The sequence below is a fragment of the Oryza glaberrima genome, chromosome 10 (genome assembly GCF_000147395.1).
Source record: "Oryza glaberrima chromosome 10, OglaRS2, whole genome shotgun sequence".
Classification (NCBI taxonomy): domain Eukaryota; kingdom Viridiplantae; phylum Streptophyta; class Magnoliopsida; order Poales; family Poaceae; genus Oryza; species Oryza glaberrima.
In genome coordinates this window covers 5722657-5794745 of record NC_068335.1, presented here as the reverse complement: position 1 = coordinate 5794745, position 72089 = coordinate 5722657, and the positions used below count along the sequence as shown (strand labels likewise).

At 43.0% G+C, this 72089-nt stretch overlaps 2 protein-coding genes, 1 long non-coding RNA gene and 1 pseudogene across 3 annotated transcripts; 3 read left to right on the top strand and 1 right to left on the bottom strand.

Moving 5' to 3' along the window:
- The first annotated feature begins 627 nt into the window (after positions 1-627).
- LOC127786102 (uncharacterized) lies at positions 628-1725 on the top strand (annotated as a pseudogene).
- A 20791-nt stretch (positions 1726-22516) lies between these two features.
- On the top strand, positions 22517-26080 carry LOC127786398 (wall-associated receptor kinase 3-like). The gene is made up of 3 exons (XM_052313799.1): positions 22517-23686; positions 24943-25434; positions 25910-26080. The coding sequence occupies exons 1-3, from the start codon at positions 22609-22611 to the stop codon at positions 26071-26073; spliced, it is 1734 nt and encodes a 577-aa protein (XP_052169759.1). The 5' UTR covers positions 22517-22608; the 3' UTR covers positions 26074-26080.
- A 79-nt stretch (positions 26081-26159) lies between these two features.
- On the top strand, positions 26160-27405 carry LOC127752715 (wall-associated receptor kinase-like 1). Its single transcript, XM_052278110.1, has one exon. The coding sequence runs from the start codon at positions 26179-26181 to the stop codon at positions 27403-27405; it is 1227 nt and encodes a 408-aa protein (XP_052134070.1). The 5' UTR covers positions 26160-26178.
- A 9-nt stretch (positions 27406-27414) lies between these two features.
- On the bottom strand, positions 27415-40689 carry LOC127786399 (uncharacterized). Its single transcript, XR_008019962.1, has 3 exons — positions 40302-40689; positions 39721-40220; positions 27415-38394 (listed from the first exon to the last, which is right to left on the bottom strand). It is a non-coding gene; the product is annotated as an uncharacterized LOC127786399 (long non-coding RNA).
- Between the last annotated feature and the right edge of the window lie 31400 nt (positions 40690-72089).

The following is a 72089-nucleotide window of genomic DNA, read 5'->3' as shown; positions in this document are numbered from 1 at the left end:
CCTAGTGCTATGTAATTAAATTCAAAATGTAACCACATGAAATAAGAGCCACGAGTTACTTAAACAATATTTTGACTGCAGTCAACATAGTAACTTAGGTCTCTTTGCTAAATTACCATGGTAACTCAAAATGTAACAAAATCTTGGGACGTGAAACATTGATCCATAAAATCCTTGTCCACCTGGCAACAACCTTGTTTCCCCAAAATTTTTAATTAAGAAGAAGAGAGGAGAAGAATTAAACCACATGTTGGAATAGTTTTAACACTTAGAAAAATTAGAGAGCTTCTAGGTCTCTCCTTCTACATCTCTTTCTTACATGTGAGACCAAGCCATTGTGGGACCCACACATCACTCAACCACAGCCAAAACATCATCTACTCATCTCTCTTTTATTTTTCTTTTATTTCTCAAATGGAGAGAGAGAAGGATTTAAATACATTTTCACCCAAAATCTAACCTTACCTCTCATACACTACTAGGAAATCACTACATAGGACCCATTTGTCATTCACATCACAGACCTCTCGTTTGTTCATGTGATTAAATGCCATAAGGTGGGTGAGAGGAATAAAATGGTTCCATTATCCATTTCTCACCAAATTCTTCCCTCCACCCCATCTTTCATCTAGGAAATATCTCCATGGACCACTTGACAACCATTATAGCTAGCATGGTAGAAGTAGAAGAGGTAGCACCACCCTAGAGCTGGCCAACGCTCTTAAATCGTGTCCATGCCTCAAGTTGACACCTAGCTCTCACTTGCCACCTCAACTTTCACCATTAACCAAACCAACTCGCCACCATGAACTCACCAAGAAATCTCTCAAAATCACCTAGAACATCCTCCTCATTTTCTCAGCCAAAGGTGTTTGATCCGTTGCAAATCTTCTCTGGGGGTCGAACGCCCTGCGTTGAGCTCGTCTTCGCCGTCGGTGTCCAGAGCGCCGCCGCTCGTCGTGTCGCTGTTCCCGATGATCCGGTGCGTCTCCGACCAAGCCATCGCGCCACCGTTGTCGCCAAGATGCAAGGAAGCAGCCCGCGGGAGGAATCAAGCTGAAGAGCTCCCAATCACGAGATCACCGTCGTCTTCCTCAAGTCCGGCCGCTGGCTCTCCCCTTCGATTCCTCGTCCTCGGAACGACGGTCGGGTGGAGCTATCGCCGTCGCCATGCCGATTTTTGCCGCCGTCGTCGCCATTCAAGCGTCACCGGCGCATGTGCGACCTTCAGTAAGCCTCCAGGAGCCCCGTAGCCATACATGCATGCACCCATTCGCATGAAGACGAGCAGGAGCTTGACATGCCTTAGCATGCCGAGAACCACCTCCGCTTGCGCCACCGTTTCCGCTGACTCCGACCACCGCAGCCCGCGAGACCACCACCATCAGCTTCGCCATCTTCCACTCTACATTTTTCTGTTTAGTCCGCGTCGGCTATCTCGCCGTCGTTCGCCGTCACCGCCGCCGCAAAGGTCGCCGGTCGCCTCCGCTCTGTCTCTGCTGCTGCTGTTCCTCTCCTGAGCCAATGACAGTTGGACCCCACTTCATTAAGCACCAAGGACCGCGATTAGAAATAGTTTAAATCATGTAGGGTTCTATCTGTAAAAGTACTTAGGATGACATGTGGACTAAGGTTATACATGTAAATACTCTTAATGAAATTTCATTTAAACATGTGCTAGGGACCTCAGGACCTATCCCTAGAAACCCTTGGTACTTTTCTGCATATTTGCTCTCACTGCCATGTGGACCCCATCCTTTTAAAATCTGGAAATAATAAGAAGTATAATCAAACTAATTTTGTTCAACAGATCGAGAAATGCACAAACTTGTAAAATACATATAAAATTCATTTTAACTCCAATCTGGATGAACTAAATTTTTATGGACTTACGAAGATATGATCTTTAATTTAGAAACATAAAACGTGGCACTTACGGCAGAAGAAATAGCCCTAAAAATTCATGTAATTAACAATGAACATAGAGCAACTTCCAAATTATAAAATTCACCGTAACTCTTTTTGGAGTAAACAAAATTCCAGTGTGCTCACAAAACCATACTCTTAATTCCCATACTAAAACTTCACACATTCTGTAATAAAAACATCACCAAATGTTTATATAGTAAAATAACTAGTATAATGAAAATTAGAAACTACAAAATCCATAAGTAATTCATTTTAACTCTAAATGGGCAAAACTAAAATTTGTTAATTTCAAAAAAGTATGCACTTTATATCTATAGACTAATCTCTAGATGAAATTATAACCAAAACATTTTTAAAATTTAAAATAACTAATATGGTCTATAATGTGCCAAGCAACTTATAAAATTCATAGGAAAATCATGCTAGCTCTAAAAATAGTGAAACCAATTTTGTTGAACTCCTGAGAACCTATCCTTCACTACGGAAAGCCAACACTTCACAAAACTTGGACCTAAAATGCACCTAAGGTCTAATAGAGCTTAATTAACCTAGTGATAGTATTAAACTTTGAAAATTAATTACTCACAAATGCAAAGTAGTAAAATAGAAATTCTTTCACCAGAATCCTACCCACACAGCACCTATTCATGGTAGAAAACTCATGAATTTTAGAGCATTTTGTATTTTTAGCATATTTCAGTACTTATTTGCATACCGTATTATTTGTATAGATTATTGCGTTGACGGTGAAGGAGTGAACTAAAATGCTATCTAATTGCTCAAGAGTAAGGCAAGTTTTTCCTCCCCTCCTATTTGATCACATTGAAACCCATGTTTTGGGAGATGAAAAGTGTTGTTTGCAAAGTTGCATTTATATTTTATTAAACCAATATTTGAAAACTTGGGAAATGTTAATTATTTCTAACTTGCTGCATAAACTCCCTTGAATTATTATACACCTCTCCATTTGTATACTTAGGAATGGTTAGAGTACATCACTTGTGCTCATTTGGGGCTATAAATGCTTAATATGCTACTATATGCTTAGCCATGCGTACAATATGCCAAATAACATTATGATCACTTTTTAAATGAAATTTTGGGCATAATTTCACTGCTAGACAGATTTGGGAATATTTACTTATTTGCGAATTGAAGGTGTGAAAATGAGGTTTTAGAGTTGGGCGGCAAGTGGTGTGCATATGGTGGTAGTTGCACACCGATAGGGGGAGTGTTTGCCCAAGTTACCTAAGGGCAGAACTTGTGTCACAAACTTAAAGTTAACCATACATCCACATGTGTTATTTATGGGCTGACCTTGGCCAATTAAGTTATTTAATGTCTAGCCTTGCATATGGAGGCCGGAGTAGAATGAATTAGTCTTAGCGATGATTCATTGGAACTACCCATTTTTGTGTGTTTGATTATAGGATGATTTATTCCCTACGTGTGTGTTCCATGAGGGGACGGTTTGTCAATCCTCATGGCATGAGTGTCTCAGTCTATCCAATTCAATGATATAGTGCCTCGTGAGGGAAACAAATGTGTTCACTGCCACGGCATTAGGTTTAAGGCCTGAGCCTGCCACCTAACGTTTCTATGTGATATGCCTAGGATGGAGCCACACTTGCCGTCGCTGATGCAAGGCTAGGCATTAGGTAATGTAAAGGTTTCGTTGTGACCTCTAGACCATACTCAATGTGAAGAGTGTAGTGGTACCGACTGGTACCGGATAAACTAGAGTAATCACATCATGTGAGTAAAGCTGTACAAACTCTGCAGAGTTCTAAAAACTAATCGATTAGCCGTGCTCATGGTCATGAGCGCTTTGGTGAGGTCACATGAGTATAGACTCATTGTTTTAAATTATGTTTATGAATTGAGGTTTGAAAAGGATGATTTGTGTTGAGTTGTGTGAATGTGATGATGATTATATGACTTGTTGTCAAGGAAGGCAACAAGGGTATGTTTATGATGATATGATGTTAATTATGATGAATTTACAAATTTATTTTGTTTATTTAATCATCAACTCCTTTACAAAAGAATTGTGAACCAAAACTTGCTTTATGTTGAAATTGAACTACATATTGCCCTCCTTTGAATATATGCCTTACATGTAGTTTGTTAAGAAAAAATAATGTAGTGACTCTTGTTATACTCGAATATCCCACTTTTTGTAGGTTGTATGTTTAGATTAATTTGAGTGATACGGGCTTCGACTGCTTCTCATAGGACTTGTGTTGACGATCGTTATTGACCAATTTCAACCATCAATATTACTCAATTAATGAAGACTAGCTATACTTGCGATGCACAATTTCCAAATAAAATATCTACTTCCACTATATACTATGCTACTAACATCTATGCAGGAGAAGCACATATAAATGGAGGAGAATCGACAGTAAAATAAACGATCAGCCAATTGGATTGCTGTCGAGAAGCAGACTTGTCGATAGATGGGCTCATAACATAGAATTAACACAAGCAAACAAGCCCAAAATTCACACCACTAAGCTGAGGATCCACCGGGATATACACCTGCCAAAAGTGGGCCAATTGGGTCAGTCCAGGGTTCGGCCGAACCCAAAATAGCCCAAATGGCCCAGAAAATCCACAAGTCGGTAGTTATTGACATCCCATGGTGGTTGTGACCGTTTCTACCCGAAGCAACCGTCATGACACTTGGCACAAGGAGGTGAAGCAAGAGGGAATATGCTCAATGGATACCTTGAGCATCTCCACACTCCCAAGGCACCTCATGGCCTATAAATACCCCTCCTCTCATTCCATTCTCCACACACTCAAGAAGAAGATCAAAGAGCTCTTTGTCAAGTTTAGTAGTATTCTAGTGCTAGTGGAGTAGGAATTAGAATAGTATTCTTAGTCCTTGGGTCTTTAGAAGAATGCTCTAGTAGCTTTTCTCACTTCTTTTATAAGACTTATTGAATTAATAGAATATTCTTCTTTATACATCTTCGGTATTTTATTTCATTTATATTATCTGAGTACCGACTTTACTTTATATTTGTACCGATATAGTTGTGTAGCTAGCTTACCAGAGAGGTGCAATGGTGTGGGTTTAATGTTCGAGTATTCGGTTGCTCTATATTGGATGCATGGATGTAGAGTAGTATTTAGTAATGTAAGCGCGATGCTTAGATTATTGGATACAATTAATTGGGGTTATATGGTGGGATAGTAGAGGTGGGCCGCTGATGGTGACAGTTCAGTACGGGTATTCCTCCACGTTAATATATAATCCTAAATACACTTTCCTTCGTATCAACAATATCCTCTATATTCTTAGGTCGAGGCTTCGGAGTTTATATTATGTTTGCAAATTGATTTGATATGTTCACTTTCATTAGCAAATATAATATAAAGTCCGGGTGTCCTCCACAATTAGGAATATGTAATGTAAAGTGCACTAGGAAATTTTGTTCATGGGTGCAGCTTAAGAAGAAAATCTAGAGCATAACGAAAAGAGAGAATTTTGGTGCAAAGCAGAAAGCACCCAGCTTTGCAAAAAATCCCTCAACTTTTACCTCAACAATTGATAGACGACGTCCTGGGTGATGTTTGTTGGAATGGCCCAGGCAGCAGGAGCAGAAGAAGCTGCGTGCACATACGAAGCAGAAGATAACTGGGCAGCATGTACTCAAGAAATCGTGAGCAACAGATGAATGCATGAATGGAAGCCTTGGTGGTGGTGGTGGACACTACAAGGATTTTGCCTAAGCACAACGATGCGAAAACGTTGCAATAAGGGTATTTTCGTTGCAATATGGAGAACTCGCAATGTAATATTTTCGTTGGGAGACATTGCAATTACCGATCCGATGCAATATCCTATTGCATCGAGTGTGTAATGCGCTGCCATAAAATTGGTGTGTTGCAACGAGACGTAGCGTGGCAATGGGTTGAAGAAGCAACGATAATTGGCATTGCATGGGTGATAATTGATGTTGATATATTTGTTGTTGCAACAACGTTTGATAGTTGTAAACAAGCATTATAACAACGCTACAGTTTTGTTGCAACCCTCTATACTCCAACGATATTTGCAGGTGGCAATAACACGTATGGTGTAGCAATATGCTTGAAGGATATCGCAACGATGTAGGACTCATAGCTATACGCTTACAGAATATCGCAACGACGTATGAGTCATCGCTATACGCTTAAAGGATATCCCAACAAAGTAAATCATCACTATACGCTTAATGGATATCGCAACGAAGTATGACTCGTTGCTATACGCTTAAAGGATATCCCAACGAGGTAAGCCTTCGCTATACCTATACGTTTAGAGGGTATCGCAACGAAGTATGAGGCGTCGTTATATGCTTATAGGTTATGGAATCAACATGTAACCCGTCGCTATAGGCTTAAACCATATTGCAACAAAATATGAGTCGTCGCTACACGCTTAAAGGATAGCATAACAAATTGTGCAATATTGTAACACTGATTTATTTGGTTACTACAACAGAAATATTCCACATCAAAAATTGGTGCAACACATTTATATTAAAATATTTGAGGAATCAAACAATCATTCACTCTTACAGCCCGTTCAAATAACAATTACATTATTATAACGAAACATTTTAACTTGTCCATTCATCCATTCAATAATAAAATGTCCGTAAACCCTATATTGTTTGCACCCATGTCCACCAATATTCCAATGTCTGCAAACCATCTATTCTTTATACCCATGTCCACCAATCTTTTGAGTCTTATTGTCCCGCCCGAGCTAGAATCTCCTGTTGAAGACAAACATGGTTTGAAGTGAAATGATAACTATAGGTTGGACAAGATTGTGAAATGGCAATGCAATATTTATATTTCTTACCAATTGTTTCCTTTTGCTTGCTCGCATTTGAGCACCAGATAGTAGTTGCTTAGAGGTAATGTATTTCGATGTTGTCCCTTTCCCACCATTGTTAGTGTCGACGGTCCTTAAATCATAATATTTGACCATCAATACCCGCATATAATGAAATAAAACATGGTATCCAACTTAATGGTAGGGATTATTACTAATCATTTCCACTAGTGTTGGTGAAATATGTGTATGCAGGTAATTTGAGGAGAAAACACATCCGTCATGCGACAAAACACACCTCCGCGCATTCAGGACGCGTTTACACAGATTGAAGGGCGAATATGTCAACCAAAACCACTTAGAATTGGGCCAAAACATTGTGCAATATGTTGGGGGCCCATTAAGCAACCTACCGGCCAAAGGAGAGGCCGGGACGACGGCGGCGCTTAGGGGCGGGCGGCGGACAGTGGCGAGTAGGTGCGGTGCAAGTGTGCACGGCGGTGCGGACGACGGCGGCACGTGGGGGTGCGCGGTGGACGGCGGCGCGTGGAGGCGCGCGGCGGAAAGCGGCACGCGGGGGCGGGCGGCGGACAACGGCGAGTAGGTGCGGCACAAGTGCGCTCGGCGGCCCGGCGCCGCAGACGAAGACGGCGCGTGGGGGCGCGCGGCGGACAGCGGCGCATGGGGGCGCGAGGCGGACGGCGGCGCGTAGGGGCGGGTGGCGGACGGCGGCGCGCAGGGGCCGTCGGGGTCCCGCATCGTCCTTCCAGATCTGCGCGTCCTTCGCCCTCGTCCACCGCCGGTCCCATGCGAACAAGCTCACCGGCCCAGCCTTCTCCCTCGTGCGCTGTCGCCGCCACCGGTGCCTCCTCGTGCGAGCGCGGCACCGCTAGGCCTGGAGCGCGGGAAGAAAGCGATGCCGCCGTGTGCCTCCCCATGCGCGCGCGGCATCGTTGTCCCCAACTGGTCTGCCCCTAGCCGTCGCCGTCCTCGGTCCCCCTCCGCTGCCCCGGCTGTCGCTCAAGCAACTCCTCGCTGAGGCCCACGCCGCGCTCCGCCGCCGTGACGCGACGTCCTACTCCGGCGAGTCCGCGCTACTGCTGCCGCCTTCGCGTCACCCTCATCCCCCACCGCCGGCCGCCGCCACCGCCGACGCCGCCGCAGCTCCGTGTGCCGCGCCTCCCGCCCGTGAGAGAGGAAGAGTGAGAGAGAAGAGAGAGGAAGAGTATGACATGTAGGCCCCATATTTTTTTTAATAAATAGAATGCTGACTCAGCTGCCACGCGTACGCCACGTAGATCAAAACCACCGTGTATTGGGTCGAGGGGGGTAATTCATCCGGTTTACATAGTTGGGGGGTGAAGAATGTCCGGTTTTGTGGTTCAGGGGGGTAATTCGGACGACCGCGATGGTTCAGGGGGTAATTCGTACTTTTTCCTATGGTATATTTGATAGAAGAGCTTACCATGAACTATAAGATCATGAGTTCAAGTCTTGATTTCACCAATTTATTTTTAATTTTTTTAAAATATAGAAAAGAATAGAAGGAAAAATGAGTGATGGGAGGGAGAGAAGAAAAACAAAGAAAAAAGAGATCGAGAGGGGGAGGGGGAGGATCCCTCCCGATCGGGTGGGGGAGGGGGAGGATCGCTGGGACGGAGAGGGGGAGAGAGATTGGGAGGGAGGAAGCGCTGGGAAGGGGAGGAGGGGAGAGAGAGAGGGGGACGGCTGACTAGTGACTAACCGTGTGCCTAAGGCCGCGCGCGGTCAGTCCAGCCCCTTATGTCTCCTTGTACTACTACTGGTATACTATCCTTCCTCTTTATACTACTATACTAATATTTTATACTACTACTAGTACTACACTATGTGTGTGTGTCTATATATATATATATATATATATATATATATATATATATATATATATATATATATATATAAAAGTTTGTATTAACACGTATACAAATTTTGTATACGCGCGTATACAAACTTTGTATACGCGCGTATACAAACTTTATATACGCGTGTATACAAAGTTTGTATACATACATATAAAAACCTAAAAAAATACGTGTATACAAAGTTTGTATGTGTACATATATAAAGTTTGCATACATTTGTATTAGAAAAATTGAAAAAGATACGGAAAGAAAAAACAGAAAAAAAGAAACCGTAAACTGAAAATATACGGAAGGAAAAACAGAAAAAAAAGGAAACGTATGCCAAAAAAATCGCGCCGTCCGCTGCCCTCCTCTCCGCACGCGATGCGTGTCCAATCGCGCGCCCCCGCGCGACTGATCGCGTATTAGCAGTCTGCAAGAGAGAGATCGGGAGGGAGGAGCAGGAGGGTGGAGCGACGGGATGGATGGGCTGGGCCTGGGTGGTGGGAGGGGGTGTAGAATAGTTATTCTAAGGGGGAGGTGTAGAATAGAGCTGTCTTATATATACTAGTCGCCAACCCGTGCGATGCACGGCTATTATTGGTAGAATTATTAAATATTAAAATTATATTGTTTTGAAAATTATTTGTAGACCTTTCTATTGCTGTAAAGGAAAAAACAATATATTTTTTATTGACAGTTAAAAAAACAAAATTAAAAAGTATATACATCAGATCCATCCCAAGTAGCATTTTGCACTTATTTAGTAAACTCAATTGTTAATTCCAAATTATATTATTTCATAATTTAATATTTGTAAATTTTGTATTTAAAATATTGAGTTTTATTTGGTCTGAGTATAGCCTTTTTCAAGATTTAATAATTCTGAAATTTATAACTAATAGATGCTGATCGAGATGTACACGTTTGAGATATCACTAATAGCCTTTTCCCTATTTTACTAATTATAAAAATCGGAATTATTCTCTACTCATTTTCTTCTCATGTTGGAAGCTCAATTTAGTATTTTTCTAGTTTAATTTATTGATTTGAAATTGATATATTGTGATGTTCCGTCAAGAAAAAAAATTTTGGACTCTCATTTGAAGATTTGTCGTGGTATAATAGTTCCAATTTGGCAGTCTGAATTATATCTTTTTTCTGATTTAATATTTTTGAAATTTGTTATTAATAGGTGATGATTACAGTTTCCATGATATATAATAATTGTAAAAATTGGAATTAGTCACGACATTTAACTGGATGAACGTCAACAATAAGGTTTCATACAGTTTTTGAAACATACAGATAAGACATACATGGAAAACTAATTATTAGTCGCTACTGGAAAAATAGAGATTAACGTGGGTTCTCTGTTTTAAAATTATTATAAAATAGATCAAATTCTTTTTGTGAACTATGGGAGTTTTGCTGTCTATCAACCTAATTACCTAAACACTTATTGATAAACACAATTATTCAGGGACCTGATTACCTAACACCTATTGCATCATGATCATTAATTATTGTAAAAAAAAAATCAGAAATCAAGAATACTTCTAATAGGTCGCATATAATATGTAAGTTAATTGCCTACTTGGATTCCTTGAAGCGATGACGGTACATGAATCTTCTGTGCATGCAAGAAAGAGTGAAATTTCGGTTAGAGGATCAACATCACAACACCAGAAGTCTATAGTCATATCAGTTGCCATATTATATTCAGAAAAAACATAGATCAATATATGTTTGCTTCCAAATTAATTTCGTTTTATACGTACGTACTAATAGGAAATCTTCATCATCCCGGATCCTGTAGCAAAGCTTAATCCGAGATGAAGCATTAATGTGCACATGATTGACTGACCAGGTAGCAGCCATCAGTACACGCATGATGGATCTTCATTTGCCTTCCCCACAGACCCAGAACTTGTGCGCATGCATGCAAAATATCAGATGATGCTGCAGTATATCCTGACGTGCATGTCTCTCGTCAACTCCGATGAAGTCGAAATAGTTGCCGATGATCAGAACGAATGGCAACCTGAACTCCTGGAGGGCCGAAATCCCGTTGCTAGCAAAAATCTGACGTGCCGAGTTCCCGACCTCAAATTTAGCTGCTCCATATATATATATATATATATATATATATATATATATATATATATATATATATATATATATATATATATATATATATATATATATATATATATATATATATATATATATATATATATATATATATATATATATATATATATATATATATATATATATTTTCTGTTTGCAGCGGACTCGTATATCTCATTAAGGAGATAGGATCGATGATCTTCTTTTTAGTAGATGCATTTATCTCTCAATCTATGATCTGTTCGGTCAATAGATGGACTTTGTGGCCCACATCAAACGTAGCACTACTACAAAAGTGATTTTTCTAATACGAGGCCCCATAATTTTTACAAATGGATCATAACTAGTGGTGTGGTTATTTTTGCATGCGGCCCCTTTAGTGGCCCGTATGGAAAAATCGATTTTCCCATACGGGCCTCATTTTTTATGCGACTCACATAAGCGCTCGCATGGAAAAATCGATTTTTCCATATGAGCCACTTAAGGAGGTGTATGCAAAAATAAAATTTAAAAAAATTTGAAACTAGTGTTCTCACTCATATAAACTCCAAATTAGATGATTATTTTTTCTAAATGTTTCTAAAATCATACTCTATCATGTTATTGTGTTCTTACTGCTATTATTTGACCATTTTTTTTCTTGTGACTTTGTTTTATCAATTAAAATTTTGAATTTGAAAACTTCAAATAATATTTTGAAGCAGTAATTGATTTCAGCTGAAAAAGGCATCAACAACAAAGTTGTATAACTCATCAAGATATACAACTCCTATTTTAGTTATTTCTTCATCCAATAAAGTTATTTATAAGATTGTTCACAAAGTGTATATCTCTCTTATAGTTTTATAAACTATATAAGAGACATGTACATTTTGTGAACAATCTTACAAATCACTTCGTCGAATGAAGAAATGACCAAAAATAAAAGTTATAGATCTTGATGATTTATACAACTTTGTTATTGATGACTTTTTCAGTTGAAATTATTTAGTATTTGAAAATGTTGTCTGAAGTTGTAGATATTGATGAGTTATAAAACTTTGTTATTGATGACTTTTTCATTTGAAATCATTTACTACCCGAAAAATTATTCGCATTACTTATATTTTAGAATTCAAATTTTGTATAGTCCAATCAAACTCGGATGGAGAAATGAACAAAATAAAATTGGTAGATCTCAATGAGTTCTATAACTTTGTTTTTAATCACTTTTTGACATGAGTTGATCTAATATCATAAAAATCAATTTGAAGTTTAAAAAACACATGATTTTTTTCATGCGGACACTTAAGTGGTCCGCATGTAAAAATAAGTGCTCCATTTTTACATGCGGGCCTCCTATTTCCCTCTCAACCGTTCAAAAAATTTTCAACTCACGCCAGCCGGCCTTATCTACTTCTTCTTCTTCTTCTCTCTCTCATAGTCCTCATCTCTTCATCTCCTCTCTCTCACACAAATCCTCTCCTTTCAGCCCTCTCTCTCTCAAATCCTCTTCTCACACAGCCGTGCGGCGGCGGTGCCACGCACGGAGGCCGGTGGCGTGGGGCTCGAGAGGCGGCGGCGGCGAGCTCGAGAGGCGGCACGCGGGGGGCGGCGGCCGCGGCGGCCAGAGCAGATCTAGGGATGGCGGCCCTCCCCCGAGCAGATCCAGGGTCGGCCGCCCTCCTCCCACGGCGACGACGAGCTCGGGGGCGGCGGATCCGGCTCGGGTGCGGCGACGACGACCTCGGCGACGACAACGGCGGCAGGTGGCAGCGGCGAGCTTAGGCGAGGCGGTTCAGACTCGGGTGCGGCGGATCCGGCTCGGGTGCGGCAACGATGACCTCCCCACGGCGATGATGACCTCCCCGTGGCGACAACGACCTCGGCGACGACGACGGCGGCGGGCGGCGGCGGCGAGCTCGGGTGCAGTGATGACGACGACGGCGGCGAGCTCGGGCGCGGCGGATCCGGCGTGGTGGCGGGCGGCGGCGGCGAGCTTGGGCGCCTGGGGCTAGGGATTTTTTTGGGATTTTTATTTTTTTCGTGAATTTTCATTTTCGCATGCGGCGAAAATCTGCGCCGGCCGCATGCGAAGATCGTGATCTTTGCAGACCTTCTCGCGCATGCGGTCCGGCCAACCGCATGCGAAAATGCAATCCGCCCGTTTGCAAAAACGGTTTTTTAGTAGTGTAGATTGTATTTTCATCTACGGTCATGATAATTTAAAAAAATAATTAACGGCTAGATCTTTCTTATTAGCGTGAGAGCTCTTAGAAAGTACCGAATTAGTATAGATATAGATTTGGCTGTGGTAGTTAAGTGGTAGTGGACACCATATTATTGTTGCATGATCTCTACCTCATGTTAAATTTCATCCTTCTGCACTTGTTTTATCCTTGTTCATCCACTGGTACTGACAGATATAAACTTGGTCTAGCTATTTGCACTTGCATTTTTTTTGCTGTGAAGGATGCAACTGATTTAGAACAAATGTGCTGATTTGTGATGCGTACGAACGGATTGTGAATTCTGATATATACTGCTCTTTGTGATCCATGTTAACAGGTCTGGGCATGATTTTTGGTCCTCACTTGTTCCCTCCCAGGGGCGGAACCACCCATTAGGCAGGGTTAGACGGCCGGCCCACCTACGACCTGCGCCGCCCCAACCCCCCATATCCTTCTTGGCCGCCTACCACCATATCTAATTCACAATTGGCCCATAAATAAGCAGCCCAAGTGTTCAATTCAGATTTTTTAGGAAATCAAGAGTTAAACTCACGCCCACGATGCCTCGGTACCCAGCGCCATCATCTCCGCATGCCATGTCTCGCTACCCACACGCGATGCCTCGCTTCGCTACCCGAACACGCCTAGGCTAGCCGCCGCCCGCTGGCGCCTAGCGACGGCCGACACCATTCGCTCCTCCTGCTCGGCGCCACACGTGCCAACTCGACGACGTTGCCTCGTCATCGCCCCGTCCCCTACCGAGTTCAGGCCATTCCCGTGCCGACGCCGCCGCACGGCCATCGGCAGCACGCAGCACCGTAGGCTGCAACAGCCAGCAGCCCAGCAGCTTGCGGCGGCTCAGCATCGGCCATCGGGCATCCTCGAGACTGCTCACCCCCGTCCCCTACTATAGTTAGGTGTCTAATGTTTTTCACTCTCTCCCTTGTAAGCAAAATAATAATCATCTTATTCTGGGTATGTCTTCTCATATATTTATTTTTTTTAAAGATATCTATCAACCATGTTGTATGAATTCACTCATACCATGCTTTATGAAATCACTCATATTTGTAAATTGATATGTTTGTTGGTATCTTTTTATGTATGATGAATTATTTATGGCGCAAAAAATATTACTTTATTTTAATATCGTTTTTGTTTGCCTTAATTTATTTGTTATACTATATGTTTATGTGATTACAATATAAATATGGTATTTGTTGCGTTTAGTTGTTCTTACTGACACGAGCATCTTCGTCTCATCTTTGTTTTAATCCTGCGTCCGCCGTTGCTTGTTCTTTTTTTCTTGCTGTTAGATTGGGAAAGATGGCCACTTTGATTTCGTTTTTTAAACTGGATGACTATAAATTTACGGTTTATGTTCCACAGCTAGATGGTTACCACTTTTTTCAGAATATTCGCAGATATACATGCTGATGTTATCGACGATGGCTGTATAAAGGCAGAGAACAGGCCTGGATCAGTTGGTTTTAATACTTGTATATATGTCATATGTGGTTACCGGCATGCATGATTATCACATTGATTCCTTCTTGTTAAAAAAATACATGATTACTGACAGCTAGTAGTTTAAAATTGTCAAATATATAAAAGTAACGAGACTTTGGAAATCTTAGCTTAAATAGTAACACCATGGTCACACACAAGAGTCAGACTTAGAAAAAATTTTGTTAGTGTGTGAGGGTAACTTTACCAAGAGGTCACTCAGACCCAAGGTCCAACCAACAAACCAAACACCATCTCTAGTGTACAGCATCGTGTTATACAACCAACCAAACACCATCTCATATCATCCAGGATAAATCCATGCAAACAACCAAACACAACCAATTGCATTACCCTATACAGGCTGAGGGCACCCTAGATGAGGGATACAAGCCAAGCTGGGGACATACGAGCAACCAAACACACCCGTAGAAGACGATGTGCTCAGCAGTAGTATTGAGTGTAGGTTTAATAGCATAAGTTTAATAGCTTCCCTGTTTTCAATTCAACCTATTTGTTGTATTGCGTCTAAGTAGAGAGTGTTTGTTTTTTATATTTCTGAAGACTAAGGTATGGATTATCTGGAGGTTGTCACCAAAGTTTAGCATCTTTTTAAATTTATAATCAATTTATATGAGATGTGATATCCTTGTGCTCTATTTCTACGTTAGGGGCTAACGAAAGAGAGTGGATTTCATCCTGTAATACTTGTGCTTGGCGTCAACTCAGAGCATTTGCTACAGTTATCAACAAGTGGCTGAGTAAGGGAGGGCTGGCGGCGCGTGAGGCAATCCGCTGCTAGGCGCAACGTTCGCACGAGGAACAGGCGGCACGGTCTGTGCGTGGTGCAGGGCTGCACGGCGAGGCACACACAGTTTGCTTGAGTGGGCTGGTGCTGTGAGCTGCATGGATGCGAGCTGCGGATGGAATGATACAATATTCAACATAATCGAATGATCTTCAGTTGTACACATATTCCATTGTTTTTTTTACATTTTGTATTTTTCTTCTATAAAACCAGATCAAGCTGTAGACGCATTATTTTTTCAGCAACCTCTTTGCAGCAACTTATTATATCGATACAAAGTTGTCTTTACAGTGCAAAACTTTTGTTGTTCTCGCTGGTAATGTATGAAAAAAAAAAAGAATGGACATAGTTATTGTTTTTGTTATATCAAGATTTTCCGTTGCAATGAAATTATACTTAATGCTTATGCAATATCATTTTACCTGGTGATTTGAAAGTGATGCATATTTTTTTCCCGTTGCAATGCACGGGCACCCAACTAGTGTTGCTGAAACTTACTACTACCAGATGATCCAAATAAAGCCGCGGTGCTTAAATATTGCCACCTGGAATCACTAAGGAGAAAATGAGATAAGTAGATAATATTGCCACCTGGAACCGCTAAGGAGAAAATGGCATCCAGATAGACCAAACTTCAAAGAAATTGCATGCCTCGGCATTTACTGAAATTTCACTTTCCTTGATTTGGATTAATTGTGCCTTTTTTCAAACGAATCCCTTTCAGAATTGTACGTACTGCCAGGGGCAAGACTTTGAAGTCGCCTGAAAAAGAAAAGGACCCTGAAGTCTGGTCCAACCATAGATGAAATACCGTGTGACTGCTTGGTCACCACCAGTGTACAGATAGGGTATAATTCAATTTGGATGGAGGTTCCTGGAAGTCCGCTCTCAATAATTTAGATTGCGTGCGTTGTTTGAACTGAGTGATCCAAAGACCCCTTCTAAACCACCCCCTCCCCTCCCCACCCAAAAGACCTTTTTATTTTTTTAACTAGCTGGTGGCCGCGCAATTACGCAGCTAAGCACCCATACAAAATAATATATATTTTTAATATGATTTTACTTAAAATTTATTAAATAGTTATCTCGTTGTATTAAGACTTGAAAAGACCAAATCTTATCATCCTCGTGTTTTTAATTTTATAGTTTTTAAAAGTCACACTAGTTGCTACCCCTTACTTCTGTCATATCCTTCTTTAGTTGCTTGCTCGATCTACCAATGTTTCTATTCATTCTCCTTGGAACCTTTAAAAATTGGATTTTATAGTTTTTACAGTTTATCGTCCTGTTGAGTTTTGTTTTTATAATTTCATAGAAGTCCCTTCAAACGCTGCCATTATACTCTTTTACGAACCATCCACTGTCTCTTCTATTTATTGTCATTGGAATTTTTAAAAAATCATTTTTTTTACTTTCTAGAAGTTCCGCCAAAACGTCAGCGACTTTGTCACTATACTCCTCTACGACTCACCCGCTGCCTCCCTTATTTATTGTTATTGAGATTTTAAAATCTAATATGATTATCATTGGAGTTTATTTTTTTTTTTACTTTTTAGAAGCCCTAACCTTTAGAAATTGGACCTTGTAGTTTTTTACTTTTTAGAGTTTATTGTCTCCGTGTCTTTAATTTTTTATAATTTTTAGAATTCCCGTAAAACGCTGCCACTATACTCCTCTACGACACGTTTGATGCCTACTCTTTATTGTCATTGGGATTGTAAAAAATCAAAAATAACTATAGCTCGAATTCATTTTTTACTTTCTATAATTCCCACCAACCATATGCGGCTCTGCCATTGTACTCCTGTATAACCCGCCCGCTGCCTCTTATTTTTATTGTCATTGAGACTTTAAAAATCACATATGATTATAATCGAGGTTTTTTTTTTACTTTCTAGAAGTCCCACCAACCGCCTTGACCGATTGCTTCATGACCTACATGTCGTCCTTCCTTTTAATTATCATTAGGATTCTATTTGATGATTTGTTAATAGTTTTTAGATGTATCGTCAACCGCCACCACTCTACTCCTTTATAGGCATGTTAATTAATCTCTTCATACGTTTTGGATGGTCTTTTCTTTCAATAATATTTTTTTATCAGCGATTTGAGTTATTTATAAATTGTATTCCTAGTTGAAATCTTATTTTTCTTTTTCTAATTTCAGAATTTATTCTATTTTTTGTTTCGAATTTTAACTAATATAGTATTGTGTTCTTTTAATATTTTTATGTTTTATTTTCAATTTCAGTTGTTTCAAAATTATATTTCTACTTTAACTATCTTTTTAATTTGTCTAAATTCGGATTTTATTTTATTCTTTATTCCAAATTTTAATTAATCTTGTATTGGGTTCTTACATGTACTCTTATTTCAATATTGCTTATATTTGATTCCAAATTTCAGTTCATTTTAAATTGTATTCCTATTTGAACTCTTCTTTTCTTTTCTTTTCTTTTTTATAATTTTGAGTTTTTTAGTTTTTATTTCTAATTTTAATAATCTCGTATGGGGTTTTTATAAGGACTCTTCTTTTAATATTTCTTAATTTTAATTCCAAATTTTAGTTATTTCTAAATTATATTTATACTCGAACTCTTCTTTTCCTTTTTGCTAATTTTAGATTTTATTTTATTTTTTATTCCAAATATTAATTAATCCTGTATTGGGTTCTTATAAGGACTCTTCTTTCATTAGTTCTTATTTTTAATTCCGAATTTCAATTATTTTTAAATTGTATTTCTAGTTGGACTCTCCTTTTCATTTTTCTAGTAGGGTGCCGCGCATTTGCGCAGCTAGCACCGATATAAAATAATCTAATTTTTAACCCTTTGTTTTCTTTTAAATTTGTAAAAGGTCAACTCATTTCCACATGATATTTTTTAAAATGAACATTATCATTACCATCTTTATAATTTTATAGTTTTAAAAGTCAAATCGGGCGCTACCCCTCTCCTTTGTCGCTCCTCCAGTTGCTCGCCTGGCTCGCCACCATTTCTATTGATTGTCATTGGGACCTTAAAAATCAAACCTTATTCCACCATTGTTTCGTTCTTATAGTTTTAAGCCGTCATTACTCTACTCCTTTACGGTCCACCTCTCACTCCTTTTTTTTTCAATAGAATAAATCGAACCTGATTGTCATTGGGGTTTTATTTTTATAATCTATAGAAGTCCTATGAACCGCCATCACCCTACTCCTTGATGGCCTGCCTGTTGTTCCTCCTCTTTATTGTTGACAGTATTTAAAAAATCGTATTTGATCATCGTTTTTAAAATCCCCGACAACTACCGCCACTCTACTCCTTTAAGGCTCTCCCGCCACCCATCGATTTTATTATTAGCCGTCGTTGTTCGGTTTTTATTTTTTTAAAGTCTCGTCAACCACTGCAACTCTTTACAGCCCGCCTATCACTCCGCCTCTATAATGTCATTAGGATTTTAAGATTCAAACCTGATCATGTTGGGTTTCCCTTTTATAGATTTTAGAAGTTCATGAACCGTTGTCACCTAACTCCTTTATGGTCCGCCGGTCGCACTAATTTTTATTGTCAGGGAGATTCTTAAAAATCAAACTTGGTCCTCCTTGGGTTTCATTTTTATAGTTTATGAAAATCTGTAACACCATTGTCACCCTCCCACCACTTCTCCTTTTTATTGTCATTGGAAATTAAAAAAAAATCGAACCTGATCATTATTAGTGTTCTATGTTATAGTTTTTCAAAGTCTCGCTAGCTGCCATTACCCTACTTGACCCATGGCTTGTCCTCAGCTATTCCTTTTCCTTGTCACTTAGAGATGCTCACACATGTGTACTCCCATTTTTATATATCCAACTATACTTTTATACAATTAATAAATAATTATAAAATAGGATTTGTTTTAATATAAATTTTTCCCCTAAATATACAGTTGTACTTTGTACATAAATATTGTTATTAATCACTCCCCCGTCTCAAAATAAATCAACTTTTGTTTGTAAATTTGTACATAACTTTAAGACAGATGGAGTACAACGCTATAATTTGGTCTGTAAGTGCTTATGTTTTTTTGGTTTAATGTGGTAATTTTGGGACGGAGCTAAGTGTCTATATCAGATTCATATATGAAAGTTGATTTGATTTGGATGGAAAAATACATCTTAGAATTTGATCCACCACGATCTAATTGCTTGGATTATATTTCTGTTCTTTAATTAATGTGGTAATTTTAGAACGGGACAATATGTATCAAAGTAAAGACTAATAGTTGTACCAGTTTTCTTTGCTGTAAGCATATAGGAGTACTATCCTTTATGTTTCTTTCTCTGCAGCACACAAACTTTCTCTATTTGTATGTGCTTCTGACATCTTGTCTGGAAAGTGCTACTTCTAAATAGAGTCCGATTATGCCAGAACCTATTATTTTAGTTGGGTTAGACCTCTTCTTACGAATAAAGACTAATAAGGCCTTTTTTAGTTCCCACCCAAAAATAAGAGTCAGCTTACTAGTTTGTACTTTAATCTGCTGGAGGTTAAGGTGATTGCTTATTTTTGTTTGATATTTAGCTGGGAACTAGTCAGTCATCCATGGGAACCGGACACAAATTTTTGTTTGGTAAAGCTAGTTTCCTATTTTTGTGTTTGTTTCTAACACATACATATGGTAATATACAAATTATAGCACATTCGAAATAACAAAACAAATCAAGTCAAACTTACATATAGACTATCATCATTAAATCTCTACCATTAAAATCTAGTCATATCACAATCGAACGGTCCATAATTTTCTCTTTTTCTCCGTCTAATGTGGAAATTTCTAGCCTCCACAGCGAACGTGATGCCTCCTTTCAAAGCTGTTTTAATAATATAATAGATAGATAGATAGATTTTATTAATAGACCTTTCCAAAAAAAATATTTTTAGATTTGAACCTTTTGGTTGGGCTAGCGTGGCCAAATAGCTCCGTCACGCCACATGCAGCTGGCGTGGCAGTGCTGGCCTACCACGACAGACCCTTGACACGCTGCTGGATTGGCGTGGCCAAAAGGTTTAATTTTTGAAAATATTTTTTTTGAAAGGTCTATTAATAAAATTTAAAAATAAAAAAAAATCCTCCCCCGCCACCTCGGGAAGAAACTAGTTATCCAAGCGCAAAATCTAAATGGAGAGGCCTCTCGATTTAGTCATAATGAGTGACCTCATTAGCTATTGTCTGGATATGTGTTGTTGGAGAATCTTACTATAGTACTAGTCCATCAAGCAAGTAGAAAAAAATATTCCTACCACCTATATTTCAAATAAATGTTTCTCTTAAATTACTCATTCGATCTACGATCCAATTACACAATTATGTTCGTAGTAATTAAATCTTTACGACAAAATCTCACATGATTATATTTTGATGAAAATTTACAAATTACTTTTATAATATATCTAAATAACTTTTAGATTTTACTAAATTACTTCTTAGACATATAAAAGTAAATTCAATAAAGTCTAAAAGTAATTTACATATATTACAGAAGTAACTTAAAACAAAAAGAAAGTAACTTTGTTATGACATTAGAAGTAATCCACTGTAGGGATAAAAACATGACTCCATCTGGAAATTAAATTAATCAGCACAAATTATGGAATTGACTAAAAACAATAATAAAAATAATCACCTCATAACATTATGAATGTATAGGAAGTACTTTAATCGAATCTAAAAGTAATATATATATATATATGGTAAAAGTAATTTACATATATAATAAAAAATAAAAGTAATTTATAAGTATAAATATTTTTTTCATCATAACATAATCATGTAAGATTTTGTTGTACAGATTTAATTGCAAAAAATACAATGGTGTAATCGGATCATAGATCAGATAAATAATTTAAGAGAAATTTTATTTAAAATTTAAATGGGTAGCAAGGATGCAAGTGGAAAGTTCTACTACTTTTAGTAAGAAGAGTAATGTGGTGATATGCACTTTACTATATTTGGTAAGAAAAAATGGTCGATGGTTAGCACTAACGAGAGCATGTGCTCTCTGTGGTCGGGTCCTTATCCAAGGGGAGCGACCCACATAGAAGCTTGCGGAGCGCTTTTGCTCCAGCAATACACCAAAGAGACCTCTCTCTAGCCACCGCATGCATTGAGGTGTAGTATTCGAGGCGATCCACTCCTATGTACTCCCTCCGATTTCACATTAATTGACGTTTTAGACAAGGTTGAGATCAAACTTTTATAACTTTGACCATCAATAACTTTAAAAATATTTAGTTTAAAGGAAATAGAACAACATATATAGATTTATCTTTCAAAGCACTCTAATAAAAGTAAACATGCATTTATTTATTATATATATTATAATAGAAAAATAAGGTCAAAGATATATTTTGTAGACCGTGTCGTTGTCCAAAACGTCAATTAAAATGAAACTGGAGGGAGTAACTGGTCATAGTTTTCACTGACACAGAAGCTGAATTGGCTTGTTGGCATGCCAAGGAAGCTATGAATGTTTGAAGAAGACAAATAATCAACCATATGTACAAAAGCGAATAAATATAATTTATCTACTAAAAAATAAATGGAGAAGTACCTGCCAAGAGCTTGAGTCGACAGTACACGCACCCTCCTCCATCTCAATATAGAGTAAATTGCATTGCCGGTACATACATAGACTTATTAGGTGAATATAATATAGTAAAACACTTATTTTGTACATGAACTTTCTCTGTGCGTGTGGACAAGGTAAAAAGGGCACGGTATGGTTAATCTTACCTAAGTTGTTACTGATTAGAACATTAGTTATACATATGAGAAGGGTATGAGACATGCTTACTTCGTCTTTCTGTTTCTGTCTCGTGCATTATTCCTCAGTTTTTATATGCCCTTTTTTTTGTATAATCAATATGCCTTATTATACCTTTTACGTAAATAGATGTACATAGCTAGGTAATATCTACGTATTATCCTTCTCATGTATATTGGTGTTAGTGCCGGTGTGGACCTCTGTCGGTTTGGAATTTCCCTTATGTCTTTATGTTTTGTTTTAAGGTGTGATTGTGTTTGGAACTTTTTTTTAATAATTTGCTATAGCACTGTGAGAAAAACCAGGATTCTATTCCATTAAAAAAAAACAAGATTAGCCATGTTATGCCTTTTTACCTTTGGTTCGCACACACCCACCAATGCAATTTATTTAATTCCATGAAATAAATCATCGCTGTATGCTCCAGTATGATAATTCTTATTAGATGTTGACGGCTGTCATTATGTTATAAATAGCGAGCCAACCGTGACCAAAGAGCACATGCTTAGCTAGACATGCTTATGTTGTTACTAAAGATACTTAGACAAGTCCAAACTTCATACTTGAGAGAATCGTGTATCTCTGTAGCAAGAGTTCAGATGGGCCACCTCAATATCATGTTAGCTTTCCTTTCATTTGTGTTATTAGGGTTAGCTGAGGTCGAGGGAACTGTAGCACTGAGTCAAATCCTCTCAAATAGCCATCTGATCACCCCGTACCGAGAGGTTACGGCAAGAAAGTTTGAGAGAAGGTCCTTACAGGATCATGGTACCGATGATAGGAGATCATCTAATGCAAGCCTTCCCTCTGCTGCCACACTTGCTAACTGTCCAAAGCGATGCGGCAACTTGAGCTTCGACTATCCCTTCGGCATAGGAGATGGTTGTTTCCGCCATCCCGATTTCAGTCTCACATGCAACGCCACTACTCAGCCTCCCAAACTCCTCTTGCATATTAACGAAAGCGTGGAGGTTATAGATAATATTGAGGTCGTCGGTACGGATATAGCTGAGTTTTTCTACTTCAACTTCTTCATGGTCGCATTTAACCATCTCATCCCCATAAAAGCTGGTGTCGATGTCTATAACCTTTCGTGGAAAGCCCCAGGGATTTCTTTTACTATTTCAGAGACGATGATGATTACTGTCGTCAGCTGCGACTTGGATGTATTCTTGATAGGCGAAGACAACACTCCTAATAAATTGCTTTGCAAGGTTGCTTGTCCCAACAAAGAGATTGCAGAGATGGTGTACATGCAAGACTGTGAAGGCCCTGGCTGTTGTACTGTATTATCTGAAACACCAGTTCAGGCTGTACAATTGCAGTTTGTTCGCCATGAGACAAGTAATGCTGGAAAAATCTCCAATCTCAGCATGCTATGGGATAGAATCAACATAACTATTGGGGCGCCACTTGTTTGGAGTATTGTTGACCAAACAGGATGCTCAAGAAACATGGAAGATAACTTCGCTTGTGTCAGCAACCACAGTGGGTGCATAACTTCTGTGTTTAGAGATATTGGCTATGCCTGCCAATGCAATTCTGGCTACAAGGGAAATCCTTTTATCCTTGATGGTTGCAAGCATGACAGCGGTAACTTTCTCCACCATACCTTAATTATCGTATTACTTTAAAAGATAAGGATAGCAATCCGGCCTCTATATCCACAGTAGTCAGTAGATATACCTTGTCGTCGTATTACATTTAAAAAAACAAAAGTCACTGTTTTAGTACTTTAAATATCCAAGCATTTGATTTTAGTACTGAAAGTCTGAAACCAACATGCACAATCATCTGATTTTGACCTGACATTTGGGAGTTGGGACCGATTGTAATTTGTAACCCTTTCTCTTGTCTTCACCATGCTATTTAACGCAATGAACAGGATGAGGTAAGTAATATGCTGACGGAGCAATTGAATGTCATATTCAGGATCAAGTATATTCCTCTTTAATTCCAGGGAACTGACAAAAAAACGAATTATTCAGCAACCACACGAGTAAGTTCTTGTCAGTTTCCACCCTAGGAAGATCAGCTCGGAATATTTTTAGCCACTTGACATTTTTGTCAAAAAATTTGGGAACTTCTGGGATAATTGGGTTTGCAGATAGAATTTTCTCCCATAATTAGTGAATATACTTCTGGGGCAAACATATTTTCCACTTTTTTTCCTTCTACTAGGATAAACAGTATATACTGGATTTTATTTTTTCCATTTATTCATTTTGGAAATGAAAAAATTATCTCTCTTTTACCGATACCATATTTTGTGGTCAACGATAGATGACTATATAGTACTTTGATGTTCTCGTACAAAATGAAAATGCACTATTAATCCACTTTATCTATGCGTAAATACATGCATCGATGGCCCGGCGTCCTTGGTAGTCATCGAATACGCGATGAAATTTTGGTATTATTGTAGGTGTTACTAATAAGACACATTTCCTCTATGATACATGCGATCACATCCTATGTACACAAGCTTTGCATGTAAACATCGTGCACACCAACTAACAAATATCATAGAAAAATGTAAAGTATTATATCCCAATATAAAATCTTAACCTCAAATTTATTTATCCCAATATAAAATCTTAACCTCAAATTTATTATATTTTTACCTAAAAATAAAAATTTGATAATTTTAAACTCAAATTTATTATATCTTTTTAGATCTAATTTGAAGATAAAATTTATCCGTGCAATTTTATCTATAATTTTCGGTGATATTTGTTGTTAGTGTGCACGGTATGTATACGATATGTTTCCAACATGTATACCCTTTTACTAGAAACAACGAGAATACTTGGAGATGGGGCATAACATGGAGTTTTTACTGATGCCAGGTTACAACCCTAGACCAGAAAAGCATAATTGCGCTCGACAATGTGGGACAATCACAGTCCCGTTTCCGTTTGGCCTCGAAGAGGGTTGCTCCGCAAGGAAACGTTTTCAGCTCAACTGCTCCGACAAGACAAATTCGGTCCTCAAGTTCAATGACTATTTTCAGGTGACGTATATAAATGTCAGTGAAGGACTTCTGGGCATCAAACACAACTCATCGCTGGAGGAGCAACTATTCAATATGATGATGGAAATGATGACTTCTGATAATGAGCCAGACCTATTTGTTGACCCTCTTGAATCAGTCTCTGTGCAATGGGCCGTTGCCAACCTGACATGCCAAGAGGCGCAACACAACACTTCTGGATATGCATGTGTAAGTACCAGCAGCTCCTGCTTGGATGTCCTTAGCTCCATGGATGGTTATGTTGGCTACAGATGCAGTTGCTTGCCTGGTTATCGTGGAAATCCATACATCCTAGATGGTTGCGAAGGTAATTCACCAACTTCATCCCCCAAATTAAACATGATTGCTGCAAAGGTCATATTGAATTCAAATCTTTGATATTTAAACAACGAAAAACATCAACCATTATGGCGTAACAGAGTCAACGATACCAATCACCAATGCTGAAACATCAAATTTCAAATGATGTTTGAGTGGCTGCTCTTCCCTACTGTCAAAATTTATTTTTATCCTGGTCAGTAAATTTTATTAAATTAACTATTAAATAATCACAATTTCTCTTATTTTCTACAAATTGAACGATGTTCTTGCATACAAAGCAAAGAGTTCCTCATGGAAATTATCTGACTATCAAACATACATAAGTCCCCATTGTTTTCTTAATATTTATCATTCTAGTGTGATAAAAAGAATCATGTGGCCAATATTTTATTTGGTTCATAAATACAGTATTTTGTTCAAAATTATTTATTGCCTTACTGAGATGTGTTTACCGGTTACAGATATCGACGAGTGCCAAGAGACACCAGGAATTTGCAAAGGAGTTTGCAAGAATACCGTTGGAAACTACAGCTGCACCAAGTGCCCTGATCATACCGAGTACGATATTTTAAGAATGCAGTGTACTCCAATAAGAAAGAAAAGCTTCTACTTAGGTGAGTCCTAATGTCCTATAGTGATCAAACAACACTGGTAGAGGGTGCATTGATATATATATATAGGGGATTTTATCATTGTAGGTATTATAATTGGCCTTAGCAGTGGCTTTGGAATGCTACTTCTTGGATTAAGTGGAATAGTTCTCATTCGAAGATGGAAAAGACATGCACAGAAAAGACTGCAGAGGAAGTATTTCCGAAAGAACCAGGGCCTTCTATTGGAACAATTAATATCATCGGATGAAAATGCTAGTGAGAAGACAAAAATTTTCTCCTTAGAAGAGCTTAAAAAGGCGACAAATAACTTTGATACCACACGTATCCTTGGCCGTGGAGGGCATGGAACAGTATACAAAGGTATCTTATCTAACCAACATGTGGTGGTTATTAAAAAGGCCAAAGTTATAAGGGAATGCAAGATTAATGATTTCATCAACGAGGTTTCGATTCTTTCTCAGATAAATCACCGAAATATTGTTAAACTCTTTGGATGCTGTCTTGAAACTGAGGTCCCCTTATTAGTCTATGATTTTATTCCCAATGGTTCATTGTTCGGACTACTTCATCCAGATTCAAGTAGCACAATCTATTTATCATGGGGTGACTGCCTAAGGATTGCAGCAGAAGCAGCTGGAGCTCTATATTATCTCCACTCTGCAGCATCAATTTCCATCTTCCACCGTGATGTGAAGTCATCTAATATACTCTTGGATGCAAACTATACTGCTAAAGTTTCAGATTTTGGTGCTTCAAGATCAGTTCCCATCGATCAAACCCATATCATCACAAATGTACAGGGTACATTTGGTTACTTGGATCCAGAATATTACCAAACTAGGCAGCTAAATGAGAAGAGTGATGTCTATAGTTTTGGTGTGGTACTCCTAGAACTTCTTCTGAGAAAGCAACCCATTTTTACAACAAACTCTGGGATGAAACAAAATTTGTGTAGTTACTTCCTTTCAGAGATTAAAACCAGGCCAATTACAGATATGGTCGATGCTCAAGTTCTCGAAGAAGCAAATGAGGAAGATATTAAAGAAGTTGCATCCCTTGCTGAGATGTGCTTGAAGCTAAAAGGTGAAGAAAGGCCCACGATGAAGAAAGTAGAGATGACGTTACAGCTTCTGCGAACAAAAACGATGAACTCATCTCAAGTAGATCCAACCATTGACCAAGAGATTCAAACTGTTCTGACTGAAGGAGCCAATGACCCAGAGATACAACCATTAGTAACAAATTTGGATGTTGATAGAGCTAATGCAGCATCTCAACGCTTCCAAATATCATGCTATAGCTTGGAGCAAGAATTCTTGTCATCTGCTAGCTTACCACGGTAGATGTGTTTATCCTATTTCTGATGTGTTTAGTTAACTTGCATATGTATTGTGTACTTGCAGTCATGTATGTTGAAATGATAAATTATACTATATGCCATCAACAAGGAGCTAATTCTGCAATATGCTATTGATGAATGCAAATTGTCTAACGTACTGTTGCACAAGTCATTTTCTTCCATTTAGGCCATTCCCATTAGTTTCCTGTACGTTGTATTATATGATTCTAATCCTTATAGGACATGGAAAAGGAGAGATAAAAGGGTTCATAACTTATCTCTTTATATCCAAAAGGTTTAGGATTCCTATTTACGGCTTGTTTGGTAACTCGAGGGAAGGGGATTGGGAGTTTACACGAGAGAATTGATGGTGAGATTAAGATAGGAATTTGATTTTTAATCCCAGTATCTTGGTTGGTAGAGGTGGTGGAAATTGATAGGGAGTTTTGTTGAAGATTAGGTCATTAATGAAAACGGATGGCTGAGATTTGTTTAGGCAAAGTAAAGGAGGAATTCCCTCTCAATTACCACCCCATACCCAGATATTGAAAAGGAGGGAGTTCCTTCTTCAATTCCTCATCCCCATCCCACTAAAATTCCCATGTATGCCAACCAAACAAACCAGTTAATAGCATTATCCCTCTAAACTCCAAATCCCTCCTATAAACTCCCTCCAACCAAACGGGACGTAGGTTAGGTTTCTCTGTTTATTAATTTAGGAGTAGGCATAAATGCTAAAGTGGGAGGGCCCCAAGAGGCTAAGTCATAAACAAAGTTAGAGAAGTTCATCCAAAGTAAAAGCATTCTCTTGTAATCTCTGGAGGTTCAGTTTGATGATTTGCCACCAGCTTCGCAAAATTTTATCTTCTTGTGAGTTGTTTCTTAATCATCATTGTGGTTTTCTATGGGATTCATCTGGCTTGACATGCATGCTTGTGCCTTATACCAACACTACCATAGCCCCGTTTTTTTCTATGCTGGTTTCTCCATTTTTTTCCCCAAACCTAAACCCAGAGCATGGGCTGCCCATGTCCAGGCCACATGAATGCTGCACATGGATGCTTTTGATCACTTTCCCTCGATCTCGGGAGACGCAGCCCAAGGTTTATACTTTATACCTCGATCATGCATGGCATTGTTGGATGACCCCTCAAGGACCAGGTGCCTCTCGAGCTCAGTTGTTGGATCCTAGAATGGCCTCCTTGGTTGGATGTTGCATAGGGTTGGTGTGGCTTGAGCCACCACCTGGGATGGTTGCCAATGGTGTAGGGACTGCACTGTCCCTTGCACATGTGCCAGGGCTGCCAACTAGTAGCCTAAGTGGCTGAGGAGTAGGGAAAGAATGGAAGTTCAACATGTACAAAGGGGTATTTCGAGTTGCATAAAAATTGACAAGGTCAAATAGGCATCACTTAGAGATCCTATAACAGTGATGGCACAAAAGGAATAAAATGCGTTGTACGATGTTGTATTGCAAAATTTGCATTTGTTGATGGCATACCGTAGAACTAGGTCCTTATTGATGGCAGAATTTATCATGTTCTATAAAAACCACATTTCAATGAATTGAGAATGGACTTTCTTTTGCAGGGACATTTCAATGGATGGACTTATTAAAACAAAAGTATTGCAGAATACTACTCAATATTCAGTGGATTAAACTAGTTACAATCTATTGTATAACTTTTAGAGTGGTAATGCATCGCAATACCCGGATTTAGTTGGATACTTGGATCCAATTTGAGAAATTTTGTAGTTTCACTAATCAAGGCTAATGCATTTCCTCATTCATGGTGTGATGGTTTGGCGCGATTTGGGATCCTAATTCTGATCAACTTACTGTGAAAACCTTTACTCGAGGAGGTGCTGCCAGTCACTACATCCACTCCATGCAATACATGCCGATGCTATTCCAGCTAGTAATCAAGGAAGGAGAGCTCAAGGGCATAAGTTACTGCTGTTACTCCTGTTCTACATAGGTCTGGGCATCTGGCAAAGTCTAGTTCTTCAGCAGAAAATGTCACCTCCTCGGCTCCTCCAGAGCCCAGTATAGGAAAGGAGCTAAATGCATCATTTGTTTGAATAACACAAATACTGTAAGAATGGAGAAATGGAGTAATTTCTTTGAATCACAAAAGTAGCCTGCTGTTGTCTAGTACAATGAACATAACCATAGAAATCCAAAGGCCAATGCATATTCTCATGCTTGTTTTTTTTTTATGTTCATATCAATTTCCATCTTTTTGCTCATCCTTACTTTCTTTTTGTTGCAAATTTAGATGTCAAATTTAAAATTGTATGTTTTTGGAGTAATATATCACATATTGATCTATCTTGTCAATTTTTTCATAACAATTTACGTGGCATTCAAGAAACAAGGGGACATCCCCTCGAGGGATAAAAAGGGTTTTCCATGTAGCTATGATTTCGTGGATGTGGGATGGCATATCCAACTCGGATGATGCACAATAATAGCTCATAGTTTGGTACATCTGTTTGCCAAATAAAACTATAGAACGAAGGAGAACATCAGAAAAAGTTGCAGCTTCACGCAGCAAAAGAATATGTGTTCACGCGTGTTCTTCTTGGTGTTCACTTCATTTGTGTTAGTAGAAGATGCTAGTCTGCTAGACTGACACAGATTGATCCAAATTTCAATATTGGTCAACCCTTACTAATCTGCCATGCTTTGTTTATTTAGTTGATTAGAGAAGGAAAGAGTTATTTTTCTTTGAGAAACAAACATAACATTGAATGCATGCACAGAATCTGTCCATACAAGCTACAAAATTGAACAACCTAATTGGGCAGCCATCACTACCTCAAGAAGATCTATGTTGCAACTAATTCCATAACTCGTCAACATTTGGGGAGAAGAAGGCCCAGTTCAAGGTTTATATTTGGAAATTGATTTGTTACTATCCTTTTTGTTGCCCCTGTAACCGTAACCCTCTTCAGCTCCTAAGATCCACTCTATGACTACCGCACTAGCTTATGAGTGTATACTGTATAGTACCCCAGTTCACTTTATTTTTTTCATATAGAAGATTTATGGTACATGGTAGTCTGGTACTAGACAAACTACAACTACATGGCAATAGAGGACACTGAGTGGTAGTGGCTCATACTATTATAGTTCCAATAGGCAAAATTTCTTGTGTTGGTGGGTGTAATCCATGCCTGATTACCTTGGTGTGCTCATTTCTTAAGAAAGCAAGCCCCTAGATGTGATTTTACTAGGTTGAACAAAGATCTAGCTTCTATGCAGCCGTGATAACTGTGGAGATTATGGGTACCCCATACCCACATGGCATGGTTATCCGACTAGTCATAGGGGATAGCTTATATCTATGGAATATATAACAGATCAGGACTTGGGTATTACGTTTCCTTTTATATTATGAAGCGGCCTAAAGTCCTGATTTGATAATATTGTAAAATAGATTTAGGAAACCGATACCATATTGGTTAAGGTTTCTATCATGTAATCCTGCCCCCCATCCTATATAAGGTGGGCAGGAGGCCCTCTAGGGGGCATGAGACAACTAGATCGTCAGATCTATACTACACCCGGCGGATTCAAATCCCCAAACAGGAGTATGGTATTACCTCTCATTGAGAGGGCCTGAACCTGTCTAAATCTTGGTCTCCGCATCCATCCACTTTTAGGGCTCATGCGCTACCCTTTTTATTATTGCCGAATTTATGTTTCGACAGTTGGCGCGCCAGGTAGGGGTTGCGTCGAGTTTCCCGTCGACGAGTGCGATGGAATCAATTCAAGCATTGAGATTAATCTCAACGAGTTCGACGACTCCAAACATTAATCGGTTTGTCGTTTCAATGTATTATTATCAGATTGATCTATAATCACAATTGATTTTCTGTTGTTTTTCCTCTTTGGTTACATGTGCCACCGCGCTGTGAATTCTTCCGATCACTGCGGGTTGAAGAAAACATAAGCCATGGAGAAAACGGCCGGAGTTATGCGGGGTCATCAGATCGGTTCTGTCCATGCAAGCACGGGATCAATCAACTGAATTAATATGAACGGCTTTTGCACCTATCTATGCAAATATGCATCTACATTACATGCATATACAGTATAAGAAACATATATTTCTGTGTACTTTGCCGTTGCTAATCAGATTGATTTATCTGCTTGCATGTATTATCGTAGCTGTCATCGGATTCTTCTGAGTTATGGCCACGCGTGAACGCGGCTATGCCACCTCGTCACCCGAGTTCATTTTCCATCATCTGAACCCTCCGGCTGGAATTTAATCCAGACTCGGGTCAGTGATTTACACACGCATGGCAGCAGCATGGATCGGTCCAATGACATGCACGCATCCGGGAAGACCAATCTTGGCAAGTTCAACGATTTAATCTCAACTTCGCCGGGTTTTTTCCTTTCAACTTATTATTGTTTATTAGATTGATCTCTAAATATCAGATTAATCTCTTGGTATTTTCTGCTGTTTGCATGTAATGCCGCAGTACTACTCCTGCCGAGTGGTGTTTTCGCCTGCACGGCTGGCCTATTATGCCGCCGCTGTTAGACGTCTATGACTTCACCTCCGGCCTGCCTCCGTCGCCGCCGACTGGTGTCCTCGCCTATACGGTTGGTTGGTCACACCACCGTTCATGGGCGTCCACGTCTTCACCGACCGGCTGGCCTTCACCGCCGACTGGTGTTTTCGCCTGCACGGCTGGCCTATTATGCCGCCGCTGTTGGGCGTCTACAACTTCACCTCCGGCCTGCCTCCGTCACCGCCGATTGGTGTCCTCGCCTATACGGTTGGTTGGTCACACAACCGTTCATGGGCGTCCACGTCTTCACCAACCGGCTAGCCTTCGCAGCCGCCGACTAGTGTTTTCGCCTGCACGGCTAGCCTATTATGCCGCCGCTGTTGGGCGTCTACGACTTCACCTCCGACCTTCCTCCGTCGCCGCCGACTAGTGTTTTCGCCTGCACTGCCTCCGTCGCCGCCGACTGGTGTCCTCTCCTATACAGTTAGTTGGTCACACCACCGTTCATGGGCGTCCACGTCTTCACCGACCAGCTGGCCTTCGCCGCTGCCGACTGGTGTTTTCGCCTGCACGGCTGGCCTTTTATGCCGCCACTGTTGGGCGTCTACGACTTCACCTCCGGCTTGCCTCCGTCGCCGACGACTGGTGTCCTCACCTATACGATTGGTTGGTCACACCACCGTTCATGGGCGTCCATGTCTTCACCGACCGGCTGGCCTTCGCCGCCGCCGACTGGTGTTTTCGCCTGCACGGCTGGCCTTTTGTTCCGCCGCTGTTGGGCGTCTACAACTTCACCGCCGGCCTGCCTCCATCGCCGCCGACTGGTGTTTTCGCCTGCACGGCTGGCCTATTATGCCGTTGTTGTTGGGCGTCTACGACTCCACCGCCGGCCTGCCTCCGTCGCCGCTGACTGGTGTTTTCGCCTATACGGTAGGTTGGTCACACCACCGTTCATAGGCGTCCACATTTTCACCGCCGACTGCCTAGGCTGCCTCCACGGCTGGTGTTTTCATTGCCATTGATGGACGACTTTGTTCCCACATCAGTCACCTCTATCATCATCAAGGGAAATACCAAACAGCTAAGTCATCATTTTTCCTAATATGATATTTTCCTTTTCCTCTGCCTCACTACATCAACTGGTTCGCCGTTGACTAGTGAGTCGGGGGCTACAGATGTTATATCATATTTTTTCAACATTTTTCATAATGTCTATCTTGATTGCTTGCGACATAATCTGAGTACAAAAGTGCCTATCGAGTTATGGAGTTCTATCTTCCTATGCTTTCCGTTTGGTTTGTCGATGGATAGTTGCCTTTGGGCCGATTCCTAGCACCCGGGGGCTCGTTGGATGGACCGAGTAACGCAAGGTGCTAAGTATTATTCAGAATAAATCAAAAGCATAGAGATGAGATAAATTTATTTTCTGCTCTTTACAATTGCAAAAGTACCCGAGTAGTAAATTCCGATTCGTGAAACTTCGTTCCATTAATGACGAACTCATGTCACTCATATGCATGTTAGGGAAATGCCTAGGCCGACTCCCGATGCTTGGGGGCTATAACTAGTCGGACAGAGTGTTTAAACGTACGGAGTCATCTGTTCGGGGAAATAAAAATTGACAAGAGGAGAAATACATATTTATAAATATTTTAAAATACTTGAATTTTTCTCGAGTATTATATTTACATCAGATACTACTCATTCTATATGTTTGTTCTGCAGGATCCAGATCCAGATATGCATAATAGGGATTCATGGCTTTAAGCTTATCTCCTACATTTCAGGAACGGATCTGTCAGAACATCACCATTGGTTTGTTGTCGTCGCTGCCGACTGGTGTTTCCGCCTACATGGTTGGTTGGTCACACCCCAGTTGTTGGGCGTCTACGTCTTCACCGACCGGCTTGCCTTCGCCGGTGCCGACTGGTGTCTTCGCCTGCACGGCTGGCCTATTATGCCACTGTTGTTGGGCATCTATGTCTTCACCACCGGCTTGCCCTCGCCGCCGCCGATTGGTGTCTCCGCCTGCATGGCTGGCCTATTATGCCGCCGTTGTCGGGCGTCTACGTCTTCACCGACCGGCTTGCCTTCGCCGCCGCCGACTGGTATCTCGCCTACACGGCTGGCCTATTATGCCGCCGTTGTTAGGTGTCGTTGTCTTCACCGACCGGCCGCCTCGTCCGCCGCCGACTATTGTCCTCGCCTATACGGTTGGATGGTCACATCACCGTTGATGGGCGTCTACGTCTTCACCGACCGGCCGCCTCGTCCACTGCCGACTGGTGTTTCCGCCTGCACGGCTGGCCTATTATGTCGCCGTTGTTGGGCGTCTACGTCTTCACCGACCGACCGGCCTGTCCATCGTCGACTAGTGTCTCCGCCTGCACGGCTGGCCTATTATGCCGCCGTTGATGGGTGTCTACATGTTCACCGCCGACTCGCCTTCGCCGTCGCTGACTGGTGTTTTCATCGCCGTTGTTGGACGTCTGCATCTTCACCGACCGGTCGCCTCGTATGACGCCAACTAGTGCTATCGTCTTGTCGGCTAGCCACGTTGCCGCCACCGCTAATAGGCGTGATCATCTTCAACACAAGCTGTCTACGTCTGCTACCGACTGGTTTCTTCACTCCCATGGCTGCATGATTCTGCTAGTGTTGATTGGCCTTATCGTTTTCATCACCGGTCATCTCGTTTGCTGCTGACTAGTGCCCTTGCCTCTACAGCTGGTTTATGCCGCTACTACTACTGATGGAAGTCATCGTCTTCATTGCTGGTCGCCTTGTCTGACGTCGATTGGCTTGTTCGCCTCCACGGTTGCGCACCTTCGTCATCATTGGCTGGCGTCATCGTCATCGCCGGTTTACCCTCACCGTCGCCCATGGTGTTTTCACTTTCATGGCTGGCCTATTTTGCCGCCGCTCCAGGACATCTTCGTTTTCATCATCATTCTGCTTCTTCCGTCGCCGACTAGTTTTTCTGGAGCCAACTGGAGTATCTATCTTCACGACTACACGACTTCGCCACCGGTTTTCTTCTGTTGCCGCTGACTTGTGTTCACGTCATCATGGTTATGCAATTTTGTCACCATGGTGGAGCGACTTCACCTTCATTATATTCAGCATTGGCAAACTCTATTGCCGCTACTTCGCAAGTTTTGTTACTTCACCAACCACGACGTCTACATGAGCCTCGACATCTCAGCATGCGTCACGAAATTTGACGTCGTGCTAATCTAATACAAGTGGTTCTCCAATTTTCAAGAATTCTACTCGGACATCTTCAACATGTATCTTCACTCAAGCAAAGGCTACTCGACGACAAGCAACAGTTCTTGACTCTATGTTCAGTTGTTTCCCAACTAACCAAAGAGTCGGGGGCTACACAAATACAAGACTCAAAATTCGACAGATGTTATGTCAACATGAAGCAATCAATTAACCAGCCAATGAGTCATTATCTTCGTCTTCGCTTCCGAGCAAGCTTTCTACTTCATCAACTCTAATTATTTCACCAGCAATTTTGGCTTCTCCATCGTCGCCACGATCTACTTCAAATTTCTCAAGTATCAAGTTTGAAATTTAATTTACATGTGCGGGAGTTCAGAGTTATCAACCAATCAGCTCAGTTTCGACGAGTTGGACAACAACATCTACTTTCCTCCAAGTGGAGCATCTGCAACAGCTGTAGCACCAAGTTCTACTGACATCTTTATAATCAAGGGGTGGTGCATCAGTCTTCATTATGCACACGCTTGCATCAAGGAAACTACTCGAGCTTCGATATCTTCTGAGTAGTTTGATGGATCACCGACATCGTCATCTTCATCAACATCATGTCAAGCCTCTTCAATATAGCCCACTCTACTGCTATTGATGGGCAACTTCGTCATCATATTTGATCATCTCTATTGCTGCCAATCGTCATTACCATCGGTTGCATTTGTCATCGTCGACTATTTCCTGCATTTTCATGATTGGAGGATTTCGCCATCATCGTTGATGCGCATCTACGTCTTCATCGTTGGCTTGTTTTCATCGCCACCGATATTCTCGCCTTCACGGCTGGCTTATTATGTCACCGCTAATGGGTGTTTTCATCTTCTTCATCAGCTGTCTCGTCTGTCTCCGACTGATTATTTCATCACCATGGCTACAAAACTCTGTCGCTATTGCTGGGTGTCTTCATCTTCATTGATGGCTGACCTAACTGCTGCCGACTGGTTTCTTCGCCTCCACGGCTGTGCAACTTCATCACTGTTGATTGGTATCACTATCTTCACTACCACCAATATTTTTGCCACCTCTGGTAGGCAATATTATCTCTATATTGGTCGTCTTGTCTCTATGCCAACTATGTCAGCTATCATCAATGAACAATTGTGACTACGACAGAAGGACAAGCTATATGCTCAGGGGCTTACTAGCTCAAACACAAATATCATACCTTCAATTTGGACTTGTTCCAGATACATGCAACATGAATTCATGATCATGGGTCTATTTTGTATGCTCAAAGACTGGACTATTTATTATTCCCCGTAAGGGTTATCAACCGAATACTTGCGCCAGTCGGAATTCAATTATTATATCTATTTTGGAGTATCCCATAAGGGATAATCACTCAGATCAGAAGCTATTCATATGAGCTACACTTGGTCTATATCACCCAGAAGATTTATTACTCGGGAGCATGTTACATGCATCATCCTTTAAAGGGTGTCGAAGGCATATTTTTTGGCCTAGGCCTAATATGTCTGCAGCCCATATTTTCAGGTGTGGCCTGTCACGTTCTTTTAGGGACTTAGGCACTTTTTGCTTAGGCCAAAGTGCGCGTGATCAAGTGCCCAATACCTTAAAATCCTTTTATACCGCAGTTACTCAACTTTTTAGGAGTTGGTACAATGCATCTTAAAAGGTGTCAAACAGTAAAGCTTTATATAGCTGCCCCGCTGACTTTTTTATAAGTCAAGGTGCTGTTTGGGTTTTTAAGCAATTGATTGGATATAATATCGTTGTGTTTTGCCACGTAAGTGTGCACTTTTATTGACCAATATTATGGCTTAGGCTGATTATATATTGTGGTCATTTTCCAGGCGGTTGGTAAATCCTTTGTGAGTTTATTTACTCGGATGTTACACCACATATGCCATATATTTTCAGGTGTGGTGAAACCATGTGTCTTTTAGTGACTTAAGCACATCTGTTAAAGCAGTGTGCGCATGGCGTATGCCCAATACTTTGGAAAATTCTTTATGCACAGCATACAAGATTCTTTATAGCTATTTTTGCTATGTGAATTTTCAATGATGTAGTCAACTTTAGGTTGTACGCATCATGTTTTACAAAGCAGTCGGTATATCACTTGAATTATGTTACTCGGAGATTCACACCGCATATGCTACATATTAATATCAAGTTGCTTGGTTGACTACAATTATTGAAACCACTCGGTTGGTTGGATTATTTATTTCTTGACTATATGCTTGGTTTGTTCAATTAACCACATAGTCGGGGGCTACACCTATTAGGTGCATCGACTAGATGCACCTGACTTTATTTTTCAGCCCTCCACAGTCTTTAGATTTGGTAAAAATACTCGGGAGACCATGGCAAAGATGATTGAAGCACTCGGCTTTGAAGTAATCTAGTTCGAGAGAAGATTATCTTTTCGACTGTGAAGGTCTCAGGGGCTACTGTGGAAATTATGGGTACCCCATACCTACACGGCATGGTTATCCGACTAGTCATAGGGGATAGCTTATATCAGTGGAATATGTAACAGATCAGGACTTGGGTATTACGTTTCCTTTTATATTATGGAGCGGCCTAAAGTCCTGATTTGATAATATTGTAAAATAGATTTAGGAAACCGATACCGTATTGGTTAAGGTTTCTATCTTGTAATCCTGCCCCCCATCGTATATAAGGTGGGCAGGAGGCCCTCTAGGGGGGAGAAACACAACTAGATTATCAGATTTATACTACATCCGACGGATTCAAATCCCCAAACAGGAGTAGGGTATTACCTCTCATTGAGAGGGCCTGAACCTGTCTAAATCTTGGTCTCCGCATCCATCCACTTTTAGGTCTCGTGCGCTACCCCCTTTTATTATTGCCAAATTCATGTTTCGACAATAACATTATTATGGAATGGAGCATTCAAAATCCATGGTGGAATGGACTAATGCAGTACTCCAAAAAAGGAAAGAATGGACCAATGCAGCCATAACGAAAATGCTCAGATTGAGAAATACTTCAAGTTCTTGGACTTCAAAATTTTCAATTGAAGAATATTGAGCCTAAATTAAGAACTTTATATTTATCGAAAATCATGTAGAGAGATTTACCTTGGTGCTGTCAGAGAGGAAACCAACCCTCATGTGTTTCCAGATAGTGACACCACATGAGCTCCCTAGCTATATCCTCCGTGTCTCAGAGTAGACGAAGACAAGATGTGTACCTGGAGAGGAAGGACAGAGAAAGAAAAGAAAGACAGGTGTGTCACATAATAGGTAGAGAATGCAGATATTGATGGAGAATAATGGGATCATGAAACAGGCAAAAGTGCATGGACATCAATACTGATCCAGGAAGGTGGTGCAGGAAATGATGAAACAATATATCTTTTAAAACCCATACTTGAAGGAAAACGTAAAATATAATTCACTAATCCAACATTTCTTTAACCATGCAGTTTTTGCTAGAAAATTTGAACTTCAATTAGATGGATTATTATTCTTCTCTAACTTGGCTTTAGGATCAATACAAATATAATCAGATAGATCATCAGCACCACATGATTCACACATCTTCATTTTTATTTGGAAAATCCATTTGATGGTAGTGTCCTCTAAACCTAATAACCTATACTAATTTCTTGAGAGCATCTAATATTACAAGTACATTTTCATTCCACGCCTGCTTAATTCATGACAATGAGAAGCAATATAATTTAAATACATTCAATGATTAGTAGAAAAAATTCAATGTTATCTGCACCTATATGCATAATATATTACCCATACCCATGTCCCATACTGTCTGCACGTAGCAATTAAGAGACATTTCACATTTTGGACATCCACAGAATCACGGTGGGTATCAACACTGATATACAAAAAATAAAAGTACGGATGAATTTACAGAGGAACTGGGGCACATCAAAATTTCTACTCTTGGAAATGGAATCACCGAATCAGAATCAGGTGACACAATGAATTCAGCATAGGGATTTCCTCAAGGGAAAAATATACATCAAAGAATCATTTCTGTCTACCAAGATCATGTAAACATTTGAACTTGAATTCTTGGGAAAAGGCACAGAAATGTGCCATGGTGGCTTTAATCTAAATCCAGTCCTCTGTGCAAAAGACGGTATCACTGAACAAATACAGTTTTGTATGTCAACTGACAGGTTGAAAATTGAGTAATTTCAATGCAGAACTTCTAATTGAATAGCTTAGGTGAAGGTCAACATTTTAGTTCCTTGCATGATTAGACTACTCCATCACTGGTTAACATATGTTGTATCCAAGAAAACGATCCATGGCAACGTCAGAAAATCGACATAAGCCAAAATTTCCATCTTACTATTGCATATTATCAAGTACAGTATATAACAAAAATTGATATATCACATCAAAAGTACCCCTCGCAGAAAGGCACGTTGAACAAATTGATTCAACATGCAAATATCAAACATAAATCTTCTACGGCATATTTTATCAAGCATAGTCAGTACATCAAAGCATATTTATACGACAAAGAAAATGATGAGGCACAATACCTCTCAAAGATCTTTTGCTCTTTCATCTGCCACAATAAACTTTCACTTTTTATAAACCATCAATGAGCATGGCATTGACCATATCAACAAGAGTTAGCAGAACTGCACATTAATCCCTAGCCATAAAGAACCAGAATAGAAGTACTGAATTCCAGATCATCATATCCAATCCCCTCAACATTTATTAGGCACAGTGACACCTGAAGTTTCCCAGCACTGCAGAGAGTCTACCCTCATTGTGACTGTATAAAACTAAACACATCCAGCTGAGTTCTCTCCAAGAACAGGATCAAGCAGCATCTTGAGGACCAAAACACAATAAGAAATGTCACAGAACCTGCCCTTCAGAGCATTATAGCACACAACACATCGAAATGCAGCCCAGTTCTGAAACTTCACTGTTTCGGTTAGTCAGGGATAGCTCTATTGTGGGCATAACATAACGCATAACATCTACTTGTCGAAATGCCTCATCAATTAGCCTCCCTCACCCTGGCATCCTGCACAGGCAAGAAATATAAATAAATGTTCTAGAAATTAGTAAGTTAGGCATCCATCCACGATCCACCCCATCGTCTCACCTTGCGTAGAGATCGTCCTCTCCTCCATGCTTAATTAATTCATCGATTTGCCCCGCTATGGGCGTGCTACATCCAGCAGGCGCCTGACCTGCATCGGCCAATCTATCTGCCTCGAGGACTCTTCCTTACCCGCTTAGATAGTAGAATGGCGGTGGAGCAGGAGCAGAGAGTGAGCTTAATCCCGTCCTCAAAGCACCCCGCGGCGGCCATGGCGAGCAAGACGCGGTCGCCAGGCCGGCGGGATGGTGTGGGGCGGGTTCGTGCGGGCAGTGCGGCGGAGCCGCGGGGGAGGCGTCGGAGCGAATGCGACTGCAAAGTCCGTGAAGAGGGGATGCGAGATCAGGGTGATTTTGTAGAAATTTAACAATATGCCACTCTAGAGCAGCTGGCTTTAACAGAATGCCACCTATAGGATGACCTTATAAAGATGCCACTCTATAGATAATACACCTTAATAAAATACTACTTTGGGTTGTTTTGAGCTTTTTCTTTTACCAGACTTCGCTTGTGAAATGGCCAAAATACCCTGTTCCAGATGCATTTCTTCCTTATCCATTCTTCTCGGTCCCCCGCCCCTATGTACGAGACGGAGACGGCGACAGGGAGGAGGAGCCGCTCGCGGCTACCGTGAAGGGGAGAAGGCAGCCTTCCGGCGAGCTCACGTCGTCGCCGTCGTCGCGAGTCAAGGGGAGAGAGCAGGTGGCGGCAGGGGAGGGAGGGGAGAGGAGAGGGGAAGGAGGCGGCGGCGGGTGAGAGCTCGCATTGTCATCGCCTCCGCCACCGTCGCCCGTCCACGCTTTCCCGCCCAGCCACCTCCGCATGTCTGCGCGCCACCGCTTGGCCGTCGCTGCCGCCGCCCAGCTGCCCCGTCCCCACCCCACCCCCCCCACACCCGCTGCCGCCGTCCAGCGCCGCCCCCACTGCACCGCCGCCGCCCAGCAGGACCCATGGATAATTTTGTCATTTCGCACGTTAAAAGTCTCAAAACAGACTTTTCTCAGAATTAGAAGCTTCGTTCAAAGTACAGATTTTAGATTAGATTATGAGAAGTTATAGTTATAGAATCTAGAAAATAAACTAGAAGCTAAAAGCTGAGAAACCTAGCTTTTTTATATTATCAGAAGCTGGCTACCAACCAGTTGCTTCTTATAATCTTAATCTTAAGCTCCCCAAACAGAACCCACATCCCTGCCTCTTTGATTCTTTGGGGATTCTAGGATCTTCCGGCAAAACAACACTAATCTAAATTAGAAGCACTTGTCCGGTCCTTTATTTATATTTGATGAACGAAGGATAATTCTGAGTTTACAAGTTACTCGTATTTAATTGTGTGTACAGTGAATTAAATATTATAAAAGTTAAATCGTTGTCTTTAGAAAATTGTTTCTCCCCCGATTTCATATGATAAGCCGCTTTGAATTTTTTTCTAATCAAACATTTTTAAGTTTAGCTAAGTTTAAAGAAAATATATTTAATACAAAATAAATATATTATTAAAATATATTTAATGTTTTATTTAATGAAACTAATTTGTTGTTGTAAATGTTGCTATTTTTTTTATAAATTTGATCAATCTTAAATAAATATGAAAAAAAGCCAAAATGGTGTATAATATGAAACGGAGTATAAGAAAATGCCCATTAAGAAAATCTGCAGAGAAATCGCATCGCTTGGAGCAAGTTTAATAGTATAGTCAACTATTAGCTCTAAATTATTTATAGCCAATCTAATAGTATATTCATGTAATAATTACCTATAAATATATACTACACCATTTATACATGCTCCTACTTCACATACGCACATATTATTTTGAAGTCTGTGCTACAGCTGGCTACAAACTTATGGTCTACTTTTCTTATCTCTTCCGTCTGATTTTCTTTATAAATTTTTATAGCTAGTTCATAGGCTGCTATTGGACTAGTTTCTTAGTAGTAGCTTATAAAGCATAACATATTATCTGCAATTCCTAATGAGTGAATGATCGCCTGTTTGCGCTCGCCTATTCGCAGCGGACCTTCCACCCATCCCTTACCTCGCTGGCGGAACCACCAATATTACAGAGCTCATGAGCCCGGACAGAGAAAGGGTTTGGTGGAAGGATCCCACCGACTTCCTATTACTTCTCCCATCTGTGGAGATTATGGTTACCCTATACCCACACGGTATGGTTATCCGACTAGTCTTAGGGGATAGCTTATATCTATGGAATATGTAACAGATCATGACTTGAGTATTACGTTTCCTTTTATATTATGGAGCAGCCTAAAGTCCTGATTTGATAATATTGTAAAATATATTTAGGAAACCGATACCGTATTGGTTAAGGTTTCTATCTTGTAATCCTGCCCCCCATCCTATATAAGGTGGGCAGGAGGCCCTCCAGAGGGCATGAAACAACTAGATCGTCAAATCTATACTACACCCGGCGGATTCAAATCCCTAAATAGGAGTAGGGTATTACCTCTCATTGAGAGGGCCTGAACCTGTCTAAATCACGTGTCTCCGCATCCATCCACTTTTAGGGCTCATGCGCTACCTCTTTTATTATTGCCGAATTCATGTTTCGACAGTTAGCGCGTCAGGTAGGGGTTGCGTCGAGTTTCCCGTCGACGAGTGTGATGGAATCAATTCAAGCGTTGAGATTAATCTCAACGAGTTCGACAACTCCAAACGTTAATCGGTTTGTCGTTTCAATATATTATTATCAAATTGATCTATAATCTCAATTGATTTTCCGGTGTTTTTCCTCTGTGGTTACATGTGCCGCCGCGCTGCGAATTCTTCCAGTCACTGCGGGGTGAAGAAAACATAAGCCATGGAGAAAACGGCCGGCGTTATGCGGGGTCATCAGATCGGTTCTGTCCATGCAAGCACGGGGTCGATCAACTGAATTAAAAGGCCTTTGCACCTATCTATGCAAATATGCATCTACGTTACATGCATATACCACTATAAGAAACATATATTTCTGTATACTTTGCCGCTACTAAACATGTATTATCGGAGCTGTCGTATTACGATCGGATTCTTATGGCCACGGGTGAACGCGGCTATGCCATCTCGTCACCCGAGTCCGTTTCCCATCATCTGAAGCCTCCGGCTGGAATTTAATCCAGACTCGGGTCAGTGATTTACACACGCATGACAGCAGCATGGATCGGTCCAATAACATTCATGCATCCGGGAAAACCAATCTTGGCGAGTTCAACGATTCAATCTCGACTTCGCCGGGTTCTTTCCCTTTCAACTTATTATTGTTTATTAGATTAATCTCTAAATGTCAGATTAATCTCTGGGTATTTCCTGTTGTTTACATGTAATGTCGTGGCACTATTGTTGTCGATTGGTGTTTCCGCCTACACGGCTGGCCTATTATGCCGCCGTTGTTGGGCGTCTACGACTTCACCACCGGCCTGCCTCCGTCGTCGCCGACTGGTATCCTCGCCTAAACGGTTGGTTGGTCACACCACCATTCATGGGCGTCCACGTCTTCACCGACCGGCTTGCCTCGTCTGCCGTCGATTGGTGTCCTCGCCTATACGGTTGGTTGGTCACACCACCGTTCATGAGCATCCACGTCTTCACCGACCGGCTTGCCTTCACTGCCGTCGATTGGTGTCTCCGTCTACACGGCTGGCCTATTATGCCGCCGTTGTTGGGCGTCTACGACTTCACCGCCGGCCTGCCTCCGTCGCCGCCGGCCTGCCTCCGTCGCTTATATGGTTGGCGGACTCCGCCGCCGTTGATGGGCCTCATCATCTACACCACCGGCTTGGTTCCACTGGCGTCGACTGTTGTTTTCGTTGCCATTAATGAACGACCTTAGCTCCACGTCGGCTACCTCTATCATCACCGAGGGAAATACCAAAAGGCTAAGTCATCATTAATTTTCTTCATATGATATTCTCTTTTTCATCTGCCTCACTACATCAACTGGTTCGCCGTTGACTAGTGAGTCGGGGGCTACAAATGTTATATCATATTTTTTAAACAATTTTCATAATATTTATCTTAATTGCTTGCGACATAATCTGAGTACAAAAGTGCCTATCGAGTTATGGAGTTCTATCTTCCTACGCTTTCCGTTTGGTTTGTCGATGGATTGTTGCCTTTGGGCCGATTCCTAGCACACGGGGGCTCGTTGGATGGACCGAGTAACGCAAGGTGCTAAGTATTATTCGGAATAAATCAAAAGCATAGAGATAAGATAAATTTATTTTTTGCTCTTTACAATTGCAAAAGTACCCGAGTAGTAAATTCTGATTCGTAAAACTTTGTTCCATTAATGACGAACTCATGTCACTCATATGCATGTTTGGGAAGTGCCTAGGCCGACTCCCGATGCTTGGGGGCTATGACTAGTCGGACAGAGTGTTTAAACGTACGGAATCATCTGCTCGGGGAAATCAAAATTGACAAGAGGAGAAATACATATTTATAAATATTTTAAAATACTTGAATTTTTCTCGAGTATTATATTTACATCAGATACTACTCATCCTATATGTTTGTTCTGCAGGATCGAGATCCAGATATGCATAATAGAGATTCATGGCTTTCAAAGCTTATCTCCTACGCTTCAGGAATGGATCAGTCAGAACATCACCGACCGGCTTGCCTTCGCCGCCGCAGACTGGTGTCTCCGTCTACACGGCTGGCCTATTATGCCGCCGTTGTTGGGCGTCTACGTCTTCACCGACCGGCTTGCCTTCGCCGCCGCTGACTGGTGTCTCCGCCTGCACGACTGGCCTATAATGCCGCCATTGTTGGGCGTCTACGTCTTCACCGACCGGCTTGCCCTCATCTGCCGCCGACTGGTGTCTCCGCCTGCACGGCTGGCCTATCATTCCGCCGTTGTTGGGCGTCTACGTCTTCACCGACCGGCTGCCTCTATCGCCGCCAACTGGTGTTTCTGCCTGCATGGCTGGCCTATTATGCCGCCGTTGTTGGGCGTTTACGTCTTCACCGACCGGCTTGCCCTTGTCTGCCGCCGACTGGTGTCTCCGCCTGCACGACTGGCCTATAATGCCGCCGTTGTTGGGCGTCTACGTCTTCACCGACCGGTTGCCTCCATCGCCGCCAACTGGTGTTTCCTCCTGCATGGCTGGCCTATTATACCGCCGTTGTTGGGCGTCTACGTCTTCACCGACCGGCGGCCTCCGTCGGCGCCAACTGGTGTTTCCGCCTGCACGGCCGGCCTATTATGCCACCGTTGTTGGGCATCTACGTCTTCACCGGCCAGTCACCTCGTCTGCCACCGACTGGTGTCTCCGCCTGCACGGCTGGCCTATTATGCCGCCGTTGTTGGGCGTCTACGTCTTCACCGCCGGCTCGCCTTCGCCGCCGCCGACTAGTGTCTCCGCCTGCACGGCTGGTTTATTATTCCGCCGTTGTTGGCCGTCTACATCTTCACCGACCGGCCACCTCGTATGACGCCTACTGGTGCTATCGTCTTCATGGTTGGCCACGTCGCCGCCACCGCTAACAGGTGTCATCATCTTCAACGCAAGCTGTCTACGTCTGCTGCCGACTGGTTTCTTCACTTCCATGGCTGCATGATTAATTTTACCACTACTAATGGACGCCATCGTCTTCATTGCTGGCCGCCTTGTCTAACGCCGATTGGTTTGTTCGCCTCCACGATTGCGCGTCTTTTTCATCATCATCGTCGGTTTGCCTTCGCCGCTGTCCATGGTGTCTTCACTTTCACGGCTGGCCTATTTTGCCGTTGTTTAAGGACGTCTTCATTTTCGTCATCATTCTACTTCTTCCGTCGCCGACTGGTTATGCCGCTATCGATTGGTGTTTTTATCTTCACAACTACGCGTCTACCGCTACCGGTTTGCTTCTGTTGCCACCGACTCGTGTTCACTTCATCACGGCTATGCAACTTTGTCGCCATGGTGGAGCGACTTCATATTTATTATCTTCGGCACTGGCAAACATTATTGCCTCTACTTCGCAAGTTTTGCTACTTCACCGGCCACGACGTCTACAAGAGTTTCGACATCTTCAACATGCATCTTCACTTTTGATTGCAATGACCCCCTCTCTTCAGCTTGCATTGCCTACGCCCGTCTGCAGTGGATCGGGGGAAGTCCATCCGCTCAAAGCACAATTAAGATAAAGTGCTCCAAGACCTTGAGAACAAGCCTATTACTAGTTATATAACAATTGGTGCTGAGGCCGAATAAACAAGATTTTCTATTTTTAGAAAATAATGTCTCTTATCAATTATTGTGGGAAACACCATTCAACATGTGGCCAAAAAAACATCATCAACAACATGTTGCACATCATGATCAGTGAGTAACAAAGCCTGCTCATGGATGATGTGTAACATAAACATAATCATATCCGACCTGTGATCAGGGTAGGAAATTTCGGACCGAAATTTCCGCATTTCTGTCCCCTCCGATACGATTTAAATTCGGCCGAAATTTTTGAATTTTTTTCATGAATTTGGGTAATATTTGTTCAAATTCAACAAAATTTTGTTCAAAATTTTGGACCGAAAAATTTCGGTGACCCCCGATCAAAAATCCTAAACCGATATAGTGAATCCTGCCTGTGATGTCCTCATCAAGTCCGACTCACGGGATTTTTTTAGCTAGTTGTGCCTACGGGTTTTATTGAGGAAAATTTAATTTGCTAAACTGAAAATAGTTTAGGAATTTAAAGGATTATCCTTTCTACTCATAGTTTGTGATGGAGACTTTGGATATGAATAGAAGAGGGGTTCAACCTAAGGAAAATTAAGCAACTAGTGCAAGACAGAAAAGCTTGTGCTTTGGAGATGCTTAGCAAACACCTCTGGATAGAATAAAGTTGATTAATTAAGTTGTGTTTTTTTTTCTCTATATCTCATTCCCTCCTCCCCTAGGACTCTAGGAGGTTCTTTATATGCTCGGGTGTTCTTTTGTCTTTAGAAGAAGGGGGACAAGTATGGATATAATCTGAGTAGTATTTGATCAGGTCAAAGTAGATTGTGTTTCTTTCCTTTTATGAGACTTCTTTCTTTTCTACTACGGACTTTATACATATGTATGTATGTGTTTCTGTTAAGATAGTTTTTTATAACACGAGAACTACAAAATAACATAAAAAGATAAGACATAAATATGGCATAAGATGTTAAGTTGACCTATCCAGACATAAAGAACACCGAATCCTTTTACACACCGATAATCCTTTTACATGGGCGCCTGATGAGAGAGAACATATCAGGCGCCCGCGCGTCTCATTCAGCGTCGCTCGGACTCCCCACGCCTCCTTCACTCACGTCGCCTCCTCTCCCCCATCGGCGTCGCCTCCTCTCCCACGAGCTCCCTCATGCACGCCGCCTACTCTCCCCTGCTGACCTCGCCTTCTCCGTCGGATCCGCCGCCGCTTTTCGTCTTCCTCGACATCGATGGTGGCTTCGTCCCTGTGGTGGCCGTCGATGCACGCGCGACGAGGAGGCAGCGACAGCGGCGGTGGTGGTGGTGGAGGAGGCTCGCCAGCTCCCTCTCTCTCCTGGGAGCACTCCCTCCTCATCTCCGCCACCCTCCCCCTTCTCTTCCTCCAGATCCGGTGATGGGGCCGGTGGAGAAGACCGATGCGGGTGACCCTGTGTTCATCGGAGAGGAGAAAGATGCAGTCCATACCAGGTTCTGTGTGTTTCTTGTGTGTTTTAGCTAGTGTACTCGCGATATTCTTTGTGTTTGGATCAAATGTTGCAGTGTTCCATATTTCTATTACACACGGGGTTTGTTGATGTTTCAATGTTTCAAAAGCAATGATTCAGCTAGTGTACTCGTGATATGTTTTTTTGTGTGTGGATCAAATGTTGCAGTGAATTTTAGATAGTGTTTAATATTTTTCTTCTTGATGTACACGGGATTTAAGTGTTTCAATGGCTTAAATCGTTTTGTTGCATACGTTGGACCAAATTGTTACATCTAGCGATCTCACCGTGTTTCACTTTAAGAACTAAAATATTCTTTCGCTAAATACTGAAACATTGGTTTTATAAAGGATGAAACATTGGTTTTATAAAGGATGAAACAATGCTATTTTTCAAGAATTGAAACATTCTTTTGCTAATAACTGAAACATTGGTTTTATATAGGGTGAAATAACGTCTAATTTGTAGGCGCCTCGAAAGGACACTTATCCACTGATATACACATAAAGACCACTGTTTAAGCGCAATAACGAGCCAACAAAGCCGATGCGGACTGCAATAGCGAGCGTTAAGCCCAATAACAGCTGTTAAGTTCCAAAATACTATCTTCAATTTGTAGTTGTAGTGGTACAGCTCCACTACCACAAACTCTGCTACCAACACTATTTAAGTAGCTTGATTGTTAATAGAAAAAAACCATCTCTATCAATTATTGTGAGAAACACCATACAAAAATGATTAACATGTGACCAAAAAAACATCATCAACAACATGTTGCATATTACGATCAATCCCTTAATATACATAAGCTTGCTCAAGCAGCGAGCGCAGCAAGGTACGTAGCCATGTCCATCTCGTATCCAACAAAGCTGCTCCAAGAATGGCCGTCCGCCACCTTCACCATGGCCGGCGATTCGAGGTGGACATCTCTCCAAGAAACAGAGTAGCCGTTCACCGCCTTCTCCACCGCCGGCGATCGAACGTCGAGCGCGAAGGTGCCAGGGTACCCGCTGCCCTCCCCGAGCGTGAACAAGACGAGGCCACTCTTCTCGCAGAACCACCGCAGCTTGAGCGTGCTCTGATCATGTCGCCTCCTCATCTTTATGTCAAACATTGGGTACAGCACCTCGCCGTCCCGGTCCGAGTTCTCCCTGCCTGTGCCGATGTCGTCGCCGTCGATGTCGAAGTAGGAGACCGCGCCGGATAAGCAGCCTTCCCAGATCCCAAAGCTCACGAAGAAGAGGCGGTTGTCCGCCGCCGTCACGCCGAGGAGGCGCTTCTCCGGCCAGTAGTGGGGAGAGGTGTAAGGCAGCAGGTGCACGTCCATGGCGTCTGGTCGTTCTACGTCGAGGCGCACCCCGAGTGCGCCGTCGTCCAACGGCCAGAACGCGGCACCACCGCGGCGCACCGCGGCTGGGCCAATCTGGCGCATCTTCTCGCCGGAGATGCTGGCCACGCCGGTGATGTCCACCTCTTTTCCCCAGCGGCCGGAGGAGGAGGAGTAGCACCGGAGCACCGTTGTGGACGCGCCATGGTTGTAGAGGAGGAGCAGGCGGAAGGAAGCGTACGGCGGCCGCGGCGTGTCGAAGTCGTCGCCGGTGAGCAACGCGCATCCGTAGGCGAACCAGCCACGCCGAGTCTTGTCGTCGCCGGAGAGGGGCGGCAGCATGGTGAGCTCCCCCGTCATGGGGTTGCAGACGCAGAGCGCGAGGTCGCCACCGGTGGGACGGAGCTGGAGGACGAGGCGGCCGTTGCGTGATGCAACGGGGCGAGCGTGCTCCAGGAGCTCTCCGTCGACCTGGATACCGTCGACGAGGGAGATCCGGCGATCACCAAGGAGAAGCGCGCCGGCCGCGGTGGGGACGAACTGCGGCGTCCTCCGCCGCGCGCGGGCGATGGGCGCCGTGAAGACGCCGACCGCGAGGCCGGATAGGTAACCGCCGAGGGGCGGCAGGGCGCGCGAGATGTACGCCGACCGCGTCCCCACGACGCGCCGCCACCGCCTGCAGGAGGCGGCGCAGCGGACGACGTCGACCGCGGTCAAGAACCCGGACGCGAGGATCGCCCCGAGCACGTCGTCCGGGAGGAGCGACAAGGTGCCTTCACCGCCGCTGCCGCGTCTTTCCTTCCTCGTCCCGCCGTGGCGGCGTGAGTGCGACACCACTGACAGCCAGCCTTTGTGGTGGCACGGCGGCGCGGCGTCGGCGGAGTGGGCGGCGCGACCTCGACGCGGCGGCGACATAGGTGACGAGAGTGTTCGTCCGCTCGAAGGACAAGTGTCGGAGGCGTGAATGGGAAGCGTGCGGCAGCATGGAATTTATCGTTAGACCAGAACGGATCACGTTCGGAGTCGGCTTCGAATGAGCTCTCCGATTAGAAATCGGATCACCGCGTGTGAAGCACAGGTTGCAAAAAGGGAAAAAGAAAAAAAAAAGGTAAAACTGCCTATCGCGCTGCGGGCCCAAAGTTGCGGCAGAAAAAGGCTAAATGGGCCATCAAAAGAGAGAAGGCGGCCCATGCACAACGTGAGGTCGCCGTCACGAGCCCAGCAGGCCTGCCCCACAATTGCAACGTATTTTGTTCGGTCTGCTTGGCTTGGGTTTGAGTGGGGGATAAGTTCACCGACGGTCCCTCAACTTAACAGCGAGATTTTTTGAGGTCCCTTAACCACAAAACCAAAAATTATACCCCTAAACTCACACAAACCGTGCACTCAAGGTCCTAGGCAGTATATATGGGTGGTTTCGCTGACATGGCATCCTAGTCAGCAAAAACAATTAAAAAAAAATACGTGGAACCCACATGTCAGCTACACATCTTTTTTTCTTCTCTTTTCTTCTTCTTCTCCGCTCTTTATCTCTTCTCTCTTCTCTTCTTCTTCAGCGAGGGAGGCTGGCGGGCGGTGGGTGGAGCGGCGATGTGCGGGTGGCGGGGAGCGCGGCAGTGGGTCCGCGCGGCAGCAGAGCGGTGGCGGAGCGGCGCCAAGATGCGGGCGGAGTGGTGATGGGCGGCGGCGCGCGGAGCGGCGAAGGGCAGCGGCGGGCGAACGGAAGAGCATGACGGTGGTGTGGCCGCCGTGCGCGATGTACGTTGATGCCATGGATGTGGCGGTAGTCGGAAATGGTGGACTCCATAGTGGTCTCCCGGAAGATGTTCTCACTGCGGCGGGCACCCTTGCCATTTCCGCTTGCTGCAGGCTTTACCTCCCCACCGCAAAGCAGCGCCGCAACGCGCCAACGCATACGTCAGGGAGTTGATGCACCCGAGCTGCCATCCGTTTGGATCCACGAGAGTAACTAATCAGTGAGCACGGCCACGAGCCCACGATGCCGGAGTTCATGGATCGAATGTAAGGTACACAGCGGCGTGGCCACCATCTCTGCCTGTGCCCGTCGGCTGATGATCTGGGAATTCCATCCGGGCAGCCAACACGGCAAGTGCGCTCCAAGATCTTGAGATCAAGACCTTTGCTTTGTGACTTCTGTGCATACGCGCTCTTATTCTGTTAGGGCGGATCCTAAGTACACACTCCTACATGGGAGGAATTTCATCCTGATTTCATATGTCAATGGGTTGCAGTCTTGCAGATAAGCCGAATGCAGGTGGATCCTTTTGGCATTCTGTTCATATTTGTTTGATCCGATTGGCTTTAATTCAGTTAAAAGCCACCTTTTCTTAAATATTTGGTGCCACTCACAGATGTGCTTTAGACTTTTGTATCTATTATGGAAAATGAGGACTTCATTATGTTGCTCCTGTGTATCCACATGCCTGTAATTTATTTCTCTCTTTCAGCGGTCTTGTGTTGGTAGCTCGTCAAGCTTAGGCAAACTAATTATATATTTATATTCCCGGAGCATTCAGTGATGCATGATGGTAATTATGATTCATTCAGTTTGGAATAGGTGCTATTTTCTCTTTGATTGCTTAAACTAGCATGTCTTGCTTCTGACCAATGTGTTCGGCATGGTTCTAAAACTAGGTATACTGGTGGGTACCCCGCAGCTTGCTGCCGGATTTTGTAACACTTAAAACAACATTGACTTAAAGGTGAGATATTTAAATAACAAATGCAAATTAATACAATTACAGTTAGCATACAATAGAAGTGATCCGACGGCTTTAGTGACCAATGTTAGAAAACTTAATCTCTCGGCTAAGGAAATCAGGAGAAAATCACGCGATTCCATTTTCCACCCGTTAACCAGCGTGATTAGCTAAATCAAATCACGATTAAATTTCCTTAAATGCATGCGCAATAATCGGTAGCGCTTCGAACGTTTCCTTTTGGAACATCCCCCGATTCCCTCAGCGCAAAATAAAAGGGGAGGGCGGCCCGTGAGAAAGATGACGCTCTCACTCATGGTTCCAATCTCCCCGATATCCAAAAACCCTAATTTCCCGATTCTCAGTTGCGCTGGAAGGGATTCGTAGTGCTGTTTCTGGATAGTGTAGGTGGTGACAGGAAGGCCGCCGCTACCCCACAGGTGATCGCCGGCGACCCCTTCGGGATCAAGCCGGTGTACTCACTGCTACGACTACTTCTCCTACACCGACAATTCGCGAGGTGGTTCGAGGTTCTGCATCCTCTAACACTCCGGTTCAAGCAAGAACAGTTGCAATGGCTTCAAACAACGGTCAGTAATCCTAAATTCCGCATTTGGGTGATCATGCTAGGCTTAGCAAATTATGTTTAGTAGATCGCATAATCTACCAACGGCCATATTCTTTCTTTAATGATATGGCTCAATGCATGTTAAGTATAATTTGGTCCAACTAAATTATTTTCCTACTTCTGTGCAAGCACTAATTTTGTGGCCAGCAAAATGTAGGAAGTGGTGGTGAGTGGTGATGTAGAAGATAACCTATTAACCTTGCTGGGACTTGGGAGGCTCAAGGTCTTTGGCTATGATCTCCCGCACCCCCCCTGGCTGCTGAAGGATCCTTTTGTTGGAGTGAGTTGGAAACTAATCCCTTCAGCACGCAAAACAGAATGACTCATTTATCACGTCCCGATAAATTCATCCTGAATTAAAAATCATTTTCTAAAATGAATAATATAATCTATTAAAATCCTAAAAGAAATTGGCAAACATTAAAGTGCATACAAGAAAAATTCGTATGTGGCCTGGAGTATTTTTCTTAAATTCTCCTTTATCCAAAAGGAGCCCTCAAATTTTACATGAATTTTCAAAGCACCGGAAATAATTATTAAGCAACAAAAACTATTGTCACAGTTTATTAAAAAGAAAAATCTAAAATAAATCTTCCTTTTCTCCTTTGGGCCGAGTGCAGCCCAAGATCTTCTCTCTCCCACTCGGCCCGCGCTCGAAGTCCTCTTCCTATCCCTCTTCTTCCTTACACCCTTTCCCTTCCTTCCGGGCTGGCCCACTCCCTCTGATCCTCTTCTCCTCCCGGCCTGCCCCAGCCCAGGTCACCCTGCCGCCTCCCGCGCCCCTCACGCGCGCTGACCGCGCCTGACCGGTGGGACCCACCCGGTCATCTCCTTCCTCCTGCCCGGCTCCTATCTCTCCTGTGAAAACCATAGCCTCTTCCTCCCTAATATCTGCGCGATTCAAACCTTGGATTCTAGAATTGATTGGGGGGAATTAATCCCCTTTCATCCTCTTTGATTTCCCCCATTTTTCCCAGTGAATGGTGCCCTCCATCACTCTGAACGGCCGCGCCTTTCCCGGCCGCTTTCCATGGCCACTAGCCCCAAATCCCGACGCCGTTCCTCGCTCTCCTGTGGTCGGATCCCTCCCCTCAGCTATAAAATGGAATCCCCTCCCTCCCCTCTCTCCGTTTTGCCCCTCTTGTGTCGACTTAGGTTCAGATTTACCAAAACAGCCTTGAGCAACTAAATGGTTTGAAATGTTGTTTCACTGCAAAACCTAACCCCCTATTATTACTCCTTGTACCCCTTGCATCTATCCTGTATCCCCCGATGTGACTTGTCGACTCATTCTAGCTCAATCTTCCCCCCTTCATTAGGAGAAGCTTTGGAGTCCTAGGTGGAGTCTTGGTTTATACCCAGTTGAACGTTTGTGAAGATAGAGCCGTAGGCCCGTGCCCGCTAGTCTATTGCTGTTTATTTTTGTTTGTTAGGCCTGAAGAACCTTTGAAATAATGTAAATATTATCGCTATAATAAAAATGTGTCTTTTGTATTATGTTTGTATCATAATAAAAATTTATATCAAACATAATCATATCAGACCTGTGATGTCCTCATCAAGTCCGACTTGTGGGATTTTTTGTAGCTAGTTGTGCCTACGGGTTTTATTGAGGAAAATTTAATTTGCTAAATTGAAAATAGTTTAGGAATCGAAGGATTATCCTTTCTACTCATAGTTTGTGATGGAGACTTTGGATATGAATAGAAGAGGGGTTCAACCTATGGAAAAGCAACTATCAGAAAAGCTAGTGCTTTGGAGATGCTTGGCAAACACCTCTTGATAGAATAAAGTTGATTAATTAAGTTGTGTTTTTTTTTCTCTGTATCTCATTTCCTCCTCCCGCAGGACTGTAGGAGGTTCTTTATACGTTCGGGTGTTCTTTTGTCTTTAGAAGAAGGGAGACAAGCATGGATATGATCCGAGTAGTATTTGATCAGGCCAAAGTAGCTAGGATTGTGTTTCTTTCCTTTTATGAGACTTCTTTCTTTTCTACTACGGACTTTATACATATGTATGCATGTGTTTCTGTTAAGATAGTCTTATAACACGAGAACTACGAAATAACATAAAACTATTTTACCAAATCAAAGTAAACTTCCCATTCCAACTGACCTATCACATTTAATAAATACTTATGCCCTTGACCAACATCGTATCTCCCATAAAAACGAATCTCCACATTATCCTCAGTCCATCCAAGAACTTTCACTCGTTACCTTAGTTCATCGAGAGTTGGGTGGGTGGGAAACAAAATGGTCTTCAATGACATTCCTCAAACTCAACATGTGCACCAACGTAAGGTTCCACCACTCTACCACCGTAATAAACATGAACAAGTCTATCCATCTACACCAAAAAATCAAATGTAACTTTGCAACTAAAATTAAATCTTCCTTCCTAAACTTAGTCCAAACCGACATATTATAACCAATGCATAACTTAAATTGTCCCAAAAGCTACTACTCCACAAAATTTTTTTAATCCAAGTACAAATATCAACAAGTTTACTAGTGCATTACACATCGAAATATTACAAATAATCCGTTATACAACCCATCCTAGTTCTAATTAACTATAATCAATTTCTATAATGCAACCAAATTTGTCTCCCCTTCATATAATTAATGGTTAAAAGTTTTACCTATAGGCTATAGCATCAAGTCCATCAAATTAAAAATTACTTTCATGTCTCAACCCTAATTTTTCATCCATCCATCCAACCAAACCATCCAAAAATTAATATTACCACATATATGGTTCAGAAAATCGTGACACCAATGAGTACATTGCAAACATGTAGCACTACAACAAGCTAATCCCAAGAACAAATGCTAAAAATCACAAATTTGGGCAAAAAAGGGGTTCTAGGGTTACCCTCCGATCCACAAATTCAACCAATAAAAACGAAAAAAACGAGGGGGGAATGGAGGAGTCTACCTTTCTCATCGATTTCCACAAAAAATCCTGCGAAAAACGAGTTCAAATTGAGTAGATTTGAGGTGGAGAGGTGAGGGGGAGAGAGAGGGTGAAGAACAGCAGCACGCGGCTCAGGCTGGGACTTGGGCGAAAATGGGAGTGGGGAGGAGAAAGGTGGTGGGTCCCACGGGGTTTAAAGGCGCGGCCCACAGAAGAGGGGCGCGCCAGCCATGCTGGTGCCGTCGTATGAGGGGCTGCACCAGGGTGGCTGGCGCCCCCCTTCTGCCCGGTTAGCAACGCCACAACAGTCCTAGTGCCACGGTGGCATGGGCGCGGCGCCATGGTGGCTGGTGCCGCCATGTTGGAGGATGGCGCTAGCCACTCTGGCGCCCCAAAAAGGACCATTCCCGGTTTAAGTTTTTTCTAGAGGTCTATTTGTAAAATAAGTTTTCAAAAAGGACCAAAATGTAAAAATTTTTGGCCACGAGCCCACGATGCCGGGTTCGTGGATCGAACGTAAGGTATACAGCGGTGTGGCCACCATCTTTGCCTGTGCCCATCGGCTGTTGATCTGGGGAATTCCATCCAGGCAGCCAACACGGCAAGTGCTCCAAGATCTTGAGATCAAGACCTATTGCTTTGTGATTTCTGTGTTAGACTTAATCTTATTGTTTAGCTTTTGTGTGTGTGCTAGTTATATGCATGTGTGAGTGCGTTGAGTCAGTTTGATCTGCATGCTAGGGAATGCATGCAAAAGGTCCTAGTTTACATGTGCACATTGGCTTGGAGTTGTGGCCGAGTCAATTAGCTGGAGCTGTTCATAGATAGTGGATGGATTAGCTCCATGTATGTGTGTTAGTTACCTAGTGATGCTCTACATGCAAGGTGTTAGATTAATGGGCTAGGCCCAATTAAATCCTAATAAATTCCATTGGCCCACATTAAGTGCTATGGGTAATAATACCACCTTGGAAATCTAAGTAAAGATGTCTCAACTTAAATACGGAGCTAGTGGAGAGTCTCTATTGACCGGTTGAGATGGTGCGCGGACAACCAGGCGGGGCGAGGCGAGGCGAGGCAGACAGTTGCTGCTGCGCTCTCTCATTTTGTAACGGACGGTAATAAACACGGAGAATTGATTTCGTATCAATGAACGCGTCGGTTACGGAATTAAACACCGTGAATTGATTCCGTCGGTTACGGAATTAAATGCCGTGAATCCGTTACGGAATTAAACACCGTGAATTGATTCCGTCGATTACGGAATTAAATGCTGTGAATTGATTCCGTATTAACAAGCGCGTCGGTTACGAAATTAAACACCGCGGTTGATGACTCCGAACGTTACTCTCGCGCTCGCATATATATACTCCGTAGCGACCAGAAGGACAGACGAAGTTCTTGACGACTCTTGCGCTTCGAGTTCCTCCTCCTCTGTTCCTGAGCTACAGAATCCTTCCCTCTTGCACTTCGAGTTCCTCCTCCTTTGTTCCTGAGCTGTAGAATCCTTCCCCGGTTCTGTTCACCTGCACACGCAGGTGTACAGGATGAGCATGTGCCTTCGGAACTCCGTCCGCTTGAGAACTTGCACGGGTAGGCGGGCGACCAAGTTTTTGGGTAGCGCTTCAAGCGCGACTGCTCTTGTTCTTCGCGGCTACTACTGCTGCATCGGCACCTTCACCAAGATGTCAACGGAGATTGGAGACAAGAAGATGAACGACATCAACGGAGGCAATACTACCTGAAAATCCAGCGGTGGGATGTTCTCGGGGTATACTTTCATTCTCCCAATTCTATTAGATGTTTCTTTGTTAATACTCTTCGCAATGGCAGCATTGCGTTACTATGTAAATGTTGATGCTTATTTCATATTAAGCATACTCAAGTTGTATACATCTAGCACTGTCACTAGATCTACTCATATTGCAAATGTCATGTTTATTGTCTTAATATTTTGGATTAAAATATGCCGAATTATGACCAAATTTCCTACAATCCAAAAACTTGATAGGTCTTTTTCGGTAGTTGGCTTTGCTGCATCACTAAAACCACATGCTTTCGATGGTTCAAATTATAAAAGATGAAAAGCACGTGCACTTTTTTGGTTGACGGTGATGCATTGTTTCTTTGTCTCACGGGGCAAACCGAGTGAACCGCCTCTCTCTCCTGAGAAGGAGGCTAAGTTCGAGGCTACGGATTGCTTGTTCCGTGGAGCATTGATCAGTGTGCTCGCCGATAATATTGTGGATGTGTATATGCACATACCTTCAGGGAAGGACATGTGGGTGCTCTTGAGGCCAAGTTCGGGGTTTCCGACGCCGGCAGCGAGCTGTATGTCATGGAGCAGTTCTATGACTACAAGATGGTCGATGACCGTTCTGTAGTGGAACAGGCTTATGAGATTCAGATGCTGGTAAAAGAACTTGAGAACAATAACTGCATTATTGCCAAATTGCCACCTTCTTGGTCGGACTTTGCTACTTCTCTAAAACACAAGAGGCAAGAGTTTAGTGTTACTGATCTCATTGGCTCTTTGGGTATTGAGGAGAAGGCGAGGGCAAAGGACAACCGGGGAAAAAAGATCGAGGGAGGTTCTAGCGCCAATTTGGTGCAGAAGAAGAACCCTCACGCATCCCACAACAACAACAAGAAAGTCAAACCTGACGTCAAACCCAAGGCTACAACCAATTTTAAGAAGAAAGGCAAGGGAAAGGCAAAACGAGATTGCTTTGTGTGTGGCAAGCCTGGGCATTGGGCCAAGGATTGTCCTGAGCGCAAGGACAAGAAGTCTTCAAACATGGTTATTACTGAGGGCGGAGGAACATTGGGGTATGGTAAATTTTTACCTACAGTTCTCTCTGTCTGTCACTCACCTGATTGGTGGGTTGATACTGGTGCTAATATTCATGTGTGTGTGGACATTTCCCTGTTTTCTTCTTATCAAGTCAGGAGAGGTTCCTCCTTGTTGATGGGAAACGGATCGCTTGCTGCTGTTCATGGTGTTGGTACGGTCGATCTGAAGTTTACTTCGGGAAAGATCGTGCAGCTGAAGAACGTGCAGCATGTCCCTTCAATAAAGAAGAATCTAGTTAGCGGCTCTCTACTATGTAGAGATGGTTTTAGACTTGTGTTTGAATCCAATAAATGTGTCATATCTAAATATGGAACGTTTATTGGAAAAGGTTATGACAGCGGAGGTTTGTTTCGCTTTTCCTTGGATGATATGTGTAATAAAGTTGTGAACCATGTAAGCGATGATGATGATGAGTTCAATGTGTGGCATTCGCGACTTTGTCATGTGAATTTTGGTTGTATGACACGCTTAGCCAACATGAGTTTAATTCCAAAATTCACTTTAGTCAAAGGCTCTAAGTGTCACGCCCAGAAATTCACGAACCAGAATTTCTAAGCTGAATGTGCATTAAACCCCTGTCCAGTACCAGCCAGGGTACACAAACGATAATTGTTGATATACAGATCCACTCTTACAAAAATAAAAAAGATTACAAATGCAGCGGAAAAGATAAAAGCGAGCTAAACTTGGAAGCTTGACTTCTGCAGCGGGGCGACTCCACTCCACAGGCAATCCTTGACGGCAGCGACGAAACCAACTTCGACAAGACAACTCCCACTAGGAAGATCTTCAACTCTGGTGTGGGGGGAAAGAGAGCAAGACTGAGTACTACCCACTGTACTCAGCAAGTCATACCGGAAGAGGAGGTATGATGCAGGATATAACCAAAGGAGGCTAAGGGTTCATTTGCAATAAAGCAGGCATTTAAAAACAGTAGTTGAAAGCAGTAAAACAATTGTAGTAATTAATCAACATTAACCAATCACTGTCCAACGCTACACCACGTGGCAACAGGCCCAACCAACCACCTGAACTACACCAGTTCATTAAGCTCAACTAGGGGTGAGACTAATCACGGTGAATCTGGTTGATCGCCCATAACCGCGGGCACGGCTATTCGAATAGTTTTACTTTGGCCAAAGGTGTACAATTGTACCCACAAGACACGATTCCACACATGTCGCCATGCCCCGAAGTATCACCATGATACTGCTAAGGGGGAAATCGTGACAAGACCCTCCGCATAACCCTCCCCTAACCATCCACACCACACTAAGGTTTCACCCCCACCCCTAACGGACAGTGGGCGGTCCCCTCTTGCACCGCGGTGAATCTGGCAGCTGGACAACCGGACACCCCGGCTGACCCAACTCCATCACGCCCACCCTCGCCACCGGTGCCTAGGAAAGGGTTGAGCTATACTTCAGATCAAGCAGTTACCCACTCCCGCTTGTGGTAAGCACGGTAAGTCTCCCAGAGTTTCCCGTGAACTGGTCCTTAATTGCCATGGGTGCGACCAGCAAAACCATGCACCCACAGCCCACCATTCAGTGTATTTTAATTAACTAACACCATTGCGGTGGCACCAGTCCAAAGCTATGCTAATAGTCAAAGTCTATGTAATAATGTGATCCCCATTTATGTGCTAGTTGAACTAAGCATGGCTAAGCATTTCCTAAACCAACATCTAATCATTTTGATACCCAAGTTATCAATGGCATAAGGTAAACAATAAATGGCTGAGTAATAGGACCCATCCTATATGACATTGTAAAAGAATGCAACATTTAATAGAAATGCGGGATATTTGTAAATTGGGTACAATATGTTCAATTGTAATGCATGACTTGCCTTGCTCTCGCACTGATGAGACCTCAGCAACGTCTTCGAGAAACCGCGGATCGACGAAACGGCCGAAATCTACGCGACAAACAAAGCACACAAGCAAAACATGCTATAAGACTACTGGAACAGGAAACAAAACCATTTTTATTGGACTCTAGGGATTTTTATGAATTTACTGAGACTTGAATGGACCTAAACGGAGCTCAGATGAATTAGATATGAATTTTGGAAGATAAACTATGTTTTTACTAATAAAGAAAAAGTCCTTAATTATTTATTGCGCAATATTGCCCAGGCTGACGTCATTAAAGGTGGGAGGGGCGGCGCCGGCAAGCGGGGCCCATGGGTCAGCGGCTCAAAGGGGGTGGTCCACCGTGGACCGGGTCCACGGGGCCGGGGTGGTGGTGTACCACGTGGCCCCGACGTGGCACCACGTGGCTGGCCACGCGGGCCATGGGATGGACGGCCACGATCGGCCGAGGGCCGATCGGGCGGCTGGGGACGGGCGGCGCCAAGGCTGGCTGTCACGCCCTAAAAAATCGCCTAAATTAATAATCCCTGTTTTAAATCATTTCTAGAAATTATTTTAAAAAAAGCCTTCAAGTTAAACTCTAATAATCTAGGAGAAATTGTAACATAAAACTGGGTTAGATAAAATCTCGTTAAATACTTTGCTTTTGTCTATTTTCTAGATTTTTCTTGGAATTATTTGAGCAAGGAAAGTATTTTTAAATAATGAAACATCATTTCACGAATTATTTTAATTGGAAAAGTTTTTAAAATCCTCTCCTAAGCCGTTGGGCTGATTTCAGCCCAACATCTCTCCCCCTCATGTGCGTGCTGTGCAGCCCAAGCCGGCCCAAGCCGAGCTGCTCTTCCCCTTCTCAGCCTAGCCGAAAGTCTAATTTGCCTCCCTCGGCACTGTTCATCTTCTACCTCTAGCAGCCGAACTGAGACCGAATTGGCTCGGTTTTTCTCCTCCAAATCCAACCTTTTCTCTTGTGTTTTCCTAAAATTTGTTGAGGGGAAATATTTCCCTTATCTCCCTCTTTCGTATCCCCTCAAGAATCGGAGCAAACCGTTGAGTAATCTCTCTGAATCGAACTCGTTTTCGAGTTTATCTCCAAAACCGAGTTTAGATTTTCCCGGAGCGATTTCTTGCGGGAGGAGTCCGATCTCTTCAATCCAAGGCTATAAATAGGACCCCCTAGTCCTCCTCTTTCGTTTGCCCCCTTTCCCGAGCTCTTTAGTGCGCCGTAGAGTCGCCGCTGCATCGCTTTAGCCGCCGCCGTCGCCAGCCAACCACCAGCCGCGCCGCGCTGTCGCCCTAGCCGTCACCACTGCCTCCTCTCGCCGCCGTCGGGTGCGCGTGACCGAGGGCTAGCCCGGCCACACCTCCCTCTTCGTCGCTGGCCGCCGTAGCTCACCATCGCCGGTTATCCCGAGCCACCGCCGTTGCCCCTTCGTCGCCGGCCGTCGTCGGTCGTCGTTTGGCACGAGGGTGAGTACCGTTGGGTTCGCCTCGTCGTCCTCTACGTGTACATGCCCTCCAAATTCGCAACTGACCATCCAATCTCCAGCGAGGTCGCCATCTTGGTCTGGCCATTGATGATGTCATCATGACGTCATCATCGTTTTTCTTTTTCTCGTTTTTCCAATAGATTAAATCCTCGGAAAATCATAACTAAATAACCGTAGATCCGTTTCAAGTGGTTCAAGTTGCTAAATTTTTCTAAAATCAAGATCTACATGTTAAAAGTATCCACATGTACTGTTTATGCTTGTTTTTGTACTGTTTTGTTGATTTTGTTTATTTGCTTTAGTTTCCGACGTTCCGGAGGAGAGCGTTTCAGTTGAGGAAGGTTCAGAGGTTTTTGTGGAAGCTCAAGGCAAGTCACACAGATCCCAAACAACCCTTTGAGTATGTTGAACCCGTTTAAAGCTAATGTTTTATTTCAACTTATGCATTATTTTCGAATGTCATCGGGTGGTGAGCCTTTTCCCATTTAATTATGGCCGAAGATGACTATATTTTCCTATGGGTTATAATTTGATTAGCTAGAACCTTATATATTGGTTTGGTTCAGCTAAATGCTATATATGTATAATTGCTTAGCCATGCTTAGAAACATAAGCTCATTAATGGGATGAATCATACTACATTATTATTCACGATTATATTTAATGGTAGCTCACGATGGTTAATCGTGTTATGTTAATTAATTGATAATTAAAACCTGATTAAGGTGGGTTGTGAGCATATGGTTTTGATGGTCGTGCTCATGACAATTAAGGACCGGTTCACGAGCTACTGTTGTGAAACATTTACCGTGCCAATCACAAGCAAGCGTGGGCAACGGCTTTACCTTTTGTATAGCATGATTCATTATGGGGTGCCAGACTGAGAAGCGGTGAGAAGTCTGTGGGGGTCGCTGGGGAGTCCATGCCTCTGGTTGTAGAGGGGGTGATTATGATCCAGGTATGGTGCACTGTGGTGAGTGGTGTTGTGCGAGGGGTATTGTCACAGTTCCTTTCCGAGGTACCGTGGTGGTATTGAGGTGCATGGTAACATGTTGTGGAACTGTGTCTTGTGGGTACAGTGGTACATCTCTGGCCAAAGTAAAACTATTCAAATAGCCGTGCCCGCGGTTATGGGCGGGTCTAACAATGTTTTTCGTGATTAGTCTCACATTATTCATTGATGGTAATTGTGATAATTAATTTGACTCCTGGTTTGGAATGGTATATTCCTGGTATGGAGGTTTGATTTGTACAACCGGGGTTGGTTGTTCAGATGGGGTTGGGCCTATGCAACACGGGTGTGTTGTATAGTGTTTACTTAATACTGATTAATTATTCAACTGTTTTACTACTCCCTTAAATATTTATTAAATGCTGTTTATGCAAATGAGCTATATTATGCCATCCTTTGTTATCCTGTGCATTTGCATATTTGCTGTGTAGCTTGTTGAGTATGTCATATGCTCATTCTTGCAATATTCAATCATCAGAGGAAGAGTACTTCAGTGAAGGTGATGATCTGGAGGACTAGGCTTGGTCCGGGTTAAGTTGCCTGTGGAGTGGAGTCGCCATAGTTGTTCCGTAGTTTGTTTTATTTTTCCGCTGCGTAGAATTTTATTTTTTTTGAGAGGAACTATCCACCTCTGTAATAATTTGCTATTTTGCGAATATTAATTAGTTGTTTAAGAGTACTCTATTATCAATTTGTTATTGTGTGCCTCGGCTGATTCCTGGACAAGGATTTAACACACATGTAAGCGTTTGGAATTTTGGATAGAAATTCCGGGCGTGACAAGTTGGTATCAGAGCCACCTTGACCTTAGGACAAGCCAAATGGTAAACCTTAAGTAGCCTTCAAAATATTTTGAAAAATAGAACTGCTCTTCTCTATTCTCTTACAAATTAATTAAGTTGGCAGCACATGCAAGGTTATGCACAAAAATTTATTTAATTCTATTTCTTTACTTTTAAAGCAAAAAGTTGTTCTTTTCCAAAATATTTCTTTTCTTTACTGCTTAGTGTATTAAATAGTTTCCTAAACCTCATTGATTAGTCGGCACTGTACATCTATTATGGTATCGATTCAATCATGATAGCACTAGTACTACTCATCCCTCTTATGGTGACACTGTACCGTGCTTATAGTAGATCTTAAGTATTTTAGTTTTATTTTATTCACTTGTCTAAACTGATTTGTCTCTGTCCAAAAGTTAAATTCCAATTTAAAAAAAAATAAAAAAATAATAATATAATAGTTTTGTAAGTTCCTTTTCTTTTATTTTCTTCCTTTTCTGGGTCAAATCAATTAAGTCTAGTTTGTGCAGCTAACTTAAAAATATGCATTAATTACTCCTTTCCATGTTTCTTTAGATGCCGCCTCATTCACCAAAAAACTTGATCAAGGTGCTAGGATTTGTCAGGGAGCTGAGATTGATGGCTTTTGAAGTAGGCTATGAAGTTGCTCCCGAGTATCGTCAGATTCCCCATGACCCCAACGAGGAGAAGTGTCGTGTTCGTGTAACGTTGGCTAGTGATCGTGAAGACCTTCCGTCCATTAAGTTCGAAGGTGGGGGAAGAAAGTACAGCCATGCTTGTCAAGAAGCAGCATTGGTGGCCATTGGAGAGTTGCGTCATCACTTTGAAGAGGAGTTAGATTCATCAGCTTTCCAGTACCATCCTCACAAGCCTCATGGTCAAGACTATGGAACTTACACCTGTCCTGATGGTGAAGATAGTGCCACTCTGACGCATGCAGTGCATATGCTTAGTGCTATGGATGCAATAGGTGTGGAGCGAGAGAAAGCAGCTCATGATAGGGAAAACTGGAATCGAGGCAAGATTTGCAAGTTGGAGAGCAAGGTGTACCGTCTACAGAAGGAATTAGTTGAGCTTAAGGGAGAAACACCGCCGCCGGCACCCAAGCTTTGCCTCACCGCAAGGAAGAGAACCTGTCCACCACCTCGTCTCTAGTTAGCTTCAAAGACTCGTGTGATGGGAGACGCTGTGCCTAATCATACTGAACCTGTCATCCATGTCTTAAGTGATGAGGAAGAAGAGGAAGACCCAGAAGAAAGAGAGCCAGCTACTCCAGAGAAAGAAGATCCGTCTCTTTGTTCCGACGCAAGGCGAGAGTAGTTGCCTAGTTAGACCGTTGCCGTAGTTCGCTATGTTAGTTTGCTTGCTTAAGTTTGCTTGTGTGTGTGTGGGGTTTAGCATGTTGCTTACATCATTGGTGGGATGTAACTACATGAGTTTAGTTCTTTTGCTTGTCAGAGAGTAAGATAGTTGGTGAGATAGTGTTAATGCAATATAAATGTAATTCTACACAGTTAAGAGCAATATAGAATTTAAATTAATTAAAGACCTCCGTTCTAAGGGTATCTCTCTGTCGTTCTTTCCTTTTATCCGTGCTTACCTTTAGATGGTGAACACTCGCACCGGAAGTGGAAGTGGAAGCGGAGGTGGTAACAATGAAGGAGATCCCACACTTGCCCAGATTCTGGCCCAGCAAACTCAGTTAATTAATTTGTTAGTGCAACAAGCGCAAAACCAGCAGGCAAACAACCAGAATCAACCCCCACCTCCACAAAACAAGCTGGCAGATTTTCTACATGTGAGACCACCTACCTTCTCAAGTACCACCAACCCAGTAGAGGCAGGAGATTGGCTGCATGCGGTTGAGAAGAAGTTGGATTTGATCCAGTGTACTGAGCAGGAAAAAGTTTCTTTTGCTTTGCATCAGTTGCATGGTCCTGCTGCTGAGTGGTGGGATCATTTTCGACAAAACAGAGCTGAGGGAGAGCCTATCACTTGGCAAGAGTTCACAGCTGCTTTTAAGAAGACACACATACTGTCGGGTGTTGTGGCTTTAAAGAAGAGAGAGTTCAGAGTGCTTAACCAGGGATCCCGTTCCATCATAGAGTACCTCCATGACTTTAATCGCTTGGCTCGCTATGCTCCAGAAGATGTTCGCTCAGATGAAGAATGTCAGGAGAAGTTTTTAGAGGGACTGAATGATGAGTTGTCTTATGCATTGATGTCCACGGATTACCGGGATTTCCAGCAGTTGGTGGATAAGGCGATTCACCAGGAAGACAAGTACAACCGGATGGAGCAGAAGAAGCACAGGGCTGCCCAATTCAAGGCTCAACAGGGCAGTAACCAGAGGCCGCGTCTTGTTATGGGACCCCAAGCTGCATCATACCCTCAGGGAGGACCCTCGTCAGTTGTTCACCCTCAACGCCAGTTCTACAACAACAATACTGGTAGTCACAGTAACGACAATCGCAACGTGGTCGCCCGTCCTGCAGCAACTCCAACTCAGAGTCAGCCTGTCAGGAAGGAACAGGGAAGCAAGCCAGGGGTGTGCTTCAATTGTGGTGATCCAGGGCATTATGCTGATAAGTGTCCAAAGCCACGACGTGTGAAGAATGCTCCAGCCCCGAACAACTCCAATGCTCCAGCACCGAAGGCTCGTGTTAATCATGTTGCAGCGGCAGAAGCCCAGAATGCACCAGATGTGGTTTTGGGTACGTTTCCTGTTATCTCTATACCCGCATCTGTGCTTTTTGATTCCGGTGCTACACATTCCTTTTTGTCTAAAAGTTTTGCAAGCAATCATGGGATGGAAATTATTAGTCTTGGGAGACCTTTACTAGTTAATACCCCAGGCAATCAAGTATCTTCGACACAGTATTGTCCTTCCGTTACTATAGAGATAGAAGAAATTCCTTTCCCATCCTCACTTATCTTGCTAGAATCCAAAGATCTAGATGTTATCTTAGGGATGGATTGGTTATCTCGTCACAGAGGAGTTATCGATTGTGCCAATCGTAAGGTGACTTTAACCAACAGCAATGGGGAAACAATTTCTTTCTTTGTGTCCTCTCCTAAATCTCATGGTGTGACATTAAACCAAGCCGCTTTACAAGAGATCCTAATAGTACAAGACTACCCAGATGTGTTTCCTGAGGATTTGCCAGGTATGCCACCTATGAGAGACATAGAGTACTAGATAGACTTAGTACCTGGAACCAACCCTATCCATAAGAGACCATACAGAATGGCAACTAATGAGTTAGCAGAGGTGAAAAGACAGGTGGATGATTTGCTTCAGAAAGGATATATCAGACCCAGTACTTCGCCGTGGGGAGCACCAGTCATCTTTGTGGAGAAGAAAGATCATACTCAGAGATTGTGTGTGGATAATCGAGCGTTGAATGAGGTCACTATCAAGAATAAGTATCCTCTACCCAGGATTGACGACTTGTTTGATCAATTGGAAGGTGCTACAGTTTTCTCCAAGATAGATCTGCGCTCCGGATATCATCAACTTCGAATCCGTGAGGAGGATATACCAAAGACCGCCTTTACCACTCGGTATGGTTTGTTCGAATGTACTGTTATGTCATTTGGACTCACTAATGCCCTGGCCTTTTTCATGAATCTGATGAACCAGGTGTTTATGGAATATCTGGATAAGTTTGTCATGGTGTTTATTGATGACATTCTTATTTACTCCAAGACAAAAGAAGAACATGAAGAGCATCTTCGTCTTGCTTTAGAGAAACTACGTGAGCATCAGCTCTATGCCAAGTTCAGTAAATGTGAATTTTGGTTGTTAGAAGTGAAGTTTCTTGGTCATGTCATCTCAGCCGAAGGAGTGGCCGTAGATCCAAGCAATGTGGAGTCAGTGTTAAATTGGAAGCAACCCAAGACGGTGCCAGAGATTCGTAGTTTCCTTGGACTTGCGGGGTACTACCGCAGGTTTATTGAGAACTTCTCAAAGATCGCCAGACCAATGACTCGCCTGCTTCAGAAGGAAGTGAAGTATATGTGGACGGAAGATTGTGAGCAAAGTTTTCAAGAACTGAAGAAAGGGCTAGTGACTGCGCCTGTGTTAATCTTGCCCGACTCAAGGAAAGGTTTTCAAGTGTACTGTGATGCATCCCGACTTGGTTTGGGTTGTGTTTTGATGCAAGATGGGAAGGTAGTTGCCTATGCATCTAGGCAGTTACGTCCTCATGAGAATAACTACCTAACGCATGACCTAGAGTTGGCAGCGGTAGTGCATGCATTGATGTTTTGGCAGAAATTACAAGTAGAGATGGGTACCCATTTGAATTTCAGTACTGCTTATCACCCTCAAACTGATGGTCAGACGGAAAGAGTGAATCAAATTTTAGAAGACATGTTGAGAGCCTGTGTTCTAGATTTTGGTGGAAGTTGGGATAAGAATTTGCCATATGCAGAATTCTCATATAACAACAGTTATCAAGCTAGTTTGCAAATGGCTCCGTATGAAGCATTATATGGCCGAAAGTGTCGCACACCGCTCCTGTGGGATCAAACCGGTGAGCATCAAGTTTTTGGGACAGACATTTTGCGAGAGGCAGAAGAAAAAGTGAAGATTATCCAAGAAAGGTTGCGCGTTGCTCAGTCACGTCAGAAGAGCTATGCCGACAATCGTCATAGAGATTTGGCTTTCGAAGAAGGGGATTATGTATACCTTTGGGTTACGCCGTTACGAGGTGTTCATCGTTTCCAGACCAAAGGGAAATTGGCACCGCGTTTTGTGGGACCTTTTAAGATCGTGAGTCGAAGAGGTGAAGTAGCTTATCAGCTAGAGTTGCCTCCGTCAATGCCGGGAATACATGACGTGTTTCATGTGTCTCAATTGAAGAAATGTTTGCGTGTTCCTACGGAGGAAGCAGATCCTGAGCGTATAGATCTTCAAGAAGATTTAACTTATGTTGAGAAGCCAGTCAGAATTTTGGAGGTGAATGAGAGAAACACCAGGAATCGCGTCATACGGTTCTGTAAGGTCCAGTGGAGCAATCATTCAGAAGAAGAAGCCACTTGGGAGCGAGAAGATGAATTGAAGTCAGCTCATCCTCATCTTTTTGCCAGTTCTTCTGAATCTCGAGGACGAGATTCCGTTTAAGGGGGGTAGGTTTGTCACGCCCTAAAAAATTGCCTAAATTAATAATCCCTATTTTAAATCATTTCTAGAAATTATTTTAAAAAAAGCCTTCAAGTTAAACTCTAATAATCTAGGAGAAATTGTAACATAAAACTGAGTTAGATAAAATCTCGTTAAATACTTTGCTTGTTTATCTATTTTCTAGATTTTTCTGGGAATTATTTGAGCAAGGAAAGTATTTTTAAATAATGAAACATCATTTCACGAATTATTTTAATTGGAAAAGTTTTTAAAATCCTCTCCTAAGCCGTTGGGCTGATTTCAGCCCAACATCTCTCCCCCTCGTGTGCGTGCTGTGCAGCCCAAGCCGGCCCAAGCCGAGCTGCTCTTCCCCTTCTCAGCCTAGCCGAAAGTCTAATTTGCCTCCCTCGGCACTGTTCATCTTCTACCTCTAGCAGCCGAACTGAGACCGAATTGGCTCGGTTTTTCTCCTCCAAATCCAACCTTTTCTCTTGTGTTTTCCTAAAATTTGTTGAGGGGAAATATTTCCCTTATCTCCCTCTTTCGTATCCCCTCAAGAATCGGAGCAAACCGTTGAGTAATCTCTCTGAATCGAACTCGTTTTCGAGTTTATCTCCAAAACCGAGTTTAGATTTTCCCGGAGCGATTTCTTGCGGGAGGAGTCCGATCTCTTCAATCCAAGGCTATAAATAGGACCCCCTAGTCCTCCTCTTTCGTTTGCCCCCTTTCCCGAGCTCTCTAGTGCGCCGTAGAGTCGCCGTTGCATCGCTTTAGCCGCCGCCGTCGCCGGCCAACCACCAGCCGCGCCGCGCTGTCGCCCTAGCCGTCACCACTGCCTCCTCTCGCCGCCGTCGGGTGCGCGTGACCGAGGGCTAGCCCGGCCACACCTCCCTCTTCGTCGCCGGCCGCCGTAGCTCGCCGTCGCCGGTTATCCCGAGCCGCCGCCGTCGCCCCTTCGTCGCCGGCCGTCGTCGGTCGTCGTTTGGCACGAGGGTGAGTACCATTGGGTTCGCCTCGTCGTCCTCTACGTGTACATGCCCTCCAAATTCGCAGCCGACTATCCAATCTCCGACGAGGTCGCCATCTTAGTCTGGCCATTGATGATGTCATCATGACGTCATCATCGTTTTTCTTTTTCTCGTTTTTCCAATAGATTAAATCCTCGGAAAATCATAACTAAATAACCGTAGATCCGTTTCAGGTGGTTCAAGTTGCTAAATTTTTCTAAAATCAAGATCTACATGTTAAAAGTATCCACATGTACTGTTTATGCTTGTTTTTGTACTGTTTTGTTGATTTTTTTTATTTGCTTTAGTTTCCGACGTTTCGGAGGAGAGCGTTTCAGTTGAGGAAGGTTCAGAGGTTTTTGTGGAAGCTCAAGGCAAGTCACACAGATCCCAAACAACCCTTTGAGCATGTTGAACCTGTTTAAAGCTAATGTTTTATTTCAACTTATGCATTATTTTCGAATGTCATCGGGTGGTGAGCCTTTTCCCATTTAATTATGGCCGAAGATGACTATATTTTCCTATGGGTTATAATTTGATTAGCTAGAACCTTATATATTGGTTTGGTTCAGCTAAATGCTATATATGTATAATTGCTTAGCCATGCTTAGAAACATTTACCATGCCAACCACAAGCCAGCGTGGGCAACGGCTTTACCTTTTGTATAGCATGATTCATTATGGGGTGCCAGACTGAGAAGTGGCGAGAAGTCCGTGGGGGTCGCTGGTGAGTCCATGCCTCTGGTTGTAGAGGGGGTGATTATGATCCAGGTATGGTGCACTGTGGTGAGTGGTGTTGTGCGAGGGGTATTGTCACAGTTCCTTTCCGAGGTACCGTGGTGGTATTGAGGCGCATGGTAACATGTTGTGGAACTGTGTCTTGTGGGTACAGTGGTACATCTCTAGCCAGAGTAAAACTATTCGAATAGCCGTGCCCGCGGTTATGGGCGGGTCTAACAATGTTTTTCGTGATTAGTCACACATTATTCATTGATGGTAATTGTGATAATTAATTTGACTCCTGGTTTGGAATGGTATATTCCTGGTATGGAGGTTTCATTTGTACAACCGGGGTTGGTTGTTCAGATGGGGTTGGGTGTCACACCCTAAAATTCCTAAATATATAAATTGTTGTTTAATTGGAATTATTAGAAATGATTTTAAAAGCCTAGAAGAGAAGATCTAATTTTAAATAATAAATTCCAATATAAAATGGGGCCAGATAAAATTTCATTAAATACTTTGCTTAATTCTATAATTCCTAGATTTTTCTGGGATTTATTTGAGCTAAGGAAGTATTTTTAATAAATGGAATTGCATTTCATGAATAATTTAAATTGGAAAAAGTTTTAAAAAGTCTCTTTTGGCTTTGGGCCGAAAGTCGGCCCAAAACCCTCTCTCTCTCTCTCTCTCTCTGGCCCAAGCCGCCCAGTCCGCAGCCGAGCCACCGCTCGCGCGCGCGCTTCCGCTCGTTGACAGGTGGGGCCCACCTGTCGGACTCTTCGTCTTCCTAGTGCCGCCGCCGCCCGAAACCCTAGCGCCGCGCCGCCGCCGTCTCCTTCCAAATCCGGCCGATCCTTTCCGTTTCCGATGAAATCGATAGAGGGGAAATGATCTTCTCGATCTCCTCTATCTTTTCTCTTTTGGAATCATCGGCTAAAATCGTTTGGAAATTCGTGGATTCGAGGTCGAATCGGGTCGGTCTCTCTCCTCCGAACCCTAGACTTTCCTTCTCGTCGCCGGCCGCCGTGGCCCTTCGCCGCGGTGTCCTTGCCCCTATAAAAGGATCCCCGGTGTCTCCGCTACCCGTCGCCACCCTCGCCTTCGCCTCTCGTCGCCGGTAGAGCTCTAGCACCGTGTAGCTTAGCGCCGCCATCGCCGCCGTCGCTCCAGCCGTGCGCCGCCGTCGCTCCGGTCGTCGCCGTCGCTCGGGAAGGCCGCCGTCGTGGTCGCCGTCGCGTCGCCGTCCTCGTCCGCCCCTCCGCCGTCGCTGTCGACCGCCGGAACATCGTCGCCGTCGTCAAGCCAGAGGTCGCCGCCGCTTCTTCTTCGCCGCTGTCGCCGTCCGTTGTTCTTCCGCCGCTTCTTTGGTCACCGGTGAGTACGCCGTGCCGTCCGCTACCCGTAGGTGCTCTCCGTTCGCGCCGCCGCGCCGTCGTTCGCCGGTGAGCTCGCGCGGTTCGGTCGCCGCCGGAGATGACGGCATCGCTGACGTCATCGATGCCGTCCGCCGTGGTCCGGCTGTGGACCGGTCGATCTCGGCCGTTCGTTTTGGATGGATCGATCTCGGCCGTCCAATCTCGTGAACCGTCGCCGTGCACCCGGTCCACCGCAAACCCTAGCCGCTGACGCAAT

Bases quoted from the DNA above. Each gene is read 5' to 3' on its own strand.
- LOC127786398 (XM_052313799.1), top strand. From the start codon at position 22,609: ATGCTTATGTTGTTACTAAAGATACTTAGACAAGTCCAAACTTCATAC. The intron at 23,687-24,942 runs GTAACTTTCTCC...TACTGATGCCAG, and splicing joins TGGTTGCAAGCATGACAGCG to GTTACAACCCTAGACCAGAA. The intron at 25,435-25,909 runs GTAATTCACCAA...TACCGGTTACAG, and splicing joins CATCCTAGATGGTTGCGAAG to ATATCGACGAGTGCCAAGAG.
- LOC127752715 (XM_052278110.1), top strand. From the start codon at position 26,179: ATGCTACTTCTTGGATTAAGTGGAATAGTTCTCATTCGAAGATGGAAA.